This window comes from Schistocerca serialis, chromosome 9, assembly GCF_023864345.2.
Source record: "Schistocerca serialis cubense isolate TAMUIC-IGC-003099 chromosome 9, iqSchSeri2.2, whole genome shotgun sequence".
Taxonomy (NCBI): Eukaryota; Metazoa; Arthropoda; class Insecta; order Orthoptera; family Acrididae; genus Schistocerca; species Schistocerca serialis.
This window is the reverse complement of record NC_064646.1, coordinates 248,749,927-248,822,015: the sequence shown is the minus strand read 5'-3', so window position 1 is coordinate 248,822,015 and position 72,089 is coordinate 248,749,927.

The following is a 72,089-nucleotide window of genomic DNA, read 5'->3' as shown; positions in this document are numbered from 1 at the left end:
GTCGGTGAATGTTTCCGTGTAAACCTGCGGAACAATACGTCGCGTAACTTGCCTCGCGGGCCGTATAGCGCTAAAACGATCGTCACACGGGACTAGATAGCTAACGTCGGCGTGGCGCTCTAGGAGCTTTATGTCGTCATTTGCTGCTATTTCACTTTGAGGAGCCATTTCGTCACGAGAAACGCAAAATGAACTCAGCAATATTTCGGCAACGTGACACATAAAGTAGAACCAATAACAAACAAGACCGCACACTACGTCACAAACAGAACTGGCTAGACGCCATATTCTATTTATCGTGTTCAGTTGAAGCCCATATTTGGTGGATCTTATGTCATAACTTACACTCTATGAATATATGCTGTTTCTAAGTACCAGAAGATTGAGTTTTTCTCGACAACGCGTCATTATTGGTACAATTTGTTGTAACAGAATGACGGAAAACGTCACGTTGTTGGTTAAAGAACTATCGTATTATAGTTCTCGTGTTATGAAAGTACGCCTTTTTAAGATTGATCAAGAACGTGTCGTTCTTGGTATGATTTGTTAATTGGAGTTATTAACATATTTTCCGGGCGGGAAGGAGCGCCTGGTCCCCGGTACGAATCCTCACGGCGGATTAGTGTCTAGGTCCGGCGAATCGGCCAGTCTGTGGATGGTTTTTAGGCGGTTTTCCATCTGCCTCGGCGAATGCGGGCTGGTTCCCCTTATTCTGCCTGTTACACTATGTCGGCGATTGCTGCGCAAACAAGTTCTCCACGTACGCGCACACCGCCATTACTCTACCATGCAAACATAGGAGCTACACTCGTCTGGTGTGAGACGTTCCCTGGGGGTCCACCGGGGGCCGAACCGCGCAATAACCCTGGGTTCGGTGGGGGGCGGCGGAGGGGTGAAGTGGACTGCGGTAGACATCGTGGGGTTGTGGACCACTGCGGCTGCGGCGGGGACGGAGCCTCTCCGTCGTTCCTAGTTCTCGGTTAACATACAATATTTACATATTTGCAATTGGAGCCTTCAAAAGGGCGTAACATGATATACAAGGTCGCTCATCGCGGAATTTCAACGCAGAGTAATTTGTAGGGGTGCTACGTTATGAAGCATTGAGTAACCGGTTCGCTCTCTCCTATATTCTACAAAAAAATTTTCACCCTAATGTTTTTTAATAGGTTTCTTATTAATGGAAGTAATTTCCGTAATATTGGATGTTATGTAAATATAAATGCGCTCTCTGTCAGGAGTGAGTTTGTTCGATTTTGCGAAATTCTGCAATAGTCATATGAAGTTATACGTAGCAGAGATATATTTAGTCTCAAGTCTATCTACGATAATGAATTCAGGCCGGAGAAATGAATTAAAATTTGTACCAAGGCCACCAATACAAACCCATTCACACCTCATTCCTTCTTGATGCTCCCTTTCTTGACATAGGCCTATATCAGTACTGCAGAGCCTCTCGAACATTGGAATAGCACCTTAGGATTCAACGATATGGGGATAATACTGCCTGTGATGGTGTTGGTTTGTGGGGCGCTCAACATCGTGGTCATCAGCGCCCGTAGAAGTTCCGAATCTTTCCATTTCCAGTTTCGTCACGTCTCGAATGATGATGAGATGATTAGAACAACACAACCCCCAGTCCCCAGGTGGAGGAAATGCCGACCCGACCACGAATCGAACCCGACCACTGGACCACGAGCTGTGGACATAATCCTGCCTGTACCTCAGGCACAGGTGATACATCAATCATATTAAGTTATATGTTCCAGAAACATGATACATGGGACAAATCTTAATTCATTGCCCGTATTCATTATCACAGTACTATTATAAGCTGATGTCCTTACTGAGTAGGCGCGTATCTTCCCTTTTTGTCTTAATAACTGTTCATGGATATTGAAGTTTTTATTAATGTATACTACAGCGAGAACAACAAGACTAGCGTATACACGTTAGAGGAAATGTGGGTTTTGACAGAGCTAATCAGAAATATTACGTGAGTCCATTTTCGTAAACAGACTCTGTGATTTGCGAGCCAGATAAAGCCGCAACTGCCGCTGGACAGTGCTGAGAGCGGAAAATCGCGTTAACCAGCTCGCACCGTATTGCCCACGACGCTACATCTCGCGACGCCGGATGTCCCGACCGCGTCCACGTCAGTGTTAGCCGCCTCGTCTCGTGTGACGACGTCTGCAGAGTGGGTGGATTCTGGCCCGCGGCTACGAGTGGGAGTCCGTGCAATGCCACAGGCTCCCGCAGTTTTGGCGAAAGGCTTCCAGCGTGTGCAGTGGCCCGGCGGTGTGGGTGAGACGGCGCCCGCCGCCACGTACCCTCGGGCAGCTCACGCGGCCTCTGGCGTCCTTTGTCGCTGCGGCAGGCTGTGCACTCCGCACTCTGCACCTCCGCCTTACGTAAGCGCCGGCCGGCGTTTCTCTCCGGGCGATGGCGCTCCTGCCCGAGGGCACTTTTCACGGCCGTCCGCGGCGCGCCGTCGCCCTGCAATTACCCCCCATCTCCACTCCCACCGCCGCGCGAACGCAAAGAGCGAACCCAGCGAGACAATACGTCGATTACAGTCAATCTGCCTTCCAGAGTAAGAATTCCGGACAGGCTGGCTCTTACGAACTTTTACAAAAGCAGTAAGCGTTTCTTTTCACGAAGGCAGTTCGCTTCCTTTCAGCTTCCGTCCAGTTTCAGTTTGCACAGTATTCTCGAAAATTTTAGGAAAGGTAATATATAAACGACATCTTAACGATTTGACTACAAGTAATGTCTTTTCAAAGTCAAAGACTGGATTCCTCATGAGTTCCGAATTGGAACACTGTTTTCACGTAAAGAAAAAATGTGATTGATATAAAAGTTTTCTGGATATGGTACCGCGTCATTGTGTATAAAACTATTGCTGGAGAAAACCAACGTTTCTGCCACGGTTGCAACGGCCTTCTTCTGGGTAACCATACCCAGAAAACTGACTCTGGCCGCGGAAGCTCAAAAAAATGGTTCAAATAGCTCTGAGCACTATGGGACACTTAACTTCTGAGGTCATCAGTCACCTAGAACTTAGAACTACTTAAACCTAACTAACCTAAGGACATCACACACATCCATACCCGAGGCAGGATTCGAACCTGCGACCGTAGCGGTCGCGCGGTTCCAGAATGTAGCGCCTAGAACCGCTCGGCCAACCCGGCCGGCGGCCGCGGAAGCCTACGCAATTAAAGAATATGATTGATTCATTAGACAATACGAAGTCAAAACATTGTGACCACCTACTAAACAGTCTGTTTGCGCTCCTTTGCAAAACTAACCAATAGCAGTTTTACGTGACATGGCTTCGACATGTCCTTGGTGGGTCTACCCAAGAGGCTCCCAATTCTACATCTAAATTTATACTCGAAGCACTCTGAAGTGCATGGCAGAGTGTATGTCTGACTCTACCATTTACTCAGACATTTTCCCCATTCTATTCACATATGGAGCGTGGGAAAAATGACTGTTTAATTGCCTCCGTGCCTGCTATAATTAATCTAATCTTGTCCTCACGATCGCTCGCAAGTAACACACCGCGTCTTGTACGCGTTAGGGTCATAGCACCAAGTTGCGACAACTGAAGATGGGTGTATAAGAGCCCGAAACCGGTCGTGTTCGAAGTAAAAGAACCTTACAAATTTTGGAGTATTGTCAACCTCTGGAATGCGTAGAGGGTTGAAGTATATACCTAGAATCATTTGAAGCTTTGTTAGTAGACTCTCTCTTCAAGAGTCTGCCAGTTCAGTTCTTTCAACATCTCCGTGAATGTCTCCCGCAGGTCGAACAAACATGTGCCTATTCGTGCTGCCCTTCTCTGTATGCGTTCAATATCCCCTGCTAGCGCTGCTTGGTATAGGTTCTTTAAACTTCGGTAACATTCTAGGATGGGTCGCATGAGTGATTTGTAAGCAATCTCCTTTGTAGATTGATTGCATTTCCCAGTATTCTACCAATAAACTGAAATCTGCTATCTGGTTTACTGACGACTGAACCTGTGTGATTGTTCCATTTCACGTCCCTACTAAACAATTACACCCAAGTATTTGTATGAGTTTACAGATTCCTACTGTGACTCACTGACAGTATACGTATTCATAGGATACTATGCTTTTTCGTTTTGTGAAAAGCACAGTTTTATATTTCCGAACATTTAAAGATAGTCGCCAATCAAAGTTGCCAATCCTTGCATCACTTTGAAATCTTATTAAGGTCTGTCTGAATATTTGTACACCTTTGTTCAGACTGTACTTATTTGTAGATAACTACAAATCTGATGTAGTCCGCAAGGTCATTAATCATGAACGCAAACGACAGAACACACTTCCCTGCGGGAGGCCCCAAGTTACTGCCACATCTGTCGATGACCCTCCATTGAAGATGACATGCTGCGTCTTCCCTACCGAGAAATCCTCAATTCACTCGCAAATTTCGTATGATACTCCATACGTTCATACTTTTGATAATAAGCGTAGGTGTGGTGCTGAGTCAAAGTCTTTACGGAAATCGAGAAATACTGTGTCTACCTGACTAACATGATCAACGACTTTTAGGATGTCATACGAGAAAATTACGAGTTCGGTTCCATATTATCCGTGGTTTCGAGATCCATGTTGGTTGGAATGAGGGAGGTCAGTCTGTTCGAGATGCCCCACTATGTTTGAGCTCTGAATACGTCCGAAGATTCTACAACAAATGGATATTGGACGATAGTTTTGTGCATCACTTCTGCTACCCTCAGATGTGGTCTGTGCTTTCTTCCCAACAATTACCGGCCGGTGGTCTAGCGTCCGGTAGCATCTCACATGTGTCCCATGGGATTCAGATCACACATCTTTGACGGCCAAAACGTCTTGAGTTCACTGTCATTCTCCTCAAGCTGCTGCAGCTCGAGTCGCACGGATAGTTGTTCAGCTGGAAATTGTCATCGCTGTGGAGAAGGCATCAGGCGTGAATCGATGCGAGTGGTCCTTCGATTACTACCACAGGTCCCTGTAAATCCATGCAGAATTAAGTAGTGGACATGCGCTCGTAGAATATTGTTGTGTAACAAATCGCAATGGAGCAGCGAACTGAAATTCTCCAGATCCTGGAATTCTTCAGATCCTGCACCAACGCAACATTTTGTTCCGTACGAACTGTGCTGTTTCACCGAGGCGATTTTATGATTGCAATGGACCCAGTTTCCTCGAATTTCTTTATCATCCGCAGAAATTTTGCTGTAAGAGTATTATTACGCCCGAAGCTCTCGCGAAGTTTACGAACAGTCTCTGCACAGCACTCACCGGTTCTACAGTACTGTAAAAATGAAAATCAAATTTTATCACTCAATTTGAAAATTTCTTAGTATGTGGAAGACCCTGTAGCGTAATAGCAGCGTTATTTATGTTATGTTTTATGACGGTTAGCCAAAAAAAGTCAGTTTTTATCACATTGACATGCATCTGGTTAGTGAGTGAATTCGAAGTCGCTTAACCAGAATTTCACTGACATGTATGATGGGCCAGAATTCCCAGTACGGCTCGGAAAACTGTGCAGGAGCGCCTCAGAAATTGGTTGTGATACTGGATGTCCACAGAGAGTGGTTTGCCTTGACCGCAGCGGTTTCCCGCTCCGCTAATACGTAGTAGGAACGCATCAGTCATTTGGACACGCGGTGTTCCAGTGCCCGCCTGACACAGCTGCAGTCTCCGCTGGAAAGGACCAACGGTCTTCATTATGCCTGCCGCTGAGTCAGGCCAATGCAGTACTAAATGCTTTTGCCAGGTACATCTGCGGCCGCGAGCTCGGCTCCAGTTCACCACCGGCAATGGAGGGTGAAGCTTTGACAATGCCAGCCACTCGTGCTGGTGAAACGTCAGAAAAATCATTAGATGAACATCGGCCGAAGAACTCGAGACAGAAGCCAATAGGCAGTTTGTCATGTTTAATATAGTTGATTTATCCCAGGATACAAAATCACAAAAACGTACTGTGTGAAAGATGGTAAAAAGTCGTATAAAGCATCAATAATTCGAAACTTATTGTTAGCAAAGCGTTTCTAGGTTGTACAGAAAAATTGTAGCTTTAACACTAAAAGTAAAATTACTGACAGAACAGTGCCCTTGTTCAGGGACAGTTGCCACTTCTGTTAGACCATGAAGCTGTTCCGTGGAGTGGTGCACTTTAATCCAGCTTTAATTACAAATTTCCAATGTGACAGCCTTCTAGATTACTAAACAGGTAACGTTCTGTATTACCAAACAGCTAAAAAAAAGCCTTTCCAGTGGCAAGTTTCCAATCTAACGACTTTCAGGGAAGACAAAAATTTCATTTTCAGTATTTAATATATTTACTGAGTTAAGTACTAAAGCCAGAATCTATTTGTATTGGTGAGACAGCAAAGCCCACGGCGTGTAAATTAGCCACATTCATGCACTACCTGAGAATGAGTGCACGTACACAATTTCAAACCTTTTAGTTACTTTTTCTCGCTGACGCAGTTCACAAAATAATCAAAGGAAAAAGTTTGTCACTACATTTTCGATTCTCATGAAGTTCAATATTTTTATTTATTACTTCTTTACTACTAACTCTATTCGTAAAAGATTTTTCACGCAGTATCCAAATACACTACTGACTGTACCTCCAAAATTATATCATTGTACAACATATACTTCATGGGACATGTCTCCGTAATCATTGCGATTCGTGAATAGCTATCTTTTCTTAAACCGGAGTACAAATTACTATAACTTTGCTTAACGTCAAAAATTTAACATATTAACTCATGTGTAAAGTAATAAGACTTTTGAATGTGTTTTACACATGGGCGATTGATTCTTTAAAGAATCGTGGTTAGGGTTTTGTGCGAAGGCTACCGGGAAATAAAACACAAACGGTCGTAACTGCGAGGAGCGTTCAATAAATAAAGCAACACATTTTTTCTCGGCCAGTTTCTGTTGAAAAAATACGGAACTTCTTGTGGGATATTGTGGACTATTTTCTCTTCAACCTATATAGTTTCAAAAAGCTCCGATAGGTCGCGACACTATACGTAGCCTTCAAAATTGCATCAGTGGCGGAGGAGCGTTCCAAGCGGAGACCTGTAATTGAGATTGATTTGGTGGAAAACCAGAGCATCGTGGATATTCATAGGCGCTTGCAGGATTCTATGGAGATCTGGCAATGAACAAAAGCACGGTGAGTCTTTTGGCGAGACGCTTGCCACCAACACTAGGTCGCAAAACCTGTCCGATCTCCTGCGTGCCAGCCGACCGACACAGCTGTGACTCCTACAGTGTTGGAACGTTTGGTCACACTCATTCGAGGTCACCGACGGATTGCAGTCAACCACTTCGCTGCAGAACTGGACATCGCTGTTGGTAGTGCTGACACTAGTCCACCAATTCGGGTAATCAAAGGTATGTGCCCGCTGAGTTCCTCGCCGCCTACCAGAAGACCATAAACAGCAAAGAAGGGCCACTCGTGCGGAATTGCTTGGGCGTTACGAGGCTGATCGTGCCAGATTTTTGTCGAACGTTGTCACAGGCGATGAAACATGCATTCATCACTTCGAACGGGAAACAAAACAGCAATCAATGGAGTGGCGCCACACCACCTCTCCTCCGAAGAAAATGATCAAAGGAGAGCCCTCAGCCGGTACAATCATGGCGACGGTCTTCTGGGACCGAGACTCACAAGTAAGACAGGCCGTAGCGCTTACGTCACTGCACGTGACACTACAGGTATTATGAGTGCAACCTGCTGTCTCGGGCGGGGAGCAAGTAACCATTTCAGACGAGTTGAAAAGTTCTTGACTTCGTGTTTAAATGCATACAAGTCCTCGATATCATACGGCCAAATTAAGATCTTTAGTGGGTTCTTTTTCGATTACATACTGATTTGATGTGAGTGTCTGCACGGAGCCGAGCGTTCGCTAAGTGTGACGGACAAGCCGATTAGTGTGACGTCACAAGTTCGTAGCAGGGCCTGTATATCTCGTTGGCCCCGTCTAGGACTCAGAAGGGGTTATTTCGTATGATGTCCTTCTTCGTGGTGCATCGATCAACTCTGAAGTGTATTGTTCCACCCACAGGAAATTGAAGAACAGCGTGTTCGTCGCCACAAAAACGCAAATGAACTTCTCCTTCTCCTTGACAACGCAAGGCCTCACACAAGTTTTTGTCCCCAACAGGAGCTCACAAAACTTCATTGGACTCTTCTTCTTCATCCATCCTACAACACGGATCTCCCACTGAGAAAAGGTGGCGCAGTGGTTAGCACACTGGATTCGCATTCGGGAGGACGATGGTTCAATCCTGCGTTCGACCATCCTGATTTAGGTTTTCCGTGATTTCCCTGAATCGCTTCAGGCAAATGCCAGGATGATTCCTTTGACAGGGCACGGCCGACGTCCTTCCCCATCCTTCCCTAATCCGATGAGACCGATGACCTCGCTGTTTGACCTCTTCCCCCGAATCAACCCAACCCCCACCTCACCGGATCTCGCACCTTCCTACTTGTACCTGTTTGGCCCAATGAGGGATGAACTCTGTGGGAAGCACTACATGAATGACGGGGAGGTTACTGATGGAGCAAGACGTTGGCTCCGACGCTGACCAGTAAAGCGTCACACGCGGGCAGTCAGTTCCTCCCAGTAAGGCGGTGCAAGACCGTCGCATTATAACGGACATTATGTTTAAAACTTAGGGTTTTGTAGTCAAAAGAGTGGGGAATAATACATTGTATTGGGATCCTTAATTAAACCAACTTGCTTAATGAAAAAAATGCGTTGCGTTGCTTACTGAATGCCTCTCGTACTTTATTAACTAACTTAGGTCGCTTTAGGCACATTTATTTTCGAGTGATTGTTCCTCTTTACAAAGTTACTACTCAACATACCCTCCATTTTCCGCTGTCGTCGAACCCAACTCAACAAGCCTTGCTGGAAAACGTTAAGTGTGCACTACCGTATTCACGTCTTCAGAGTCACTTTCTCCTAGTCAGGGTTTCCGTACTTCCTGGAACCAAACAATGTGACAGAGGGCTACATCCGAGCATACCGTATGAGGGGGATGTCAGACCAGTGCGGTTTCCTCGTCATGGGGCTATTCCGCTCATGGGGCTCGTCCGTTTGAAATACGAAATGTTACTACAATGCGTTGCTTTCTCACAGAATCAAGTTCGTTCTGCCTTCAATGTACGTCAGCTTCTCTGCGGCACCGCATCTGGTTGTAGTAAGGCTATTTTCTGTCAATTATTGACAGAAGAACAAACTCTAGAGGTAAGTGAATTGTGATGGATTATTGCCTTAATTAAAGAATAGAGCCGAACAAATTAAAGTGTACCATGCATAGTAACGTGGAATTTTAAACTCTTTTGTTGCTTATGTAAGAAAACAGATTATGCAGTGTATGTTGTATGGAGGCTTAATTAAAAATATTAATGAATAAATGCAATAATTTTAGTAGCTGTGTGACCGGTTACGAAGTCTCGTAACCGGTTGGCCCTGACTATTAGTAGCACGCAATCTGACTGCATAAAATAAAAATAAAGAATGACAAGGAATTTCCATTAACACAATTGATTAATTAAGTCCCCTACGACTATAAAAGCCACGAAACAACAAAGCACAGGTGTAACTGTTCTGTGTGTGGTAGTGTGACTCAACGTACATGTATCTGGCTCGGTTCCTTCTCAATACGACAGAATATTTTAAACACAATTTACAATGAACTAATTGAAAAACCAGAAATACTATAATTGCACATAGAAACCAGAATTACAAGTCAAATAAATGAACACAAGCCAGATACCATGTCGACTGTACCTGTGAGCAAGAGGCATTGTCATTAAGGAAAACTGTAATACCTTTTTACCTCATTATATATTGACGAAAATTTTCCACTACACCAGCATCATAAATCAAAAGCCCATCTCCTCAAATACACTCTGACAATTGCAACGTCTTCCATCTATACATTACACCAACCGAACAGCATCTACTCTCTCGCCCAGCAGAACAGCAACTGCTCTCGACATCCTCTGAACTACTACTGCACCAGTGGAGGAGGCGGAATAATAATCTTTGGCGCAATCTCTGGCGCTCTGACTCAGTGTAGCCACCTTTCATATGGCCCTCCTCCACGGGCTAGAATTTGGTGGTATTTTTACCACCATTGGCGGTGAAAATACCACCAAATTCGTCCAAAAAACACAGACAGAATAAAAGATACTAATAAGTAAATATCACATAACTAAATAAATTATGGCCTTGCACTGACCCTTCAATAACCTAATATATAAAAATACAGTAGGGAATACAAATGCTTGCATACATGTGATTTTACATAATAGTTTACGCAAGTATCATTTCTCAGAGTAGTTAAACAGTTCAATCAATGGCACCAGTATTGACGAATAGGTGCAGATAAAATTCTCATAACATTTAATAAACAGCAAATACACAATAAATCAGTTTACACAAATATTCACATAAAATGTTTTCAATAGTTCAATAAACAAGTAGCACTCCTCAGAGTAGTTGACAGTTCCAACAGTGGCACCCAGCAATGGTCAACAGGTGCAAATAGCAGCCCCATAACATTTCATCAGCAGTATTTGAACAACTCCAACAGTGGCACCCAGCAATGGCGAGCAGGTGCAGACAGCAACAAGTGACTTCATTTCAGTAGCAGCAGTTCCAACAGTGGCACCCAGTAATGGCGAGCAGGTGCAGGCAGGAACGAGTGTCATCACATCAATGGTAGCAGTTCCAACAGTGGCACCCAGCAATGGCGAGCAGGTGCAGGCAAGAATGAGTGACATCACATCAATGGTTGAGCACTTCCAACAGCGGCACCCAGTAATGTTGAACAAGTGCAGGTAACAGTCCATAATATTCACCAGCAATAATTAAACAGTTCATCAGAGTTCATCAGCAGAAATTAAAACATTTCCAAGTGGCACCCATCAATGATAATAGGTGTAAGCACGAACAACAGTTTGAATGCACACACAATTGCTTTTACAAAATTATTATCAATGCTCTTACACTTAACATACAAATTATAATAAACATACAAATGATAGCAGATAATTGTCATATTAACTATTACAAATACACAAATATCAGTAAACGTATAATATTTATGGGTGTCAGTGCAAGCCACAACAAATAAGTAAAATAATATTTAGGAGGTAGGTCGGTACTAATTATTTGGGATTAGGAAAGGAAAACACACAAAACACACTCACTCATCTTTCATCCACGTATTAAGTACTATCGTGTAATTGAACAGTGTTAACTGTGTAAATGAAATTCTGTCAAAATTTGATGTTCAACATGTATATCAAATAGTAGTGGCAGCAGTGTATAATAGTCAATAATAGTTAGTCAACATCATAGTCAATGTTTGCCAAGCCAACTCAAAATGTGCAGTTGCTGAACAACTGTTAGTTTGCCAAGATACGCAAATACTTCCTCCCCCCCCCCCAAAAAAAACAGTATATACTGCTTATTGACTTAACAATGTGTGTGTGTAGACAATCTTCCTTCCACTGGAGAGTTCTAGTCTGCCATCTTCTTTAAACCAACAAAAAAAATATGCTCCTCACTTACCTTACCTCTTATCCACCATAGCTCCAATAATCATCAGCATCACATAATCTCAACACTTCAATAATACCTCTTCAATATGTCAATACATATAAACTGTATCACCAATATCATTTCACTTCCATAACAACTCTTTCCTCCAGTCAGTCTCCTCGAACAAATACAGATAAAATCCTAGTGCAAACTTCATCATCCCATAAATCTGGAGACACAGTGTCCACACACAACCTCCGTCTAATCCACCTGAGCCATATCTTCTACTCATTATGAATGATAAAATACATTTTGTTTACCTTGTCCATTATAAAATAAAAGAAATGCATACATGACCTCTAACAGCCTTCAGTTTGAATAACTTCCAGTAAGTAGGTGCGAGTACACAGTATTAATGATCACATAAGAATTTGAATGAGTATGTCGTAATATTTCACAGTGTGTACACCACTTCAAGAATCATGGCAAAACAGAAGCAAACATGTGGAGTATTTCTTTGTGTCAAGTGTCACTTGCTATTTCAATTGCTCACGAAGAATGCAGTGTAATAACTGTCAATGGTCTAAAGCTAGTGTTGGTATTTCATGTCGTCAGCTTCCTTTCTATTATAATGAATTTATACAGCTTCCTCCAGTTCACATGACTTCAATGAAGTTTCTTGTACCCATGTAGTTCATAGAATTATAGCAGTTCATTTTCTTATCTTAAAAAGTAAAGCACTGAGCGTAAGCAAAACATGCAATAGCGAGTAAGTATAGCAATAGAGAACAGAATGTCGACAAGTGGATGCAGCACAATCCCTACAACGAGGCTCTGCCAAGCGAATAATCTATAATTAATACCATAGTGTAACCTAAACTCTATGTTCACACACAGTATATAAGTATTTCTCTATACTAAATTAAAGAGTAGTTATGACAACAAAACAGAAATGTGTAAATATGCAATTCTTACGCAAAGCAGCAAGTAAATATCTTACATAATAAATAGGTCATTAGCATCATATCAGCATAATCAAATAAATGTTCATATGTAATCTCAATAAGTAAACAAAAGGCGCAAGCAGATAAGCCACAAAGTATAACTTACATACATAGCCATATCAGCACAACTAATCAGGTGACAAGTATAATTTAACTAAATAGGCACAGCAGGCACATAATAAAAAATGTGACATCAGTGAAAAAGCATAGCAGCCAAGCGATGCATAATATACACAAGTAACAACCCTGTTCATTAATAAAACATTGTCAAAATCAGCAAATGTAGGTAAGCATGTCGCTTCACAAGTAAATCCATAGAGCATAAAATTTAACACAAAGTATAAATCACATAATTGCAGCAAATTACGTATAATGTACATACCTAAGTAGAAACATGTTACCTGAAAAATAAACTCAGTTAATAGTTACCTTTTTAGTTTATTACTTTCTTCCTCGAAATTACATTCTTCCTGAAATTTTCTCGATAGCAAGTCTTCTTAATGTCGGATACGCAGAGAATTTACCTGACGTTCTTAAATACTTTGTACAACTGTATCCTGGAAAAACTGAACGTTAATAACGTACGTTTTCAAGTCACTATAGCATTATACTGAATTTAATCGGAGAAATTAGACTGTGTATTTGCCTACGGCTGTCAGTGCATTCGCACTGAGCGCTGAATCAGCTGTAGGTAAGTGTGACGTAGGAAGTAATTGTTTGCGGTCAACAGCTACCTTGTGCGGCGAGCGGACTGACTGTCGCTTTGTGTATGTGCTGCCGCCAACACACGGCGCGGTATCCCTGTATTCTCTGCGTGTTTACGTGTAACTGTTAATTTCTCAAAAGTATGTCATTCCACAAAAATTTTAAAGTTTGTTATATGATGTATTCCCTTAGAGCGCCGTGATTTAAGATTTTCTACTTCAACAGTGTTATCATGAATAATTTTGCGAACTCTATACGGACCGTTATAAAGCAGAAAAAAATTACGACATAAGCCTTTTACTTTGTGAGACAAACGATGAGACTTAATTAACACCTTTTGACCAACTGACAAAGTTTTTAAACGACCAGGACGTTTAGCTGATTTCTCTCTTCTGGCAGCCGCAGATGCAATATTTTGCAGAGCCAGGTTGACAACTTCAGAATTCCGCAGTTTCCGTGTAGGAGGAAAAGAAACGATTTCAGAAATACGATTTGTCGGTGCTTTATTTTTTAATATCAATACAGGCTGTAAAGAAGTTGAATCATTAGGGAGTTCATTCAGAATGTTTTGAAAAATATGAAGATACTGATCCCACGTTCTGTGATTATGATGACAATAAAGACACAATTTATTGATTTCCTTCATCCATCTCTCTGACGCGTTAGATTGAGGGTGAAAAAGTGAAATGAAAATTGGTTTAATCTTACGACGCCGTAAAGTACGAAGCCAAATTTTAGAGTGAAACTGTGATCCATCATCTGATATAACATTATCAACATGACCCACTTCTTTAAGAAAATGTTTGATGAAAGCATTAGATACTGAACGAGCTGTTGCTTTGCGTAAAGGTGTCAAACACACATATTTTGATGTCAATTCCACTACTACCAAAATGTACGCAAAACCATTAGTAGAACGAATCACTGGACCGAACAAATCGACTGCAACCATCTCCTTTAATCTCGCTGGAATGATAGGAAACAACGGTGCTCTGTGAGAAATAGTTGGCGGCTTAGCCTTTTGAAATAATTTGCATTTAGCAAGAACAAATCGAATACGTTTTTCCATATTACTGAAGTAGCAATCTTCTCGTTATTTATGAAAGCATTTTCTGGGACCAAAGTGTGCGTAACTGAAATGTGTATACCAAATCAATTTATTAACCCACTCATCAGGAATGCAAACCGACCAAACAGAGTTGTCAACCAATTTTCGTTTAAAAAGAATATCATTGCGAACTAAATAATACTGTCTAATCGCTACGCTTTCCTTTCTCCTCCGCTTCTCCTTAATGTCCTTCCAGATTGGATCCTTGTTTTGCTCCTTAGCGATGTCCTGGAGCGAAGACGAAATGAAATTTTCCAACGCAACACCTTGAATATACATCAAACAAGAAATTGTTTTCTTTCCAGTCCTCCTTAGTATTTTGTTTCAAACCCATAGGTGCACGTGATAAAGCATCAGCAATAATATTAGAGGAACCCTGGATGTAAACAATACTAAAAACAAATTCCCGTAGATACAGTGCCCATCGTGATAATCTTCCATGTGTTAATTTTGTTGACATAAGAATTCCAGAGCTCGATGATCGGTGTAAACCTTAGTATGTCTGCCATACAAAAAGATGCGAAATTTTGTGAAAGCCCAAACAACAGCCAAAGCTTCAAGTTCCGTAATCGAATAATTCTTTTCGGATTTAGAGAGAACATGACTTCCAATTGCAGTACTTTTCTGTACTACAACGCCGTTTTCTTCTATCTCTTGAAATAAGTGTGCACCTAGGCCTTTGTATGATGAGTCCGTCGCCAAACAAAAATCTTTAGATAAATCCGGATGTGAAAGATGTGGAGCAGCAACCAAAGCATCACGAAATTGTTCAAATTCTAATTGAGCTTCCTCATCCCAACACCAATTAGAATTCTTTCCAGAAAGTTCACATAAACGAGGTGTGGCCAAATTGTCCAATCTAACAAAGCGTCTAAGAAAATTACAGACACCAAGGAAACTACGAACATCACGTTTAGTAGTAAGAACAACATAATTACGAATAGCGTCTAGTTTCTCTGGATCAGGAAGAATACCTTCTGTAGAAATAATATGACCAAGAAATCTCACCTGAGAACGACCAAATTCAGATTTTTTCCAAGTTCACTGTAATGCCAACTCTTGCAAAAATACGTAATAATGAATCCAAAATTCTGTTATGCTCACTCCAAGAACGTTTAGCAATAAGAAAATCGTCAACATATGAAGTAAAATTGTTACGAAGATAAACAGGTAAAATTTCATTTAAACCACGAATGAATGCTGCTGAAGATACAGTAAGTCGAAACGGTAATTTCCGAAATTGATAGCAGTTACCAAAGGCTAAAAAGGCAGTGTATTTCCTACAATCAGGGTGGAGTTCAATTTGCCATAAACTTGCGCGCATATCAGTTGTGGATAAAACTTTAATTCCATATGAAATGTTGAAGAAGTTCATCTAAATTTTGTGGACGGTCAGTTTCAGGAATGATGATATTATATCCGTCTGGAATCCAGAACCAAACGAATTGACCCACCCTTTTTAAGAACGACATGTAGTGGGCTGGTATAAGGACTGACTGCTGGCTCAATAAACATGTATTGAAGTTCACTCTTAACCTTGTCTCTATAAGCCAAAGGAATAGCGTACGTTTTTTCCCGAAATGATGTGTGTTCTTTTATTTTAAATAAATATTGTATGCCTTGTATAGTTCCTGTGTGATGACTAAATACTGTAGCATGTGAAGTCAAAATTTGGTGCAATTCTTCTCTTTCAACGTCATCTGTCACTTCAGCACTTCATTAATTAATTCTTCACTATTAATCATATCACCCATAGCGTCTCTGTATCTATTGTCGTAGTCATGAATGAATTGTCGTCATAATACTCAGCGAAAACATCAGAAGTAAGAAACCTTAAACAATTTGTGTCTGATTCAGATTTCGTTACACACCCGAAAAATTTCAAACCTCTCGGCATTCCGGCAACAGTCAAGTTCACACTTCCTTCCTTAAAGTTTAAAATTGCCTTATACGTGTTAAGGAACTCCATACCTAATATAATTTGTGTACTGAGTAATGAAACAATAATGAAATTAGCAAAAATTCATATCTTTGACAAATGAAATTTAAGTTGGTCTGTTGTTGGACTTCCACATTTTTTCCAGAAATAGCTCCTCGAATTGTAGTTTTAGAAACAGGTAACACAGGGCAAGCAATAGTTCTTACACATAATATACGAAAATCTGATTCACTAATAACATTCAATGGGCTCCCAGAATCTAAAACCGCAGTGAACTTATTCTTACTCACGCATACTTCAATAACAGGATGTAAAAATGCGTCTGCATTATTTCCCTTTTCGTCTAGCAAAATATCTCTCATGTCTTCCAAGCGTACGTAGTGTAAAGTCGTAGTGTCATTACTTTCTGAACCGTGTATAATGCTCCCAGAAGCCGAAGCTACAAGTCATTGTCGATTGTTTGCGTCACGTCTTCGATTATTCGCGTCATTTTGCGGATCAATTTCTACGATTTGCCCTTTCTGAATTGCTGTCACGCGGAGAATGCCGATTAGGTCCCTCCTGTCTGTTAGATGCAAATTCGTGGTTGTGTCTGTTATTAAAAATTTTTATTTTCCTGGCTATCTGCATGATTACTTCTTGTGTAATTTCGACTGTCACTTCTGAAATTATTGTTAGGTCTACTACCCTGGTTATTTCTGTAGTAAGAATTTCTATTATTGTATGAATAATTACTGTCTTGATGATACCGATTACTGTTTCCGTATGATTGATCATTCCGGTAAGAATTTCTGTTATTATACTTGTCTGTGTAATTTCTGTTAGAACGTCTGTTATTGTCATAAGGCTGGTATCTATTGTCCTTTCTGTTTCGTCTGTCATTTTCAAAATTACCGCTATAACGTCCGTTCCGAACATTATCCCTTTTCTCTGAAAATCTATTGTCATTACCGTTACTGAAAAAATTACAAGAAGTTCCGTCGTCGTTGTCATACTCAAGTTATTGTAGCAAAGTCTTAAAAGTTTCAAGTCGTCTTTACATCTTCCGGCTAAAGAAATGTGTGTTATCGATTGTGGCAGCGTAGTTAAACACTTACGAATTAATTCAGTCGGGCTATAAGGGTTGGAAAGGAATTTATTCTTTCGAATCATGTCTTCAAAGTATTCTGCCGGTGTGCGCAACTCAGACTGTTTAAAATTACGCTGCATAATAAGACTATGTTTGACTCTGTCTTGCGTGTTTTCGGACCAATATGCCGATAGAAAATCATTTAAATTATTACAATCTCTAATAAGTGCGCGCATGCGCGTCGCCGATTCGTTTTCTAAATATCCACACATAAATTCCAGTTTGTGACTTAGTGGCCAATTTGGCGGAAGTGGGTACATAAATTGATCGAACCATGAACATGGATGTATGTCATTATTAGAACTGCGAAAGATCTTAAATTTCCGAACAGTTAAAAAGTGTTTATAGTCAAAGTCTTCGCCTCGTGGCAACAAAGACCTACCGCGTCTGTCCCAGTCCGAATGTCGATTATTGTCAAGTTCGCGCGCCTGGCGCTCTCTTGCTGCATCTCGTAAATGAAATAAATTATTTTCTTCAAAATCCCCCGGTATCGGTGATTCTAAATTTCTTCTACTGTCTTTTCTTAAGATTTCGCTTTCAATTTATTTAACTTGCTTTCGTAAAGCCTCGAATTCCCTTTTAACACGTTCATTTAATTTTCCCTGATTTTCAACATGTTTATTTATATTCTGGTACTCTTCTGTTTCTGCAAATGGCAATGGAGCTGTATCATCTGAATTTCTGTCCCCATTTAAACTAAGACTTGTCAATTTATTTGAAATCTCCTCAACTCTTACCGATAAGCCACCTATTTGTTCTTTCTGTTTATATACGTCCTGCGTGAGTGTCGCGACTCGGGTTTCAGTATTGACACATTTAGTAGTTAACTGTTCATATTGTTGTGTTAGGTTATTTATTCTATCATTTGGTACGGATTCCTCGATTCTTTCAAATATTTCTTCCTTATCGTGTGCACGTTGTAAATTTAACTCTGAAAAATGTTGTACTATCACGCGATCTCTTTCTTCCTGTTCTCTATCCTGTTCCTTTTGTCTAATTTCTATTGAAGTTAATCTATTATTGTGAGCATTCAAAATCGGTTGTACTTCTTCTCTAATTTCTTTTAATTCAGATCCTAACTGTGTTTCCATTGTTCCCATATCAGTTTTAATTGTTCCTATTTGTGATCCCAAATTTAATATTGCACTCATCAATTGCTCCAGATTAACTGGTTCGAAATTCTTTTCGCCCCTAACATTTCCCGTAAAACTAACTTCCTTCGTCATAGCCGTAAAGCTATCTGTGTTCGATACTATTCCAGAATCTTCTATCGTTAATCTGGTTCCGGACTATTTTCCCGGCTTATTAAATTGTTTTCTACTCCATTATTCACCATACTTTTCTCCTGTATTGGCGAGTTCACCATGTTAACAATTTCGTTATTCTGACTATCGGTCATTCTTGCCTTTTTAATCGATCGCGTAATCATTTACAAAACATACAAAACTCGTCACTATACGAAAATTACACACAATATAACGCTTTATCACCAACAATACCATTCACACGAAATGCTGCCCAATGAACACTATTAACGAACAATTAAAACCTTCACAATTGTACAAAATTGTCAAACCCGTTTACGACACATCAAAAATTAAATTCTGCAAAAATACCATTAGAAGAATGACAAGACAACTACAAATGTTCAATTACAAAATCTACATATGCAATATAGAATACAATCACTAAACTATAAATTACTACAACAATACTACTGTCTACTATTTTTACTATCAAAGGAATTCCAAGGGACTATCCGAAGCAGCGGTCGCCACGTGCATGGTGGCTTAATTAAACAGAAAAGATGCAATAATTTTAGTAGCTGTGTGACCGGTTACGTAGTCTCGTAACCGGTTGGCCCTGACTATTAGTAGCACCCAATCTGACTGCATAAAATAAAAATAAAGAATGACAAGGAAATCCCATTGACACAATTGATTTATTTTCTTCCCCTGCAACTATAAAAGCTACGAAACAACAAAGCACAAGTGTAACTGTTCTGTGTGTTGTAGTGTGACTCAACGTACATGTATCTGGCTCGGTTCCTTCTCAATACGACAAAATATTTTAAACACCGTTTACAATGAACTAATTGAAAAACCAGAAATACTATAATTGCACACAGAAACCATAATTACAAGTCTAATAAATGAACACAAACCAGATGCCTTGTTGACTGTACCTGTGACCAAGAGGTATTGTCATTAAAGAAACTGTAATACCTTTTTACCTCATTATATATTGACGAAAATTTTCCATTACACCAGCATCATAAATCAAAAGCCCATCTCCTCAAATACACTTTGACAATTGCAACTTCTTCCATCTATACATTACACCAACCGAACAGCATCTACTCTCTCGCCCAACAGAACAACAACTGCCCTCGACATCCTCTGAACTACTATTGCACCAGTGGAGGAGGCGGAATAATAATCTTTGGCGCAATCTCTGGCGCTGTGACTCAGTGTAGCCACCTTTCAATGTATCAACAAATATTGCTGGCTTCTTCCACAAAGGTCTGACGTGCCTCGTCTTTCGAAATGTCTGATCACTGGGCTATTTCTCCCTGTACCCGTGGTGCTATTTCCGCTCAGTCAGATTATTAGTTTAGATTACGTTTTCCTGCAAAGTTCAAGAGAATCCGTTTTCTTCGTTTCTTTTCAGATGGTCCGTACATACAAGGAAAAAGCCAAGTACTTCACGGTCCGACGAAGATATGAAACTAGCAGTAACAAGTGCTATAGGCAACTGCTCTGGATAAGTACCATCAATGTGCTACATGGTTTCACGAAGTATGTGTGAGCGCAAAAGGAAGAAAAATGTTTACTTGCGGCAAATGCTTGTGATTTTGAAGCTGAAATACACTGAAGGGTATAGCCTCTTGACTGGGTAGAATAGCACCACTATTTTTATGTATTATGATTTCTGACGCCTTCAGATGTTTGTTCTATAGTTTGTTCGCGTAAAGGACTTCCGACATTTTATACACTGGAATGTATTCACAAGAAAAATACCGTAATTGTATCACGTTGACAGCTTGTAAAAAAATTTCATGTTGCGTTATATAGGGCACACTCACATCTGAAATGAGCGAAATAAGTGTTGCTGTACCCTATGCTTTGCAGCCAAACGAGCGGGCGGTCGCGCACTGTCAAGATGAATTTCGATCACAATGAAATTCTTGGAATGCCAGAAGCTTGTATTTGGATATAAAAGCTGAGGCGCCTTTTACACCTCAAATAATGTTTGACTCATTAAAGGTGTAATCTTCGTCATGTTGAGCACCACACCTGACTATGTTAATGATTAATAAAAACGACTTAAGCTGTATTATTAAACATTTTTGTGATGGTTTTCATTAATCATTAACATTGTCAGCTGTGGTGCCCAACATGATCAAGAGTATTTACTGTCTGCCTGACCAGGCAAAAAGGGCAGCCCTTGCATTTCAACTGACAAGAGTAAAACTGGCAACCTGATGTAGTTCAACGAACCAAACCGGCCATAACACAATTAATGTGTAATAACACAGCGGGGTGGTTTTTATTAATCATTAAAGATACCTTTAACCTCTTTTCAGCAAGGCGAATATTAGAAATAAAAAACTGACGTGTTTTCATTATCTCATCAATGGCCAGCATGCAGCATGCTCTAGTCAGATGGTAGAGAAAATACAAAACAGCGCGCAGCTCCCTATCCATTCTTTTTCTGAAGATGTACACATCAACAGACTTCGGTCAAGAGGTCATCCCACTGTTACTGTCGCACACCTGGAACGAGATGACTTCGGCGTGATAGGAGTTGGCGTAGAGAGTGGGTAACGGCTTTATTGACACGTGTCAGAAATATCCAGCGTATATCCGAAAAAACAGCCATGATTTGGTCTTCCCAGGAGAGTGTGGACCGAACTAAAGAGGATAAGAACGAAGTATGTAAGATGTGCAGACATCATGTGTAAATGGAACGACGTTACATCTCCTGAGTGTGACTGCGACGCTGAATCAAAACGATTCGACACATCGTTGAGGAATGCTCTAGTAGAAAGTACCATGGCCATACTACCGATTTCCTGTAGAGACCACCGATTACGTTAGTAACCTGGATATACGTCCGTAATGTCATTAGTAACTTGGATATACGTCCGTGATGTGCATCTTATTTTTTTTATAAACTGACTAAAACTGTCTGTAACTTTTATTTGTATTTTTGTTGAACATTTGCGAATTTTTGTACTTTACTGATGTTTATAAATTGTGATTTGTGTCATACACCAAGTAAAAAATCGGACTACAGGCATCAGCTTTAAGTTTTTAAACGGAATTTAGGTATGATTCGCACCACAATAGCAGAAATCCCTTAGCTAATTCCTATCAAATATAGTTACAGAGATAGAGTTTTAGAGGTGGATACGACTTGTACGCAAGTGAATGTGGTCGGGTCTGTCTTCTGGTGTGCAATGTTCATTTAAGTGAGGTGTTCAAACGAGGGCACATTTTCCTGAATGCGCTGATCAATAGTTCTTGTAAACGACCTGTGGAAGATATGTGAAGTTGCTGGCATCACGGAGTGACAGGCTTCCTCGATACACTGTTTGATCGTCTGGGGTCGTGAGTGCAGTTACTTAAACACGATTCTTTGGATATCCTCACGAAAAGAAATGTGCTGGAGTTAAATCGTGCTACTGTGGGGATCATTTCTGGGGGCCACGCCATCCTAACCACCTTCCAGGAAATCTGTTGTTCTGCTCTTGCATAACATCACTCGCAGAATGAGCAAGGTGACCAGCGAGCTGCATCTACATACGACATCTAATGTCTAAATGATGACAGGGTCAAGGGAATGCAGATGAATACCGTTCCATTGCATTCAGCGATGAATCGTAATAGAGGAAGACCAAAGAAGTGTGGATTTGGAATTGTCCATCTCATACAAGTACTCTGTCGTATGTGTCGAGCTTTTACTATCGGCAGCGTCAGTCTAGACATTGAATGCCGTATGTGGATAGGCACCTAGCCAGTTCTGCGACTGATGTCGCACTGCCCTGCGTGGTAATCGTCTGTGAGTCTGACGGTGACCTGCGGGGCGGGGGGGAGGGAGAGAGAGGTCCCATTCTTTCAGTATTCTGTAGAGGCACCCCACTCGTGACATCATGGTGTGGGGGGACATCATGGTGTGGGGAATCGTCGGGTGTGATTTTATATCATAGCTGCAAGGGAGTGAGGGAACTGATGGTACAACGGAACATTAAGGACGTGCTGCATGCTCACGTGTTATCCCTCATGCGACAAAATCACGGTGTCATTTTCCAATATGACAATGCTCGTCCACACATTCTGTCAACTCACTGCATGATGTTGAGGTACCTCCTTGCCGGCAAGATCCCCAGATCTCTTCCCGTAGAACATGTGCGGGACCAGCTCGGGCGTTAACTCCGTCCCAGTCCTGGTATCCTGGATATCAACGAAGTTTTACAGCAGTTCTTGGGCTAACTTGCATTAGGAGAGGATACCCATTCTAACCGAGTCAATGCATGCATCGATCCAGAGCGGATGCAACGTCATCCTAAAAGTAAGCTCATACTGTCAAGTTCTTTGTAAAACTGAGTCGCTTTTGTAATCACTGAAATAACATCACAAACCTTCTCAACGCATTAAGTTTCATTTTGTTTCCTCATCCCTTTCTGGGTACTTCACTTTTCTTTCAGGCAGTGTAAAAATAAACTGCGAGTCCAAATCCAGCAATAAATACATAAAATGTGCGATCTCATTCTCCCGTGAACTTCCCTGAGCTCTTGAAATGCCTGTATGTACATCTCGCTGATGATGGTACGGCTGTCTTCCTAAGAATCGAGGAGGATGGAACTATAACATGAAACCACTCCGTGACGCTCAACGCCTCTGTTGTAGCATCTGACACTGGAAAAAGACGCAAAGAAGCTAATTCTACATCTACGTATGGACGCTGGAGGCCATCTTAAAGAGTACGCTGTGCATTAGTGTCTCGAATGGTGTACAGGAAAACCGACTCTCGGCAAGCTTCTTTGTGAGCTCTAATCTCTCTAATTTCACATTCATGGTTTTTTCACGAGGAACATGTAGGCAAGTCAATTTGATCGTTGACCCTTCTAGTAATGAACGCTCTCGCAGTTTCAATGGAAAACTACATCTTGATGCACAACGCCACTCTTCTAGCGACTGCGATTGGTGAATGAGCATGTCCATTGCGCTATGACAGACAGCAGTAATAGTTTCAAAAACAAATTGAAATCATACCTCCTTGACAACTCCTTCTATACCATAGATGAATTCTTGAATATGAGTAAATAAATCTGGAGATATAATATATGCATTTTGTGCCTTTTATGGGAATGGGATAGATAATAGGAATATTTAGGTATAACACTATAACGCAAAAAAACTTGTTTCCTGTGCTCATTTCTTGTGCATTTGACACGTTTCACATCATAACGGTTTTTCCGTGCTATTGATCAATGGAACACGTAACTAACTAACTATAGCGATTACTGAAGGAACCCGTAATTAAAGGCACTATTTGCTTTGGATCTTTCCTGTTTCCTCCATCAATCCTAGCAGATAAAAGCCAATATTTGGCATCTGCCTTCTGTATGATTACTTTAATGTGATCGTTCCACTTCACCACTTCATACTTCTCTTTACGGATACTCCTAGATTTTAAATGGACGTGACTGTTTCCAATGACTGTTCATCAGTCGTGTAGTCAGACATTAACGGGGCGTTTGTGCCTACTTACTTGCAACATTCAATTTGTCTACGTTGATGGAAATCACCGCGAGAAGTGTCGATTCTCAGCAGGTTTTCCTGACTTTCGCTACTACTTCGTAGCGTGGCCACTTCTCTATATAGAACGACATCATCCTTGAACAGCTTTATGAAGCTTCCAACGGTATTCCCTAGGCCATTCACATTTATTGTCTGCCTCCGTAGCTCCGCGATGCCGGTAACGTAACGCCGTGTTCGACGAAGGGACTGACCACCTGTTATATTTTAAAAAATCTTAGCGAATTTTTCAATGGGTTTATGAGATGTGTCATGCGACATCTACACAGAAACATATAGATAGAACGAGGGGAAAAAGTATTCAGCGGTCTGGGTGCTATGCGGAAGATCCGAGTTCAATTCCTGGTACTGCAGGGATTTTTTTTTTTTTCATGGTGGGAGGACTGGAACGTGTTGCACTCAGCCTCGGGATGTCAACTGAGGAGCTACTTGACCGAGCAGTAGCTGCTTCAGTGTCAAGAACACTGACAACGGCCGGAAAAGCAGTGTGCTGACCACCTTCCCCTTCATATCGCATCCAGTGACGCCAATGACAGCAGACGACACAGCGGTCGGTCGGTCCTGCTTGGCCCATGGAGCCACAACGCAGAGCTCCTCTTTGCTTTTTGCTTTCGTGTTTATTGTAAACAGTAAAGATCCTATACCACACCATTGGTGTCGTTGAGGTGGAGGAGTAATGGGGAAGGAAACTGAGTGTGCCTTTTCAAAGGAAACACCCGCGGCAATCACTTGAAGTGATTTGGAAAAATCACGGAAAATCTAAATAGTCGGGCGGAGATTAGAACCACCGTCCTCCCAATGCGAGTCCGGTGTCTTTCATGTTAAAGCTGCCCCATCTCGCACGGTGTCTGCCACTGGAGTTTAATGAGCATCTGCAGAACACTCTTGGACATAGGGGAAGGTCGCTATTGATGGGTCACCTAAACGAAATGTGTAATAAAATCCTTGGATGTTGTGGTAAATATTTCATTTTCTTTGTAACTTGAACATTATTTCTGCATTTCACTGTAGTACACACATAAATATTCACCGTTAGATCGGCTCATTCAGCGGGACTGGTTCCCTCCACTAGGACGAGCGTTTTCAGTGAATGGGCTATTGTGTAATACCCGTTAAATGTAATAACCGTTAAATACTACTCACTTCTAAGTAAGTGTGAACATAGTTCGTATTTTCTATTTTTGTGAGTGTTTTGCTGTCATCTAAAACCGAATAACATAGATTCGAAACCAAGGAGGCTAAAAGAAGAAATATCGGTTGCGAAAGCAAAAAACAAAAACAAAAAATTCACTGATTATCACATCATCTAAAGATTATTAGAAAACATATAATGAAAACCGTTACTTAAATTTTTGTTCATACTAGCTTATTTAGGCCTAAAATTACACAAATTCAAGGTGACTCATTCAAGACAACTCGCACTGTATCGTTAAACATCACACAGTCTCCGTCCACTGCACGTAGCTTTATATTGTGAATATGTCAAAATACGTAGTATGAACTACTCGTACTTTCCAATGATGGCTGAAGAGATTTAATAATTATCACCACATTACTACCTTGTTTCAGTCGTTATTACTAGGCAATTACAAGACACATAGTGCAAATACATTCTTTCACAGTTTCCTTGTATCTTCGTGGAACAAATCACCACTATATGGCGAATCTGTGCCCACATTGGGTACACTTAATGACGGCTAGCGTGTAGCCATTGTGAATATCCACAGAGAACTCGATTTGGCCCATCAATGGAGCCAATCTATTGACAGCAACCTTCCCCTACTAAAGGCCATAAGAACAAAACCAACTTCCTCAGTTTCTGAATGACCATAACAGAAAAATTACATTTTATGGAGAAAATAGAGATGAAAGGCTTGATGCCTTTCGGCAAAATATACGAATACTAACACTTGGAGATCTGCAATGTCCATAAAGATGGGTCTGGGAAGAATGTAAACTCGGTGTCTGGAACAGTGTGTCAGAAGCAGGTGATTGAGAGTGCGTAGAGAGAGCGTTCACAAACCTACAGGAACTCCATCTTTTGAGTGAACGATAAGGTCATTAAAGAGCGATAGTCTTAGTGCCACTACACCTCGTCGAACTGAAGAGAATGCGCTGCCTCCCGGAAATTAGTCTATCAATTAGTCTATGGTGTGTGAACTAAAACAAGACATTCCTACACAGCGAGGAGCAACCACTGAATCGTTCAATGTGACCGCGGCAGAACACGACCGTCCTCTTGCCCGGGTCACTTTGAAAATTTTCTTCGACGGTGTCGTCTTCCCACTGAACCTTAGCAACGCGTTTGGGCTTCTGTGCAGAGTGTAAAGATTCATATGCTGCGGGCTGAAAGAGTGGCATACAAGCTGAAGTAATTAGCTTAGGAGATGAGGTGCTGAAAGTAGTAGACAAGTTTTCGTATGGGGCACCAAAATATTTGACAGCGGCAGAAGTAAAACGGATATAAAATGCAGACTGACAATAGCAAGAATAGCTTTTCTGAAAAGATACTAACGTCGAATATAAATTTGAGTTTTAGGATGTTTTTCCTGAAGGTGTTCGTCAGCCTTCCTGCTGTTATTTAATGTTTTAGGTTGTTGTCAGTACATACAAACATTAGCCCTATTTAGACTTTTCCTACGATCTGAGTCACAGAAATGGTAATAAAACTCAATGGGCATACTTTGGTTCTCTGTCGCCTTTAGATACCTGGCGACATCACATATCTGAAATTTGGAGAGCACAATGTCTCGCGCTAGGCTGGATGTCCGGATTCGATAATGCAGGATTCCAGCTACGAAAACACATTCTCCTTGGCACTACTATAGTCAAGACATCTCAACATCATAAGCATTGTTTGACAACTGTTGTCACAACAGTGATTCGTGGATGAGGAACTGATTTAGGCTGCCAAATTTACATGACATTTTCTTCTCATCTTGAGGAAATATTCTGAATGATTTCCATGTAAGACACCGCACTGATTTAATAAAGTAAACTTTTTTGAGCCCAAAACGGCCTTTTCCTGCATAAGCTATCAATATTACACCATCTTTCACGTTGCAGTAGCAGTGCCTTGTCCACATGATTGTAAAGTCCTCACTTTCTAAAACGGTGGCTTCTTTTGAAATCAGTTCCAGTACTGCTGCAAATGCTCTATCTTGTCAATTCCTTTCGCTACTATTTCAACTGAGCTGCTAACTGCCACAAGTAAGTCACGAATCTTAACCCTCCATGTCGTCTGTCTCCTAGCAACCTCGCTGGAGTTGCACTGTCTTCTGCTTCGCGAACACCAACTTATATCAACAACAAGACAAGAGAATGTCTGTTAACAGATTCGAAGCAACTATTAGTGGCTCGAATTTGTATTTTGTTTATCATCTCAGTATCAATAAACGACGAGAAGAATTACGGAAGCAATGAAAAAGTTCGTTAGTATGCATCATCTATGGTAGATCTGGAGGTGTAAACGTATGAAAGCCCACAAATGCACAATTGTCTACTTATTCTGTTTTGTTTCTGCTTCAATAGTCACATATTCAAATTTTTCTTGTGAATCCGGCATCTCCAAATTTTGGTAGTATTCCTGATGTTATAGTTGGGTATGACACAAGACCGGCTACAATACAGTCAGTTTGAGATCTACACTGCGTAGCATATTACCATTTCTTGCTTTGAACAAGGCTGTTTTGTATTCAATTTTAGTTTCATTAAAATAAGCTTCGACGACAAGCCAATCAAGATAAATGGGCAATTCATTTGTATTTTCCTATGATGCGATCTGATGTCGGTTTCAAGTCTTCTCTTAGATCGACATCTGACAGCACAGCTAGGGTAGGCAGTGGATAGCAGTGAGGACGTCATCAGCTGTCCTGAAGTTCTTGATATTGCTAGTGCAGTTGAGACTTGGCAGTATTTCTGACCGTGTTAGACATCTCTGTGATCGTTCACTCACATTCGGGATTGGTGCTAAGCGATCTTGCTAAATTCTCGTAATATTGTGTTTTCATACTGCGCAAGTAATCTGGACAGTCACCGAGTTTATATAACATGGAGAGCGTACATTGTTTAAATTTCAACGGGTATTGTATTTCGCGTTGTGAAATGTCTGCGTTAACAGCCACCAGAGTAACGAAGAGAGCTGAATGCGGCAGTGCCATGTTAGCTCTTTGGCGCCATTCTCGCCTTATGAACAGAGGCCATAGAGTTTTTGTTCATATCTCCTTGAATCACTCATGTTTATCACGTGATCGCCGTAAGCTTATTGATACCAGTGCTTACTAATTTAAGTTATAATTGCAGCACTGAAGATGGTCACTAAGTGACCGAAAATCGATTTTGCGATAATAAACAAAAATATACGACCAATGCTGTCTCTCCTTCCAAGTATACTCATTGGTACTCATCACCAGTGCCCATTACGCTACATGATGATCAGTATTTCACTTCGACACGCTGATTCCCTGCTGCTTTGGCGCTCGTAATTCTAGCCGTGACTATTCATTATTCATTTAACACGAGTTAGGCGTTCACGTCCCTTCTTCAGTCTCTTAAAACACGTCCTTCAACAGATAAATTATCGTGCAGCGATGCTCCTTAATGCACGTAGTTCTCGTACCACTTTTAACATGCCTGTGGGTGCCTTTCACTTTTTATTTCTTAATTACGCATCCAACTCCACGCAGCGGCGATGAAACTGGTGCTGTTCACTGAAATGTCAACTGGATTACTGTAAAGTACTCTGTTGCTGCAATAGTATTTCTCGGAAATTATGTAGCCTGTTACGTACTGCATTTCACTTATTGGGTCTAAGGATACTGATACCACAAGCAGAGCTAAAATGCCACCTTTTACCTAAGGACGGAGAAACAAGTTAAGGAGTTTAAAAAAATTATGCGGCATCACAGCCAAAATGACCTGTGGAAACGACAGAAAATTTAAGTTAGATAGTCCGTACTTTTTACGGAACCCCTCCTTCACCAGACCCGCACATTCACACACACACACACACACACACACACACACAAACACAAAATTTGGAAGAATCTAAACACAAGTATACACCAGAAACCGCTCCTCCCCCTCCCCACCCCCACCCCCTCCCGCCGTCCCGATTTCCCGATTCTTTAAAGCATCGAACTCCATTGTATTACACAGCTCTGTTTTAAGAAAAGCTAATTTTTCACGTATATCAATTTTTAACGCATCTAAATGTTTATAACATTATATTTCCTCAATTACGTGCCATACAATGACATTCAGTGGGCTACGTGGATACTGTCTGCAAAATGTGTTGGCAATAGAGTTAGTAATAATGAAGTAATAAATTACAACGTCATGCCTGATGCTGAAATTTTACTATATGGACAGTGAAAATGTAGTAAGCGATAAGTTTTTTTCCTTTGATTATTTTGTGGGGCGGCAGGAAGGTGGGCGGCAATGTCAGCTAACAAAAGTTTCAAAACGTTTCAAATTACTTTAAAGTTTGTTGGAAGTCGCAGAGTGCTCTCATTCTCAAATTCTGGATGAACAGAATCTGGGTAATTTGCTCGCCATGAGTCTCACTGTCTGAAGACGTACACGCAATTAGTAACGTTAATGCTTCTCTTACTGTGTTAAATCTTTAAAGTAGCATTATCCGTCTTAATGAGTAGATTACGATAGCATTTTAAATTTTTAATTTCAGTCAACAATTATGTGAAACACTGTAAATCACATTTTTATTTCTTCTGCATGCCGTTAGATAAGTTATACAGCCCCCCTATTAGTGTGATATTGAAAGAGGGGGAAGAGGAGGGGATAGGCGGACGCATCTGTCAGTATGTTTTGAAATCTTATTCGAGAACACATGTTATTCCTTGTGAAAAAGTATGTAAGTAGTATGAGTACACAGTATGTCAACCTCACGCACATAAACGTACAATTTTATTTAACAGAATACTCGTATTGATATTCTGCAGCTCCGTATACGCCTCAAAGTCAAAGTGAATGAACCTAAGTAACACAAGAATTATTATGAAATGTAGTTCATTATTTTCGATTTACAAATTAATCGTGCCATTCACGTCGGAGAACAGCGCATCTCCTGCAGATGTACTTCACTTCAACAGTATCGGCTTAAAATTCAACAGTGAAATTAACAATTAAATATTGCTGCGCTACTTCCTTAATGTCCCACTAATTCGTTTCATTCATTTACACTGCATCTGAGATCCACAAAAAAAAGAAAAAATCGGAGCTAAGAAATCCGCTGCAGGTTAGAAACCTCACACTTTGGCACATTGAACAAAGCACGTTACCAATGTCAAAACAGTATTTCACGAACCTCTTGCTACATCCACTGTGCAGTACTTCACGCTCGGGCGTCAAGTGGTGCAGGGGGTTGGAGCGTGTGACATCCTGTGGACAAGCATGTTTCAGACTTATACTTCTGGGCCCGATACCTTACAATTGTGGTTCTTTCTCCTTAAAATATGAGGTCAAGTTGGTGATGTTTCCTTGTCTTGCATCTTCAGTCTTGTCAATCTTGCCCTTTACAAAAAGAAAAAAGTCATAAATCTTTCCATTAGTTAAATACAGTCCTGTAATCTGTTTCCTAATTACTAAACCCAATATCCTAATCTATTTTGCACATTCCAGTCTTCATTGAACCTACTATTTTCTCTCTTTGCTTCTCTATCCAGCGCAAAGTTAATTTCTCGAGGATGCCACAGTAAATACCCCACTAACCTGTCTGGCTTTCTCACACGGATTTTCCATAGATTCCCTTCTCTGCTATTTTTAGTACATTTTCATTTCAAATTTAATCTATCCACTCAATCCAAAAGCATCCTGTTCCTTCTTCACCAAATTTCACATGGTTCACGTTTGACCATCGTATAATGCTGTGGTTCGGATGTACACTTTCAAGAACTTCTTCCTCCGTCTCAGATGTACCTACAGGTTATTTGAAATGGTATTAATACGAGCCCACACTAATAATATAGAATCACAAATCCATAACTGCCATGAATATAATTATCTTGTGGTGGTGGGTTGTCCAGGGTTGCAGGTCAAAAGTTCATTTTGTCATTGACGTGATCTTGGCGTTATAAGTAGTAAACAAATCTTCGACTGATGTTTGTTTATTGTTCAGTACAAAAATAATAAGACAATTATAATGCACTGATACGTTTTGCTCCTTTAGTGTTAGCACTTTCACCGTAGGAAAAACATTACAGAGTCATCTTGAAAACGACGACACCTATAGCGGTCAAAGTGACTGCTTGGTGCACCCGTCGATATCGTGTCAACACTCTACCCACAACTGCACCCTACAGTTGAGACTGCCTCTCCTGGTGGCTTGTGACGTCATAACCATGGCGTCAAACTTGGTGGTGGTCAAACTAGCCCTTCGTCAGAACTACGAAGCGTCTTATGAATCGAATTAAGTTTCATGTAATTTTAAGGTACGTGTGCTGGTCAAGTATACATATGACTCAGTGATTCAAATGACATTGAAATAACAAACAAATACTTCGAGTAATGTTTCCCCACGTTGCAGCGGGACAGGGCCCCGAGAAAGAAAGAAAGAGAGAAAGACTTCGAGTAATGTCTGTTTATTGTTGTTCAGTTCACGTGCAGATCATGTTTACAATACAAGGTGTAACGGGTATAAGTGCACATACATTTATGTGTGGTACCTTAATAATGCACGTACACATCAGTGTCTTAGTTGTTTTTTACTCTGCGTCCAATTTTTCCCACAAACAGGTCACAAAGCTTATGATCAGATGTTTTCTGCTTGGCCGTACCTGGGCTGCAGAAGAAAGACGCCTGGCAGAGTAAACCGTTTTGTGTCCACGCGGCTGCAGTTCAATACCCGACTTGTTCCCTAGAGGAAATAACCATTAGTGGATTGTGACTGCTACATGTACTTTGAGGTTCTACCAACCTAAAAGTATATGACTTAGTCTATAAATGTAACTACTGATTTAATGCTGCTCGGTACACTGTCTTCAGCCACCAATGCACGTATCTGCAGTTATACCCGTTACACCCCGCATATTGTTTGACCCTGGTTGAAATGAGGTAAAAGATCTAAAAACATACAAAAAAATCACTACAAAAATGCTAAAACAAAATATATACATACATTAATCCTTGTTCCATAGATCATGAATACGACATTTCGTAATGATGTGGAACGTGTCACTTTAACGTAAGTTTTCTTTACATAAAATAATTATTTATTTATTTATTTTTGCAGTTACTACTTCATATCTAAGAATTCATCTATTGAGTAGAAGTAGTTGTCATTCGGAAATTCTTTTAATTTTCTTTTAAATGTTGGTTGGCTATCTATCAGACTTTTAATACTATTTGGCAAATGACCAAAGATTTTTGTAGCAGTATAATTCACCCCTTTCTGTGCCAAAGTGAAATTTAATCCAGAATATTGAAGACCATCCTTTCTTCTAGTGTTGTACCTATGCACTTCGCCGTTATTTTTGAACTGGAATGGGTTAATATGACAAATTTCATGAGTGAATGTATGTATTATGAAGGTACTGTGAATATCCCAAGTTGCTCAAATAAATGTCTGCAATGTGATCTTGGGTTGGCTCCAGCTATTATTCTTCATTATCTTGATGTATGAGGCACGGAAGTTAGTATAGGCAGCGGGTAGTATGGGCAACTTAGCGTTTCTCCTGCTTTCCGCAAAATTTATTTTGTTTCTACAATTTTTCGCATTTCACATTTTCCACAATTTTACGTATTTTCTGCTGGGCACTTGACTGGGTGGGGTTCATTCCAAAGCTGTTCAGCGTAGGATGAAAATCAGGCTGTGTCTGTCAATAACATATTATTGCAGTTACGTTAAGTCACAACTCCTGAAATCTATTTGTTAATAAAAAGTATTACGCGATTTTCGTCGTTCAAGGCACCAGCAGGGACCACACCCGGGCAGACATATAAGTACACGCTTGCACAATTCTACGTGTATTTCACCCACTTTTTTGGATTTTTCCGTGTTTCCCGCAATTTAGGTATTTTTCCACTTTTTTCGTATTCATCCAAAATTTTCTCCACTTACACAAGTACAGTTCCACTGCTGCTGATGTCACGTCAATAACGCGTCGCGTCGAGTGTATGTCATGATGCTCTCATCCAACCACAATGCAGCATGTGCTCGAATTACTTATCATTGCTAAGCTACCATTTCATTAGTTGTGTGTGTGTGTGTGTGTGTGTGTGTGTGTGTGTGTGTGTGTGTTTGTGTGTGTGTGTGTGTGATGTCACAGCAAAATTCCGATGTTTCCAACCAAACGTACTGCGTGGTGGCCGAGCGGTTCTAGGAGCTGCAGTCTGGAGCCGAGCTGCTGCTACGGTAGCACGTTCGAATCCTGCCTCGGGCATGGGTGTCTGTGATGTCCTTAGGTCAGTTAGGTTTAAGTAGTTCTAAGTTCTAGGGGACAGATGACCTCGGATGTTAAGTCCCATAGTGCTCAGAGCCATCCATTAAAATCATGTAATCTAGGTCGCGAGCTCTTTGATGTGCGTAATGTAGTACGTCACTGACGTGCACGTCCTGTAAATTGCCCGCGAAAGGCAAAGGTCTCGAGTTCGAGTCTCGGTCCGGCATACAGTTTTAACCTGCTAGGAAGTTTCATTTCAACACATACTCCGCTGCAGAGTAAAATTTCGGAAACATCCTCCAGGCTATGGCAAAGCCATGACTCCTCAATATCCTTTCTTCCAGGAGTGCTAGTTCCGCAAGTTTCGCAGAAGAGCTTATGTGAAGTTTGGAAGTAGGAGACGAGGTACTGGCGGAACTGAAGCTGTGAGGAGGGGTCGTGAGTCGTGCTTGGGTAGCTCAGTTGGTAGAGCACTTGCCCGCAAAAGGCACCTCATTGCTTCTTCGATGTACCGATTGAATAGTCGGGGCGGAAGACTACTTCCCTATCTTACACCATTTTCATTCCAAGCACTTCGTTCATGGTCGTCCGCTCTTATTATTTCTCCTTCGTTCTCATACGTATTGCATATCACCCGCCTCTCCCTGTAGCGTACACATATTTTTCTCAGAATTTCGAACATTTTGCACCATTTTACATTATTTTTTCCGGTCGAGAAATCTCATAAATGTGTCTTGATTTTTCTTAAGTCTTGCTTCCATTATCAACCGCGAGTCAAAATTGCCTCTGTAATTCATTTCCCTGTCCGAAAGCCAGACTGATCGTCATCTAACACATTCTCAATTTTCTTTTCCATTCTTCTTTATATTACACTGCTGGCCATTAAAATTGCTACACCAAGAAGAAATGAAGATGATAAACGGGTATTCATTGGACAAATATATTATACTAGAACTGACATGTGATTATATTTTCACGCAATTTGGGTGCATAGATTCTGAGAAATCAGTACCCAGAACAACCACCTATGGCCGTAATAGCGGCCTTGATACGCCTGGGCATTGAGTCAAACAGAGCTTGGATGGCGTGTACAGGTACAGCTGCTCATGCAGCTTCAACACGATACCACAGTTCATCAAGAGTAGTGACTGCCGTATTGTGACGAGCCAGTTGCATGGCCACCATTGACCAGACGTTTTCAATTGCTGAGAGATCAGGACAATTTGCTGGCCAGGGCAGCAGTCGAACGTTTTCTGTATCCAGAAAGGCCCGTACAGGACCTGTAACATGCGGTCGTGCATTATCCTGCTGAAATGTAGGGGTTTCGCAGGGATCGAATGAAGGGTAGAGCCACGGGTCGTAACACATCTGAATGTAACGTCCATTGTTCAAAGTGCCGTCAATGCGAACAAGAGGTGACCGAGACGTGTAACCAATGGCAACCCGTACTATCACGCCGGGTGATACGCCAGTATGGCGATGACGAATACACGCTTCCAATGTGCGTTCACCGCGATGTCGGCAAACACGGATGCGAACATCATGATGCTGTAAACAGAACCTGGATTCATCCGAAAAAATGACGTTTTGCCATTCGTGCACCCAGGTTCGTCGTTGAGTACACCATCACAGGTGCTCCTGTCTGTGATCCAGCGTCAAGGATAACCGCATCCATGGTCTCCGAGCTGATAGTCCATGCTGCTGCAAACGTCGTCGACCTGTTCGTGCATATCGTTGTTGTCTTGCAAAGGTCCCCATCTGTTGACTCAGGGATCGAGACGCGGCTGCGCGATCCGTTACAGCCATGCGGGTAAGATGCCTGTCATCTCGACTGCTAGTGATACGAGGCCGTTGGGATCCAGCACGGCGTTCCGTATTACCCTCCTGAACCCAACGATTCCATATTCTGCTAACGTCATTGGATCTCAACCAACGCGAGCACCAATGTCGCGATACGATAAACCGCAATCACGATAGGCTACACTCTGACCTTTATCAAAGTCGGAAACGTAATGGTACGCATTTCTCCTCCTTAGACGAGGCATCATAACAACGTTTCACCAGGCAACGCCGGTCAACTGCTGTTTGTGTATGAGAAATCGGTTGGAAATTTTCCTCATGTCAGCACGTTGTAGGTGTCGCCACCGGCGCCAGCCTTGTGTGAATGCTCTGAAAAGCTAATCTTTTGCGTATCACAGTATCTTCTTCCTATCGGTCAAATTTCGTGTCTGTAGCACATCATCTTCGTGGTGCAGCAATTTTAATGGCCAGTAGTGTATTATTGTCAGCAGCTTGGATGCATGGGCTGTTACGCTGATTGTGCTACACTTGTCAGGTCTTGCAATCTTCGGAACTGTGTGGATGACATTTTCCCGAAAGTCGACGATATACTTCCAGACTCATACATTCTACTTCCCCTAATGTTTTATAAGTTCCGGTGTAATGTTATCGATGCCTTCTGCGTTATTTTGATCTTAAGTCCTCCAAAGCTCTCTTAAATTTTGATTCTGATACTGGATCCCCTATCTCTTCTAAATTGACTCTTGTTTCTTCTCCACATCAGACAAATCTTCTCCCTCATAGAGGCCTTCAATGTACTCTTTCCACCTATCCGCTCTCTCCTCTGCATTTAAAAAAGAAATTCCCGTTTCATTCTTAATATTACCACCCTTACTTTTAATTTCACCTAAGGTTGTTTTGACTTAACTATATACTGAGTCACCGTTTCCGACTATCATTTCTTCACAGGTTCCATGCAGTCATTTCGCCTTAGTTTCCCTGCACTTCCTATTTATTTCATTCCTCAGTGACTTATATTTCTGCATTCCTGGATTTCCCTGACCATTTTTTTTTTACGTCCTTCTTTCATCGATCAGCTAAGTATTTTTTCTGTTACCAATGGTTTCTTTGCAGTTACGTTCTTTGCACCTGAGTTTTTGTTTTCAACTTCTGTGATCACCGTTTTTAGAGATGTACATTTCCCTTCAACTGTACTCCCTACTGGACTATTCTTTATTGCTGTATTTACAGCCTTATAGAACTTCAAGTGTATCTCATCATTCCTTAGTACTTCCGTATCCCACTTCTTTGCGTTTTGATTCTTTGTGACTAATCTGACAAATCTGATTTCGGAATCTCTGTCTCACCATGACGTAATCTAACTGAAATCTTCCCGTAGCACCCGGCCTTTTCCAAATATACCTCCTACTCTTGCTGTCGATTGTGATAAGAATAACCCCACCACTGAACCGTTCACAGTAACACACTCTCTGCCCTACCTTCCTACTCATAACGAATCCTTCTCCCTATATCATTTTCTGCTGCTGTTGATATTACCCCTACATTCATGTGACCAGAAATCCTTGTCTTCTTTCCACTTCACTGACCCCTTCTATATCTAGACTGAGCCTTTGCAATTCCTTTTCCAGATTTTCTAGTTTCCTTACCACGTTCAAGCTTCTGACATTCAACGCCCCATCTCGTAGAACGTTACCCTTCTGTTGAATATTTAATCTTTTTCTCATAGTCATCTCCCCCTTGGCAGTCCCCTCCCGGAGATCCGAATGGCGAACCATTCCGAAACCTTTCGCCAATGGAGAGATCATCATGACACTTTTTCGATTACAGGCCACATGTCCTGTGGATACTCGTTGTGTGTCTTTAATGAGTGGTTTCCATTGCCTTTTGCATTCTCATGCCGTTGATCACTGCTGATTCCTCCGCCTTTAGGGGCAGTTTCCCACCCCAAGGGCAAGAGAGTGCCCTGAATACGTCTGCTCCTCCGCCCTCTCTGATAAGGCAGTTGGCAGAATGAGGGTGACTTCTTATGCCGGAAGTCTTCGGGCGCCAATGTTGATTATTAATCAGAATTTAAGCTGTGGCAGGTTTCGAACCCGGGACCAAGAGCGTTTTGATTGTATCAAAGACGCTACCCCTAGGCCACTGATACTGCTTCCTTTAACAGTTAATATTGTGGTTGCATGGCAGACAATATGTCGTAAACATCATTGGTCTTTTGTGACCTCAGACTCAGGGGGTTCCTCGTAAGTGTGGATGTAATTACACCCTTTTATGTGTGTGTGCTGCGATGTGGATACCCCTTTGCCAGAGTAGGGTAGATGTGATTATATTCTGCATGCATCGAGTTACCCAAAATGCATACTAATGCAGGAAATTCGCTTTAAAGATGTCTAGGCCACTTTATTTAAATAATTAACAATGTATGACTGTGAAATGTTTTGTCCCACGCTACTTATCAATTTCGACTGCTTAATCAATCTCAAGTGAACATGTACTGATGATGGTACGTATAACATAAAAAGCTCGTACATTATGTCAACAGAAACAGAACATGAGACAATCCTCCTAGAACATCGGAATTTTGTAAACCACAGTTAAAAGCAAAATCCGAGTTTCAGTGCACATACGTAAATCCAGATTCACAATAATGCTGGCCTAGCTGGTATTATACTTTTCAGGATTCTCGTTTTCTCACGTTTGTTTCTTCATCATGGTCCCATGGAGTATATAAACCGTTGATTCCATATCTAAGAATAAATGACAAATTGTACTTGAAATCGAGGGAACGGTTTAACTAGCCAATAGTGTGGAAAGAAACATTCTGTTTCAAATAAATTTACAGTCTCAGCAGAAGAGAACGGTTCATTTTAATTGGTTAATATTTGCCGTGGGGGGGGGGGGGGGGGGGGGGGGGGGGGGAAGGAGCCGCCGGACCGTCAGAAGACGCGTGGTTCGGCGCTAGGCCGGGGCACCAGCAGACGCGTGCTGCTAGTAGGACTACAGCACGCGTACGGGATTGCTCTATTTCGCTGGTGCCCGCAGAGTCTAAGTCCGTTATCAGCACCTTACGTAACCAAGGTCACCCGTTCTCTATATGAGCGGGCAATGCACGGCAGCGGAATCATTCCGCTGTGAGCTCTATCTGCAACAGCACTGAAACACTATGCCTCGTCGACGTGTGTATCGTCACCGCCACCATCGCATGCCAGTCTACAAACATATAATTAGCCTCGAAAATAAACTGGGCACAAATGGCACTGCACAATCTGTTATTCTCAATGGACCGATATTCTTTCGCGGTTGTCGTGTTAATTTTTCACTTGATGTCTCAACTGGAGCAGCTGGCAGTGGGTGGTTTACACTCGCTATTGTTCGCTGTGAGAACGCTTCGCTACCTGGACTGGAATCTTTTGCCGACAGAGATGTCATCGCCTACAAGACATGGCATTGTGGAATCGACCCGAAGACACAAAGTAGACCCAGTTTTGTGTATAGTAATATGCCTTTTACTCTTTATACCCACACCTGTAGATAAGTTAGTAATGATGAGAAAATACATGTATGAATTAAAGGACTCGGTGTACTTGCTGAAAATATAACTGTAACTGGAGATATTACTTTGTATTATAACTGTGGCTTGAGTGTATATCTGCTCTTGGGTATGCCTTAAAATCCAGTTTCTGATTTCGGAATCTCTGCCTGACCATGATGTAATCTAACTGAAATCTTCCCGCGGCCGTTTCCAATTATATCTCTGCCCCTTGTGATTCTGGAACAGATTACTCGCCATTACTAACTGATATTTATTGCAGAACTGGATTAGTCTTTCTCCTCTCCCGTTTCTACTACCAAGCCCATATTCTCCTGTAACCCTTTCTTCTATCTCTTCCCCTACAACTGCCTAGCAGTTCCCCATGACTATTAGATTTTAATTCCCTTTATACCATGTTAATATTCTGTACTGTGCCTCTTGAAACACCAAACACTTCGTCTCCCTCGGTTACGGAAGCACCCACCAACGAGCACCAACTATTTACCGACGTTCGAGTTCACTTAGCTCCGACATTTCGCACCCACAACTACGCACAAGACTGCTCTGACCACAACTGACACTTCCAACATATTGCGGTCATCGCACAACTGCCACTGGTGGCTAAATACAACAACGTAACCTGCAGTCTTGGTTCCATCTGCATCTATGTTCAAGCAATCACTTTTTGCCGTGTGTTCATATTTTTGTTCAATCCATGTACTATAAATAATAATATTTTACAAATTCTAAACAAACGACGTTCTCCAGCAACATTAGTGTGACGACATGTCAACAACCTAAATAACCACACTTTGCAGACGGATCGCTGCTAGAGGTACAGGAAGGAAGTTAATGAGGTTATAGGAGGTACCGATAGCGATGTGGAACCGTGAAGGCTCCAGTGCCATAGCCAGCTGTGCTAGGTCCCTCGGATGAGGACTCATGGCGCGAACAGCCCTATGGGGGTGGTCCTACAGATTCTCGATTGGGTTTAAATCCGGAGAGTTTGGTAGCCAGGGGAGTACGGTAAATTCATCCTGGTGCTCTTCAAACGGCACACGTACACTGCGAGGCGTGTGACATGTTGCATTGTCCTGCTGGTAGATGCCATCGTGCGAGGAAGAACAAACTGCATGTAGGGGTAGACAGGTCCCCAAAGATAGATCCTTACTTGTGTTGACCCATTGTACCTTCCAGAATGACGAGATCACACAGGGAATGCCACGAAAACATTCTCCAGAAAATAACGTTCACACCTCCAGCCTTGGCCCCTTCCGCAGATTGTTGTAGGGCCGTACAAGCCAATGGTCTTGCGTCCGAAGAAGCATAAAACTGATTCATCTGTAAAGGCCACTGACGCCACTCAGTGGAAGTCCAGTTGCGCTATCGGCGTGCAAAGTCTGTCCTTCGTCGCCGACGTATAGCAGTCAGCATGGGTACACGAACTAATCTCCTGCTGCGGAACGGTCATCGAGGAAACACTGTCGGTAGCCCCTTCGTTCATCTGAACGGTCAGTGCTGAGCGGTTGTACGTCTTTCGCCCGTACACATCTTCGCAGGTATCGTTCATTCCTGTCAAATGGGGCCCGCGATGCACCACAGTTGCCTCGGTGTCTGTTTTGGATAGCCCCATTTTGCCATGCACGACTATTTTAACAGCGGCGACACACGAACAGTTCGTAAATTTAGCCGTTTCGGAAATGCTTCCACCCTCGTCCCGAAAGCCTTTCAAAAATATTCAAATTTGTGTGAAATCTTATGGGACTTAACTGCTAAGGTCATCAGTCCCTAAGCTTACACACTACTTAACCTAAATTATCCTAAGGACAAACACACACACCCATGCCAGGGGGAGGACTCGAACCTCCGCCGGGACCAGCCGCACAGTCCATGACTGCTGCGCCTCAGACCGCTCGGCTAATCCCGCGCGGCCGAAAGCCTTTGTCCGTGCCCTTTTCGACATCAGATAAATTGCTCCGTTACCACACTACGACAACGACTGCACTGTTTTCAGCGTCCACCCGACACCATTTATATCTCTTTCATGCACAGGGGTATGAGACAAATTTCGTCCCTTATCGCACAAGACTTTTATTTGTTGAACAAATTTATAAAAATTTGGTTAAAAGTTATATAATTACATTGGAATAAAAACATTAATAGACATTATGATGTATTTCAAAAGAGTCTTTCGAAAACAATGGTGATACATTATGTGTACCACCACCCTTCAAGTTACGTCTCATTATTGGATGCAGGATCCGTTCTTGCAGAAATAGAGGAACCTGCCACTCGTAACACTTCAAAAAGCATGGTAGTTGTTTTTTCCTAAGCTGAAAGGTGCCTGGCAAACGCAACACATCCATTCGATTCTTATCTGCTTTTCCTTGGCGCTGCAGTCTGCACATCTTCGTCGTGTAGTTCTTTGTGACTTTTGTGCTGAACTTTCTTTTCTCACACTTTTGGCCACATGAGGTTTCTTTTTGCATTACTCAGGCGCCTGCCTCTCTACCTTGAAGCAACCAGGGCGTTGCTCACAGGACTTCTGGATACTTTCCTCCGAAAGCTCTTCATCGTCATTCCTTCAAGATTCAGTTCCCTGTGAAGCACAAAGGCATTCACGACATTTGCATCAATAAAGTATCAGAAGATACGACGCCACCATTTCATACCTTTCCTATCAATTTCATATGTTGATTTCCTTTGATCAAATTTACCCAAACAGTTCATATTTTCATTGTAATCAACTACCAGTACAGGGCAAAGCAGCTTTGTCACAGTTCCATCCTTTTCGTTCCGCTGTACTTCTGTTGTGGTTCTTGGGTCATGAAATCTTGACAACACTTGCATTGTTCTTTTGTTCTTCCATTTAACAAAACACAACCCAGTGTCACATGTAGCCCAGTCATATTCACCACGCTTCAACTCTTTGTCTTGTTTCAGCTTAGGCAGATTCGTTTTTGATATATTGACAGTACCACATGCAAGTATTTGTTTCCTTCTCAGGTCCTCCATCAGTTGTACACTGATGAAATAACTGTCAAAGAAAACTCTATGGTTTTTTCCTTCAACACCAGTCAGCAGCTCTTTTACTACCCTCTCTCCAAGACTATTTTCCGTTGTGTTGCCTATTTTACCAATATAAATGTCGAATTTCACTGCATGACCAGACTTACCTGCTAACATCTACACTTTGTAGCCTCTTTTGATTGGTTTTATTAGGTAAGTACTGTTTCGAGTATAAGCTGTCTTTGAATTTGATCATCGGGTCATCTACACCTACATATTCACTTGGATGAAAGGCTCTTCTGAAATTGTCACCCATCGTGTACAAAAACGGTTGTAACTTGTGCAGCTTATCATAACCTTCCTCACCCTGCTTTGGCATGCAGCTGTTGTCATTTAGATGCAAATGAGACAAAAGCTACCGAAACGATTAACAGTCATCACTGAACTACTGTAGGTATCATGTAGATCAGGCGCAGAGCTCCAGTAATCCCTGTAACTTACCTGTGGTTTTATGCCCATGAGAATGTCCAAGCCAAGAAATGTTTCCATCTCAAGACATATTGTGTGTTTGTAAGGTTTCCAATTTTTCTGGTACTCCTTTTCAGCATAAAGACTAGTCTGTATAACAATCCACTGAATTACATCATCAGATATGAAGAATTTGAACAAATTGTATGGAGTGGAATCCTCTAAGGCGCTCACACCCGCAGTAAGACCAGTTACTGAGGAAAAAGGCGGAGGTTGTTGGGTTTTTTTTCTGTTTTCCCCCATTGGGGAGGCCGTTTACGTGATGTTACATCTGTGGGAGATGCATTTTCGTCACCTGGATTATGTGCGGGTACTTTCTCTGGATCAGCAGTTGAACTGGATACAGTTCCGCCAGAACAGTAACATGACAAGTACATTGTTTGGCTGCGTATTTTCTCAGGTGAATCACTTTCGTCCGAAGAGCTTGTTTCAGAAATTACCATTCTTGAATGTGGTACACAGTAATCTGGGACGTCACCACTACAATCTGCATCTTCGTCCGACGAACTCTGACCTAAAGGTATTTCAGCATGGAGTTTTGGTATTATCTCATCATCTTTCAATACTACCCTAAAGCAATTCATTATAAACTGGAATTGAAAATAACGCCTCAAATTACGTGTATGAACTTCATTTACACTGCCATGCAACTTTTCTGCAGAAAATGCGAAACACTACTCTATATTCAAGGCAGTGTCTCACATAGTAGAGGAACGTTGATGCATGGTGACACATATTTTGGATTCTGAAGTATTCACGAAATACTCGTCTTCTACAGAATATATCTAAGAACAGTGAATTCTAGAATGATTCTGAATGTGTAACATTCATTATCCTACTTGTAATAAACAGCTGAATCAACAACGTATCACGTAAAGGTGGAAACTATTACGCACTCGATCGCACTGGGCAAAAACCAGCAACACTGCGTACACTGCAGGAAACAACAATCGCCACAGACGGAGTGCATGGAGCAACGCTACTTCTGACCTCTTCTGTCATAGTGGGAACTACCAAATTACGTACAGTGGGTGGTTCAGAAAACATATCTTCACGCTGGACAAGTCAGGATCTCACAGTTAGGTGGTACATTTTTTGTACCACCATGCATTGAAGCAAGGACAAATGGTTGTACACACGTTGTACCACCTACCCTGAAAGAGATATACCCTCGTCGCTTTATACCCTTAAGGCACCACCTGCCGTCTGTGAGTGGTTATTGCACGTTGGCGTCGAACATAGGTGGTGGTGGTTTTGTATCATTTTCTCTTTTCCCCACTAGTTGCGTAATTTATGAAGAACACAATACATCTATAGGATGTTTCTACCGCACCTGTAAAGGTCGAGTACAGCACTCTAATGTACTCCGTAGGCGTTTGTTCGAAGAGAATGGCGTGCCCGGAGGATATTTTGCGTATAACTGAAGACAAAGGGCTGCGTCGTGTTGGCCCTCTCACGCCTTCGTTACACAATAAGACTCCACTCACCAGCTCGTTTCCGTCTCTGCATTGTAAGGCATAGGCGTCGCAGTGTGTCAGGAAGCTCAGTGAATTCGACATCACGCAGTAGGCATTGCACACTGTAGCGTATAAAAACTCATCCTGTCTTCAGTCACAATTTCGTCGCCCGAATCAGGAACTCAGTATCATCTGAATATAAAGGAAGAAGTCTAACTGCCACGGGTAAGCAATCAGCTGATTTCTCGTTTTTCAAGCTTAGTATTGTAAAAGGTGCTTCCTACCGAAACAAAATCCAATAGTTTTAGATTTTTTTGCGTGGGCTTTCAAATAAACTTTTTTTTAGAATTTCAGCTGCAGTGTGTCTTTATTCAAGCTTTTGTGTTTGGTCTGTAGATTGTCTACATTTCTTCTTCAACCGGATTAGCATTATATGGCGGGCTGCACAGTTTCTCCGTCACTTAGGGTTCACCCGTCCCCGTATGTTTAATTCACTCAGTACTATACTGTTAACTGCCATAGACGCTCGTAGTGATAAAGAAGGAAAGGTGCAAGATTTAACGATTAGTTACATGGGATCGTTAGCATAATCCTTACATTTGAAGAAATTCATGTTACCGCAATAAGCTGTTTTCAGTATATAATACATTACTGACTACTAGTTTCGGTAGTAAGTACAATTTTCAAGTCATCCTACATAACAGAAAGAATACTACAAGAAAATATGGAAGTGTACATTTATTTTTGTATGTTGACAATAATTACAGTAATTTGCAGAAAACTGCATATAGGTATTCACGTAAAAATACATTATAATAATTAAACCTTGGTAAGATAAGTTAACACGTAAAATGTAACATCCTAGTTAACACTTGTCTTGGAAAGAAAATTTACATCAACACTTCGTTCGGAGGGCATGTCTAAGGGCTATCGCCGTTCAGTCCATCAACGTAATAAAATGAAAGCGGAAACCTCATCTAAGAGCACCTGATCTGTACACAGTAGTCACGATACGTTTATGTGGAATGCAAATGATGTCCCATGCTTCTTGACAAAGCGTAGGGGAAAGATGCGAGAGACCCGCAGCGCCGTACTAGGCAAGGGCCTAATGGAGGTGCATGATAAAGACGACACAACACCCAGTCATCTCGGGACAGGTGAAAATCCCTAGTCCTGCCGGGAATCGAACCCGGGACTTCGCGCTCGGGAAGCGAGAACGCTACCGCGAGACCACGAGCGGCGGACATACATTCATATAAAATCATAAAATACAACCCGTACAGCTTTCATATTTTCTCCATATCATATGTCAACAAAGGTCTGTCACAGTTCTATGACTTGCATCAGTAGCTGTAACATTTGCAAATGAGGCTTCTGCTAGCAAGTGTGACAACAGAGATATCAGCACGTGCATTTCATGGCAGATATTGCCTACTGACTGTAATACCGTATGATCTCCGTCTCAGAACCCAACATATCATTTTTTGCAGTGACTTGCATGTCGTAAGAGAATGAAACGTGCGAAACGTCCAATGTGATAAAAACCACACAGCGTAAAACATTGTGTGTGTGTGGTTTGAGGTTTTCGGGCGCTAGCGTAAAACAAGCTGAACTAATCCGGTCATGTCAATATTATGTAATTACATTGAGCACGATTGAATATCACAAATACTGTATCTTAACAGTTTCTCGTTATCATAAAACAATTTTGTTGTAGCATGTATACAGAAAAATTAGCTATGTTCACACGTATCACAAAAGTAAAGTGTCAAGAGTGTAAAGTAAAGGAACAGCCACAAAATAGATTCCAACCCATTCTATAAAAAGCTATAATGGACTCTGAAAAGAACTTTCTGTATTGACAGCCTGAAATAAGCACCCAGGGTATAACATTAACAAGAACAAAATATTTGATAGGGTGAACAACCGCATCTCGGGAACATGTTTGTAGAATAAAAAATCCGCTTCTTAATTTATTGCACTACCGGTTTTTAAGCATAAAGCTTCAAGTGCCACCAGCTGCGGTTGGTAACACCTGAAGATAAAGCTTTATGCTTTGCAACTGGTCTATGCAAGGTATTGTCTCATTAACTTCTTTGTGTTACAGGATCACTTCACAAAAATGCATTACTTACAGCTTGCTAGAATATTTCACTTTATGTATCTTGACTTTATTTCACTTTCATTGCAAGGCAGGTGACTGACGAATATCTGCTCATTTCGAATTTGGCGCAAGCTTATACGACACAGTACTGTTTTTTTATATTTTAACGGAGTTAACATCATCTACCTTCAAATCGTGCAAGTTCTGTTCTGTTGTGTGTTGTGCTCACGAAGCACTAACAATAAAACGTAATACCTCGGAAATCGCCTACATCAGTGTGACAATCCCCACTCCCTCCCACCCCCCCGCTCCGACCACACTCTCTCTCTCTCTCTCTCTCTCTCTCTCTCTCTCTCTCTCTGTTAACACCTACACATGTTGGTTCGCCGCTGCCGCCTATCGGGTGAGAGGATTTGAGTACATTGCGGCTCGTCTCCCTACTTATGCAAGCACTCTAAGCGTTATCCTACAAGAGCATGTTACTACCTATTACAATACAAAACACAAAAATTCTGTTGAACGCATACAGTAATTTTGTTATGACTTCTTGCATCCAGTCGACCAATTTTTACTAGAATAATGTTCTACAAAAGAACGAGTGCTATCACTGTGGTATTTATTTATTTGATTATCGTTTTATGATAACCTGTCCTCTTGTGCGTCTAAATCAGATCTTATAACATATCCAATACACTGATATCTTCTACAAAATGATCTTCAGTTTTTAAACTGTTTTGTTCTATAATGAGTTTCGTATGCATCGAATGGAAAAACCATCAACGTTTACAGCTACATGTACATTTTCTACAAATATTATCTGTAAATAACAATACGTTTATCCTTCTACGAGGGGCGATCAAAAATTTCCTTTCGAAGGCAGTACTTTCCAGAATCGATACGCCAATCAGGTGCACTAGCAGTGAGCACTGACGCAATCATCCCACAGATGCACCAGGTTGAAGTTACCTGTTTTGTAAAACACCGTCTCCTGCCGCGTGAAGAAGTTCGAAACTACCTGCTACACATCCCCGTCTGACAGGAGTCGTCGACCCTTCGAGGTGCTTTTTTAAGGAACCGAAGGTGTAATAATCGCATGGTGCAACATCAGGACTAAAGGGCTTGTGCTCCAGTGTCTTGGGCTGGCCTGACTTCTGCGTTACGACATTTGCGGCATGGGGAGGTGCGTTATCATGAAGCAGAAGCACCCCTCGTCACACTATTTTTGGAGAGACAGGCTGCCCATACACATTCTTCACTCTCCGATGGATGTCTGCCGGTGTTCGTCCTTCGGTAGCCAAGGAACGAATATCTGCACGTTGGTCTTGTTTGGAAGCATTAGGTACTAATGTCGCCGTAATTCACATTTCCGCATATACGGCACACACGTCGGAAAGCTACTAATCCATTGTTTACACATCGGTGCATTTATACCCTCATCCGAGTAGCCCTACTTTGCATATATACTGCAGCAACGCCCCCAAACGGAAACATTTTTATCGGTCCTCATAGTATGAATAGTTTCCCCACAAGTATGTCGTTGGGGAAGTCTCCAGTCGCTACAACTCCGTATTGCCTTCATATGCAACCTATCTGCATATTAATTGCCTAAGAGATATTTTAGAATATCTTCATAATTAATTGTCCCGTTACTATTTGACAAGAAACTCGAGCCTCACAATTCTGTGGAAATAAAAGCATTATCTTTCCAGGGCAGTCATAAAATTTTAATTATCCTCTGGAAGAAATTAATCTGTGACCATGAAACTTGATGCTAACATTAGTTCTTCTCTACAGACTCATCCTATAAGGGGCGATTAAAAAGTTTCCGTTTGTGGCCGTTGCTATGGCGTATATGCAACGTAGCGCGCCTGCGATACAGGTATATAAACACCGACGCGGAGGCAAATGATTAGTGTGGTATACATCCCTTTCCGACGTGCGTGCGGTAAATGCTTGAAGTGAACTACGGCGACGTTATTACCAAATGCGTTCAAACAGAATCAACGTGCTATTACTTTTTTTCTTGGCTGCCGAAGGACAAACACCTGCAGACATCCAATGGAGAATGATGAATGTGTATAGGGCAGCATGTCTGTCGAGAACCGCCGTTGTGAAATTTTGTGCCAAGTTCCGTGATGGTCGCGATTCGACACGTCTCCACATCACAAATGTACCGCCGCGCGGGGTAGCCAGCCGTGCGATCTAGGGTGTCTTGTCACGGCTCGCGCCGTCAGAGGTTCGAGTCCTCCCTCGGGCATAGGTGAGTGTGTTGTTCTTAGCGTAAGTTAGTTTAAGTTAGATTAAGTTGTGCGTAAGCCTAGGGACCGATGACCTCAGCAGTTTGGTCCCATACTTCTTACCACAAATTTCCAATTACAAATGCATCAAGGCAGAACTTACGCCCACTCAGGTGGAAGGCACTCGAGTATCCGCTCTATAGTCCTGATCTCTCTCCACGCGATTCTCACAGCTACGGCCTCGTAAAAACAGTCTTGAAATGCCGACGATTCCTGTCGGGCGAAGATGTGCAGTAGACAGTTACACAGTTACAGACTTGTTCACGCAGCAGGACAAGATGTTTTACAAAAGAGATAACTTTAGCATGGGGCGTCGATGGAATGTTTGTCTCAATGCTCACGGCGATTTTTCCTGATCTGCATACCAATTCTGCGCTCTACGACCTTCTAACAGATCCTTTTTGATCGCCCCTCATGCAATCCGACACATTATTTTTCCAAATGATAAATGAGCTAGTGCAGACCTTGACTCCAGAAGTCCGCATTTTGCTGTTCAAGAAACTTAGCGCCTCGAAAATAACTCGTTGTCATAATGGAAATTCCGGCCAAGCAAAGGTTTCTTCATTCGAGTACAGATGAAGGAGTCATTGTGTGCCATGTCAGGAGAATACGGGTAATGATACAAAACTGAATAGCCCAAAGAAGCAAGATATCTCACTGTGTTCGACATCAACATGCAATAACCACTCACGGACTGCAGGTGTCAGCAATAGCAGTGGAGAGTATAACAAGGGGGGACGGGCAAACAATGCAGTCGTTGTCAACAGTCGCGCTATCCAAAACTGGCAACAAGGCAACTGTGATGCACCACGGGCCATTGATGACAGGGGTGAACAACGTCTGCGGAGTTTCATACGCACGTATAGACGTGCAGCTGTTGAGCAACTGACCGCCCAGATGAACCAGGGTGGGTACCAACAGTGTCTCCTCAATGACCGTTCAGTGAATGTTGCTGAATACGGGCCTCCACGGCAGGTGCCTGGTTCATGCACCCTTACGTTATGTTATGTTAACCGGGGACCTAAAAACGACGGAGAGGCTCCGTCCCCGCCGCAGCGCCAGTAGTCCGCAACCCCACGACGACTACCGCAGTCCACCTCACCCCTCTGCCGCCCCACACCGAACCCAGGGCTATTGTGCGGTTCGGCCCCCGGTGGACCCCCCAGGGAACGTCTCACACCAGACGAGGGTAACCCCTATGTTTGCGTGGTAGAGTAATGGTGGTGTACGCATACGTGGAGAACTTGTTTGCGCAGCAATCGCCGACATAGTGTAGCTGAGGCGGAATAAGGGGAACCAGCCCGCATTTGCCGAGGCAGATGGAAAACCGCCTAAAAACCATCCACACACTGGCCGGCTCACCGGACCTCGACACAAATCCGCCAGACGGATTCGTGCCGGGGACCAGGCGCTCCTTCCCGCCCGGAGAGCCGTGCGTCAGGCCGCACGGCCAGCCGGGCGGGCGTTCATGCACCCTTACTGACATGAGTACTATACGTCGGCGATGAAGGACGGAATTTGCGAGCCAATAGAGCAACTGGACGGCCACTGAGTGGCGACAGGTGGCCTTTTCAGATGAATCACTTTTTATGCTCCATCGGACAGAAGGCTGTTGGAGTATACGGCCCAGCAACAATCGGCGGAAGGATCCAGTTTGGAGGAGTGAGCGTTATGGTCTGGAGAATATTTTCGTGGCATTCCCTGTGTGGCCCCGTCACTCTGGTGGAAGGTAGAATATGTCAAAACATAGTAAATATCTGTCTTTTTGGACCGTGTCCACCCCTACAGGCAGCTTGTTTTCCCTCGCACGATGACATCTACCAGCAGAACAATGCAACGTGTTACACAGCCACACAGCTCAGAGTGTACATGTATGGTTCGAAGAGCACTAGGATGAGTTTACCATACTTCCCTGGCCACCAAACACCGCGAATTTAAGCCCAATCGAGAATCCGTGGGACACCTTCGATCAGCCTGTTCACACTATGGATCCTTAACGGAGAAACATAGCTCAGCAGCTGACAGCACTTGAGTTGGTTGGCATGGTTCTACATCTCTGTTGGTACCGCACCTTTGAAAACCTCTTTGAGTCTCTTCTTGCACAGCCCTTGCTTTTGACGTGCAATCACGTTAATGTGATTGGACAGATGCTAAGAGAATTAAAGTAGGAAATGAGACACTAAAACTACCTGATGAGTCTTGCTATTTGGGCAGCGAAATATCTGATGAGTGTCGAAGTAGAGACAATATAAAACGTAGTCCAGCAGTAGCAAGGAAAGAATTTCTGAAAAAGAGAAGTATTTGAACACTGGGTATAAATTTTAAGTTCTAGGAAGTCTTTTCTGAAGGTTGTTGTCCGGATATAGCCCTGTATGGAAATGAAACTTCGACTGTTCGCAGTGCAGACAAGAAGAGAATATAACCTCTTTCAAATGCAGTGCTACAGAAGGACGCTGAAAATGGGTAGATCGAATAACTAATGGGGAGATACTGGACTGAATTGCGAAACAAAGTTTACAACTTGGCTGAAAGAAGAGATCGGTTGGTACATCCTGAGGCATAAAGGAATAGTCTGTTTAGTAATGGAGTGAAGGTTTGGAGGTAAATATTGTGGAGGGAGTCCAAGACATGAAACAGTAAGCAGGTTCGAATAGATGTAGCTTGCAGTAGTTGCTCTGATGTGAAGAGGCTTGATCAATATAGACTAACTTGGAGAGCAGTACCAAGCCAGTCTTCGGATTGAATACCACCACAAAAACTACAACAACACTTAACAAAATGGAACGTTTGCCGTCTGACGGCTATAACAAGCACAAAAACAAAAAAGATCTAAAATAATGGTGTGCGTGGGAGGAGCCATGTTAGATGGCAAAATGTTAATGTTGGATAAGAGATTTCGAAGAAATGGACCAATTTTATTAGTTCGTAAGCAGAATAGATAGAGAAATAAGGCGCAAAGAAACTGCAGAAGCAATGGTTGTACAATGTAGAAAGAGGTTTCCATAAAAAGCAACCGCTGCTTGCGTAGTAGAAAATACAGTTTGACTGTTATAGTTACTAAAGGACCAGTCGAGTAGAAGACAGTGATACAAGCAAATAATCCTAATATACATAGGTCTGGGAACCAATAATATATCATCAGTACAAAGTATTATGACTGAGTATGCAAACTCCTTATAACAGAGTCCTTGAGGACAAACACTCTACAAGAAGTGTTCCACATGACGACAGTTCATCTGAATGGCAGGCTTCAGCACGTCTCTTCGTCCTACAAGTTCAGAAATCCCAAGTGTGTTTCGAATGTCTTGACAATTATCCATAATGTGTTCGGAGTTCATCGACACTATCAACAGATCTGAAACACATCAGGGCTTTTAAACATTCCCACACAAGCCTCAAGTTCAAGACAGGGGGCACTGGATGCATGATACTGTATTCCCAAACTATCACATGACAGTATGCCAGTGCACTGTCATGTATGTAGGTAGATCAATGATGATGTGAGACCTGAGTTTCTTCTGGCATATACAACTTTCAAATAACTTCCAGGAATTCAGCCAGGTAACACTTTCAGCGACCGCCAATAATGATGATGTAGGGTGCAATCTGTGTTACTAAATGGCTCAAACGTGCACAGGGTATGGAGCATGGCGCAGATGTAGATTGCCTTTTCAATGGCTTCCAGATGCTATAAAAATTTGATATAGTTCAATATTCCATATGATCGATCTACAGTGTATATATTGCAGCATGTATGTAAATATGTCGAGGATCTCCTCCTAATCCCCTGGATCGATTTCAGACAGATTATGCACACCAACATTTAACTTCGTATCAGCAGTAGCTGCTAAGGAAGTGGAGTCACAAGCAAAATACATGTAGCCCCTGCCATATAGGCTCCCCTGTAAGATAGGCTTGCTATGAGGGATTAGTGTCAGCCTGCCTTATCGACCTGATCTGCAGCCTAGAAGTCAGGGGCAACAAAATGTTATCAGGCATCTGACATGTAGGCTGCTCAGCATGATAATCACCTTATCACCTTGTGTTGGAGTAGTGCCTGCCTGTCTTAGCGACCTGATTTGCAAGGCAACCCAGACATCAGGGACAAGAAAATTAGTCTCTAGCATATAGACTGCTCTGCACAATAGGCATATTGTGGCAGTAGTGTCAGCCAGCTTTATCGATCCGTTTTGCAGGGGCTTACATACAAGTAGGAATAGCTGAGCAGAGAGGAGGGTGAGGTAAGAAGATTAACAGTGAGAGACAGGGAGAATGAGATGAACAGAGAAAGGAGCAAGAGGAGATAAATGATGGAGATGATGGATGGAGAGAGGAAGAGAAGTGGATGAACAAAATGAAAGGGAGTATGAGATATACAGAGACAGTGGGGAGGAGAAGATGGAAAGAGAGGGAGGAGAGGAGGGTATGGACAGAATAAGTGTGGAGGGCAAAGAGATGGACAAATAAAGGGAAAAGAGGAGATGGGAAGAGAGGGGGGGCAAAGATGGGACAGACAGGGAGATGGGAGAGGAAGAGGAGGACATAAATAGGGGGGAAGAGGAAATATGTGCAATATATGCGTTGAACGTGTAAGTTGGCGGAGTTGCAGGGTAAAGGCTTGTTATCGCATAAATTTAAAATGCTCTCATAACTCACTCATTAAGAAGCACAATCTCATGTTAAACACTTAACACAACAGTTCGAGTGTTAAAAGCAATGTATATTTCTTGAGGCAGTATAACTTTTGCTACAGAAATTATACAGACTATACTCATCTAGTGTTTGCGACTTCCAATAAACTACATATAATTACAAACCTTTTCGAAACTTTTTCTACTGAATGCCCACCAAAAAATAATGAAGGGATAAAAAGTTTGTCGCGTGTTACATTTTCGTTTTCATGCAGTAAAACTTAACCATCAGGCATTAAGTTTTAATTTTACTTCTATTAGCAACACCTTTGTAGACGGTGTCCACAAATACCACTGAATGTATATGCAAAATTACAACAGTGTACAACGCGTAGTTCAGGAGATATGACATCATAAACGTTGAGTTGAGTGAAGAACTAGCTTTTCAGTATTTGGCACCAAGCACTATTTGCCAAAAAGGTCTTACATGAACATGTAAATGGGCTATCAATGTTTTGGTTTATCGGTTTTGGTTTTGACTTCTTCATTCGCCTATTCGAGTAATCCAAACCAATAAAACTAACATAATTAGTGTTTTGCGTCTACAATCATATAAGTTCTAAAAACTTAACTTCAAGTATTTAACATTAACTCATTTGTAAAATAATCAGATGTTAGAGGGCACAGGGAAGGAGAGCTGCACGAAACTAAGCTTTTAGGTTGACGAATGAAATAACAACTAAGAAGCGATATAAAATGGCACAAATGACAAATACATAAATACAGCGTTGTAGAAAGCGAATGGAAAACGTACATTTGTTGGAAGAGTATTAGGACTGGATTAACTATCAAGTAAGCTTTAAAGCTGGCATCCAACTAATTGAAAGACGCGCTGCTAGGTTGATAACAGATCCATACAGCCCACGTGAAACTTTAACAGAGTTGCTTAGTCAATCTAAATCTAAATGGAAATCTTTGAAATAACGGCATTCTTGTTATCGCAAACTCTTGTTCGGTAATTTTTAAAAACGGGTTCGAGGAAGAATGTGCAATCATTCTGGTTGAATTTTCTCATTATGAGAATACGGAAGGGCGATCTGTTTTAATTGTTAAAAACCATTCAAAAGCCAAGATCGCACAAAATATTTTTTATTCAAGACAACCGGCTTCGACAGTCTTAGCTGTCATCTTCAGGTCTTAAACTTTTTTTGTAGTAAAATATGTACGTCTTACTACAAAAATATGTTTAAGACCTGAAGATGACCACTAAGACGGTTGAAACCAGTTGTCTTGAACAAAAAATATTTTGTGCGATCTTACCTTTTGATTGCTTTTTAACGATCATTCTAGTGCCTTCGCTGCATATCTCGCATAAGGAAAATGAGATTAAGAGAAGAGAGATTAGACTTACTTGATCAGTACGCGAATGTAATACGGTAAAAATCTTCAGTACTGGTATGCTTTCTGCCATTGTCTGTACAATGGCTAGTAGAGTATGTACACTCATGCTCATAAATTAAGGATAATGCTGATACATGGTGGAACAACGCTCTGGTGGGCGGTTTGCGGGTTTAAATCACCTCGAGGTATGACCATGCGCTGCATAGGACCTGCGGCCGTCGCATGGTGGTGCTGGCAGCAGTCATACGAGAGGTGTGTTGGTGCATGTCAGAGTACGGTGCAGTGAGTAAGTGTGCAACGTTTTCAGGCGTGCTAATACTGGCTGTGTGTTTAAAATGGCTCAAAGAACACATATTGATGACTATGAGGGGTAGAATACTAGGGCAACTGGAGGCTGGTCAAACACAGCAGGTCGTAGCACGGGCCCTCTGTGTGCCACAAAGTGTGATCTCAAGATTATGGCAACGATTCCAGCAGACAGGAAACGTGTCCAGGCGCTACAGTACGGGACGTCCACAGTGTACGACACCACAAGAAGACTGATATCTCACCATCAGTGCGCGCAGATGGCCACGGAAAACTGCAGGTAACCTAGCTCGGGACCTTATCACAGCCACTTGAACAGTTGTCTCCAGACACACAGTCTACAGACGACTGAAAAGACGTGGTTTATTCGCCTGGAGTCCTGCAAGGTGCATTCCACTGCCCCTGGTCACAGGACAGCCCGTTAAGCCTGGTGCCAAGAACACAGTACATGGTCATTGGAATAATTGTCCCATGTTATGTTCACGAACGAGTCCAGGTATAGCCTAAATAGTGATTCTCGCCCAGTTTTCATCTCTCGTGAACCAGGAACTAGATAGCAATCCCTTAATGTCGTTGAAAGGGACCTGTATGGAGGTCGTGGTTTGATAGTGTGGGGTGGAATTATGATTGGTGTACATACACCGCTGCATGTCTTTGGCAGAGGAACTGTAACAGGTCAGGTGTATCGGGACGTCATTTTGCACCAGTATGTCCACCTTTTCAGGGGTGCAGTGGGTCCCACCTTCCTCCTGATGGATGATAACGCACGGCCCCACCGAACTGCCGTCGTGGAGGAGTACCTTGAAACAGAATATATCAGTCGAATGGAGTGGCCTGCCTGTTCTCGAGACCTAAACCCCATAGAGCACGTCTGAGACGGTTGATGTATCGCTGCACGTCTTCAAACCCCTACAACACTTCAGGAGCTCCGACAGGTACTCGTGCAAGAATGGGAGGCTATACTCCAGCAGCTGTTCGGCCACCTGATCAGAGTATGCCAACCAAATGTGCGGCCTGTGTACCTGTGCATGGTGGTCATATCCCATACTGATGTCGGGGTACATGCGCAGGCAATAGTGGCGTTTTGTAGCACATGTGTTTCGGGACGGTTTTCTCATCTTATCACCAATATCGCGGACTTACGGATCTGTGTCGTGTGTGTTCCCTATGTGCCTATGCTATTAACGCCAGTTTTGTGTAGTGCCACGTTTTGTGGCACCACATTCTGTAATTATCCTTGATTTATGAGCATGAGTGTAGATAGGTGCAGATACTGAAGGGATGTAAAGAGGTAATATCAAATAAACAAGTATATTGCATGACAAGAAAATAAAGCATCCATAAGATATGATCGGATGTCAACGTAGCTTTGTGCGCATGTATACCATCGGCGAGTATGTATATGATTAGAGTTGCAGTTCCATGTTTCCACGAAGAGTGGCACCAAAGTGCGTTAGTGACAGAGTTTGGTAGGGGTCTCATTGCGGATGTCCATTTGGCCACCTGGTCGAATTGTGCAATACCCAGATTTGCAGGGCATTCGCATGTGACGATGACCCAATTTAGGACTACATAGGAACATGAGGGTAGAAGTACTCGTCATCAAGGATCCGGTCGACCATGTCTGACCACTCCAAAGGAGGACTGCCGCATTGTGCACCAAGCACATCGTAAGCCTTCACATCTGCACCTGCCATTCGTGAACAAGTAACGGCTCCTTGCAACATTCTGTGTCATTCCACACCACTGGTCGCATACTATCAGCATCTGTACTTGGGGAATATCGTCAGCCGGCCGTTGTTGCCGAGCGGTTCTAGGCGCTTCAGTCCGGAACCGCTCTGCTGCTACGTTCGCAGGTTCGAATCCTGCCTCGGGCATGGATGTGTGTGACGTCCTTAGGTTAGTTAGGTTTAAGTAGTTCTAAGTCTAGGGGACTGATGACCTCAGATGTTAAGTCCCATAGTGTTAAGGGCCGTTTGAATCATTTGGAAATATCGTCCCATACGTAGACCTCCTTTCACAGTAGAAACAGCTGCGTTTTGACTAGTGCCGTGGCTGGGAAGCATTGACTGCTGATGAATGGCTTTGCATTGTGTTCCTTGATGAATTGCGGTTCTGCAATATGTCGCATGATTGTCGTCATCGACTATTGTGGCACCATTCTTCCAGTGTTTTGGAGAGGCACAGCGGTGTTACTCCTGACGTTATGGTACGTTGAGCCATTGGGTATGACTTCATGTCACCATTGGCGGTGGCTGAGGGGAATCTGACGGCACAACCTTACACCATGAATATCCTGCGTCCTCATGTGTTACCTCTCAGTGTAGAGCATCATGGTACATTTTTCAACAGGACAATGCTCATTTACACATGCCATACGTCTCTATGAACTGTCTGCATGATGTTGAGGTACTCTTGTGGCCAGTAAGATCCCCAGATTTTTCTCTGACTGAATATGTGTGGTACCAGCTCGACGTTGTCTACGTCCTAGAGCCAGTATCTGGGATATCAAGGACCAGTTGCAACAGTTGTGGACCAGTTGGCCTCAGGAGAGAATATAACAGCTTCGTGACATCATTCCCAATTTATACTGGCCAGACGGATGCAACATCATACTGGTAAGTGGGCTGATACTGCCACTTTCGTTGTAAATTTGACACGATGTTGTAATCAGTAAAATAACGTCACATACTTTCTCAAGCTGTGAAGTTTCATTTCGTTTCCTGACCCCTCCCCCTCCCCTCTCTCTCGCCCTTCTTCAGAGTGCGACATTTCTTTTTAATCTGGCAGTTAATAAACAGAAAATTTTGTGCGTTATCTATTAAGTGAACCTTGTATTTTCGTGTAGGATGCAAGCAGTCACATTTACATGCTGGTCGTCTACTTCGTCGTTTAGTCCCGCAGCTCGTGGTCTATTGGCTAGCGTTGCTGCTTCTGGATCACGGGGTCACTGTTTCGATTCCCGGCCGGGCCGGGAACTGCGTAGTTGAGCTCCCCACAAACTAAATGTCATCATGATTTTCATCGTGATCTAGTGGCTACCAACGCTGTCTTTAGATCACAGGGCCCCGAGTCGACACCCTGCCGCACTGGAGATTTTCTTCATTCAGGTAGTGGGTGTTTGTTACCCCAATCATCTACATCCCAAACGCTGATGCATAAGCTGTTGAATCTCGGGATAACCATTTTTAGTTAATTTTATTCGTTAACGAGATACTAGCTGAACCCGTTGTCTAGGGGTAGCGTCTTTGATTCATTATCAAAACGTCTTCAGTCCCGGGTTTGATCCCCGCCACTGCCTAAATTTTGATAAATAATAAGCATTGGCGGCCGAAGACTTCCGGCATAAGAAGGCAGCCTCATTCTGCCAACGGCCTTGTCAAAGAGGGCGGAGGAGCGGATAGAGGTTCAGGGCACTCTTTTGTCCTAGGGGTGGGATATTGCCCCTAAAGGCGGAAGAATCAGCAATGATCAACGACATGAGGATGCAGAAGGCAATGGAAACCACTACATTAAAGACACGTAACGTGTATCCACAGGACATGTGGCCTGTATTTGAAGAAGTGTCATGATGATCTCTCCATTGGCAAAAGATTCCGGAATAGACCCCCATTCGGATCTCCAGGAGGGGACTGCCAAGGGGGAGGTTACCACGAGAAGAAGATTGAATAATCTACGAAAGGATAACGTTCTACATGTCGGGGCGTAGAATGTCAGAAGCTTGAACGTGGTAGGGAAACTAGAAAATCTTAAAAGGGAAATGCAAAGGCTCAATCTAGATTTAGTAGGGGTCAGTGAAGTGAAGTGGAAGGAAGACAAGGATTTCTGGCCAGATGAGTATCGGGTAACATCAACAGCAGCAGAGAATGGTATAACAGGTGTAGGATTCGTTATGAATAGGAAGGTAGGGCAGAGGGTGTGTTACTGTGAACAGTTCAGTGACCGGGTTGTTCTAATCAGAATTGACAGCAGACCAACACCGACAACGATAGTTCAGGTATACATGCCGACGTCGCAAGCTGAAAATGAAGCGATAGAGAAAGTGCACGAGGATATTGAAAGGGTAATGCAATATGTAAAGGGGGACGAAAATCTAATAGTCATGGGTGACTGGAATGCAGTTGTAGGGGAAGAAATAGAAGAAAAGGTTACAGGACAATATGGGCTTGGGACAAGGAATGAAAGAGGAGAAAGACTAATTGAGTTCTGTAACAAGTTTCAGCTAGTAATAGCGAATACCCTGTTCAAGAATCACAAGAGGAGGAGGTATACTTGGAAAAGGCCGGGAGATACGGGAAGATTTCAATTAGATTACATCATAGTCAGACAGAGATTCCGAAATCAGATACTGGATTGTAAGGCGTACCCAGGAGCAGATATAGACTCAGATCACAATATAGTAGTGATGAAGAGTAGGATGAAGTTCAAGACATTAGTCAGGAAGAATCAATACGCAAAGAAGTGGGATACGGAAGTACTAAGTAATGACGAGATACGTTTGAAGTTCTCTAACGCTATAGATACAGCAATAAGGAATAGCGCAGTAGGCAGTACAGTTGAAGAGGAATGGACATCTCTAAAAAGGGCCATCACAGAAGTTGGGAAGGAAAACATAGGTACAAAGTAGGTAGCTGCGAAGAAACCATGGGTAACAGAAGAAATACTTCAGTTGATTGATGAAAGGAGGAAGTACAAACATGTTCCCGAAAATCAGGAATACAGAAATACAAGTCGCTGAGGAATGAAATAAATAGGAAGTGCAGGGAAGCTAAGACGAAATGGCTGCAGGAAAAATGTGAAGACATCGAAAAAGATATGATTGTCGGAAAGACAGACTCAGCATACAGGAAAGTCAAAACAACCTTTGGTGACATTAAAAGCAACGGCGGTAACATTAAGAGTGCAACGGGAATTCCACTGTTAAATGCAGAGGAGAGAGCAGATAGGTGGAAAGAATACATTGAAAGCCTCTATGAGGGTGAAGATTTGTCTGATGTGATAGAAGAAGAAACAGGAGTCGATTTAGAAGAGATAGGGGATCCAGTATTAGAATCGGAATTTAAAAGAGCTTTGGAGGACTTACGGTCAAATAAGGCAGAAGGGATAGATAACATTCCATCAGAATTTCTAAAATCATTGGGGGAAGTTGCAACAAAACGACTATTCACGTTGGTGTGTAGAATATATGAGTCTGGCGATATACCATCTGACTTTCGGAAAAGCATCATCCACACATTTCCAAAGACGGCAAGAGCTGACAAGTGCGAGAATTATCGCACAATCTGCTTAACAGCTCATGCATCGAAGCTACTTACAAGAATAATATACAGAAGAATGGAAAAGAAAATTGAGAATGCGCTAGGTGACGATCAGTTTGGCTTTAGGAAAAGTAAAGGGACGAGAGAGGCAATTCTGACGTTACGGCTAATAATGGAAGCAAGGCTAAAGAAAAATCAAGACACCTTCATAGGATTTGTCGACCTGGAAAAAGCGTTTGACAATATAAAATGGTGCAAGCTGTCGAGATTCTGAAAAAAGTAGGGGTAAGCTATAGGGAGAGACGGGTCATATACAACATGTACTACAACCAAGAGGGAATAATAAGAGTGGACGATCAAGAACGAAGTGCTCGTATTAAGTAGGGTGTAAGACAAGGCGTTAGCCTTTCACCTCTACTCTTCAATCTGTACATCGAGGAAGCAATGATGGAAATAAAAGAAAGGTTCAGGAGTGGAATTAAAATACAAGGTGAAAGGATATCAATGATACGATTCGCTGATGACATTGCTATCCTGAGTGAAAGTGAAGAAGAAGTAAATGATCTACTGAACGGAATCGACAGTCTAATGAGTACACAGTATGGTTTGAGAGTAAATCGGAGAAAGACGAAGGTAATGAGAAGTAGTAGAAATGAGAACAGCGAGAAACTTAACATCAGGATTGATGGTCACGAAGTCAATGAAGTTAAGGAATTCTGCTACCTAGGCAGTAAAATAACCAATGACGGACGGAGCAAGGAGGACATCAAAAGCAGACTCGCTATGGCAAAAAAGGCATTTCTGGCCAAGAGAAGTCTAATAATATCAAATACCGGCCTTAATTTGAGGAAGAAATTTCTGAGGATATACGTCTGGAGTACACCATTGTATGGTAGTGAAACATGGACTGTGGGAATACCGGAACAGAAGAGAATCGAAGCATTTGAGATGTGGTGCTATAGACGAATGTTGAAAATTAGGTGGACTGATAAGGTAAGGAATGAGGAGGTTCTACGCAGAATCGGAGAGGAGAGGAATATGTGGAAAACACTGATAAAGAGAAGGGACAGGATGATAGGACATCTGCTAAGACATGAGGGAATGACTTCCATGGTTATTCATAGCGATGTTAATCAACTGCGATTTTTTTAAACCCCCTTATTTTTATTACATATTCGTGTAGTACGTAAAGAAATATGAATGTTTTGGTCGGACCACTTTTTTCGCTTCGTAATAGTCACAAACGTATAAGTACGTGGTATCACGTAACATTCCGCCAGTGCGGACGGTATTTGCTTCGTGATACATTACCCGTGTTAAAATAGACCTTTTACCAATTGCGGAAAAGGTCGATATCGGGTTGATGCATGGCTACTGTGATCAAAATGCCCAACGGGCGTGTGCTATGCATGCTGCTCGGTATCCTGGACGACATCATCCAAGTGTCAGGACCATTCGCCAGATAGTTACGTTATTTAAGGAAACAGGAAGTGTTCAGCCACATGTGAAACGTCAACCACGACCTGCAACAAATTATGATGCCCAAGTAGATGTTTTAGCTGCTGTCACGTCTAATCCGCACATCAGTACCAGATAAATTGCACGAGAATTGGGAATCTCAAAAACGTCTGTGTTGAGAATGCTACATCAACATCGATTGCACCCGTACCATATTTCTATGCACCTGGAATTGCATGGCGACGACTTTGAACGTCATGTACAGTTCCGCCACTGGGCACAAGAGAAATTATGGGACGGTGACAGATTTTTTGCACTCGTTCTATGTAGCGACGAAGCGTCATTCACCAACAGCGTTAACGTAAACCGGCATTATATGCACTATTGGGCAACAGAAAATCCACAATGGCTGCGACCTTGGCGTGTTAATGTATGGTGTGGCATTATGGGAGGAAGGATAATTGGCCCCCAATGGTGCAATGTATGCTGATTTCCTACATGATGTTTTACCGATCTTACTAAAAGATGTTTCACTGCATGACAGAATGGCGATGTACTTCCAACATGATGGATGTCCGGCACATAGCTCGCGTGCGGTTGAAGCGGTATTGAACTGCATATTTCATGACAGGTGGATTGGTCGTCGAAGCACCATACTATGGCCCGCAAGTTCACTGGATCTGACGTCTCCGGATTTCTTTCTGTGGAGAAAGTTGAAGAATGTTTGCTATCGTAATCCACCGACAATGCCTGACAACGTGCCTCAGCGCATTGTTAATGCATGTGCGAACATTACGGAAGGCGAACTACTTGCTGTTGAGAGGAATGTCGTTACATGTATTGCCAAATGCATTGAGGCTGACGGACATCATTTTGAGCATTTTTTTTCCGTTATTGATTTTCAATTCCCCCCGAAGGGGGCGGGCTGGCAGCACCTTAATACGCTGCTCTACAGCCTACAGACTTTTATTTTAAAAAACGGAAGAAGAAAAGAAACAGAAAAACAGGCGATAAACCGGTGACATCAAGTGTAAAATGGCGGAAAAATGCGGAAAGTTAAAACAGAAAGCAAAAGGGGTTGGCAACGTTAATAAAAGACACAGGAATCAGACAAGTAACATAGTACGCACACAATTAAAAAAACACGGCGACAGTCTGGTTTCTGTTCGCAAGAGACAAAAGGCACACCTAGCGACAGTATGATGGCCGTTCGCAACACTTCCCAAAAAACACAACATGGAACACTTACTGTAAAACACTCACACTCACTGTAGAACACTCACTGTAGAACACTCAATGTAGAACACTGCACGAAAATGGCGGCACAAAGATGACACTCCCGAGCCAAAGGCAGATGGGGAGGGGGGAGCCTGGAGGAGGGGGAAGAACAAGGAGAGAGGAAGGAAGAAAACGAAAAAGGGGGGGACCAAGGAGGGAGAGGACTAATAAAGCGGGAGAAGGGCAGACGCGAGAGGGAATGAGAGGAGGCAGAGGAGGGAAATGTAAAAGGACTCGGGGGAGGGAAGGGGGCAAAGAGAGGGGAGGTGGGGGAGCATTTTTTTTTCTTTATTGTTATTTTAAACCTGTACAACAGGCAGGCTGTCAGCAGTATTCTACGCTGTTCTTCAGCCAGAGGATACACAATAAGAAAAAAAAAAAAAAACACTGAGAAGACACATAAGTTACAGAACAGTGGGCAATAAAACAGGAGACACATAAAGACAAACACGGAGCCGTTCACACTCGACGATTATCCACACTGTAAACTGTTGATACGACGCACAAACACTGAAGAAGACGATGGCACTGGTGAACGAGGGAGCACTTATTGCATTAAAGTGGTATTTACAGGTAATCACGCTGTAAAAGCATGCGTTCTCAGAAATGATAAGTTCACAAAGGTACATGTATCACATTGGAACAACCGAAATAAAATGTTCAAACGTACCTACGTTCTGTATTTTAATTTAAAAAACCTACCTACCTTCCTATTTTTAAAAAGTTTTAAAGAAACGCAGTTGATATCCGTTTGACCTATGGCAGCGCCATCTAACGGGCCAACCATAGCGCCAATTGGTTTCCCCCTTCAAGCTAGAGAAGTTTCGTTCTTTGTAAGTTTTTTCATTTGTCGCTTATTTCCTGAGATATTTGACCCGATCACTATCAATGGACCACCCTGTATAGCTCAATAGCAAAATTATATACAATTAAATAATAGACTTAACTGCTGGACGTAAGCTTTTAATTCGAAAGTTGCTCAAAAATGCTATTTTTGCCGGTTATTTATAAAATTTTCCATTGTAAGGTCAGTAGCCGGCGGACATGCCGCCGCCGTCACCCCCCGTCCACCTTCTCCAGTTTGCCGATGACACCGCCTTCCTTGCCCTTGCCCCCACCCTGCAACGCTCCCAACGCCTTCTCCAATCCCATCTTGACCGGTTCACCGCTTGGTGCAACCAGTGGCTGCTCAAGGTCAATCCATCCAAAACCCAGGCGATCATTGTAGGCAAAACCACCCCTTCCTTCCGCCTCCTTGATTTCTATCTCACCGTCTATGGCCGTCCCATCGCCCTCACTCCCACCCTTAAGTACCTTGGCGTCACCCTCGACCGTCGCCTCTCCTGGACTCCCCATCTCCAGACAATCCAAGCCAAGGCAAGTTCCCGACTCCGTCTCCTCAAGCTCCATTCCGGCCGTACGTGGGGTCTGGACCTCTCCACCATCCTCCACACCTATAAATCCCTCATCCGCCCTATCCTTTGTTACGCCCATCCAGCATGGATCTCCGCTCCCCCTACCTTTTATAAATCCCTCCAAATCCTTGAACGCCATGCTCTCCGCCTCGCCTATCGCATCCGTCTCCCCTCCCCCATGCGGATCCTGTATGATCTCATCCCCTTCCCCAACCTCCTCCTTTTCCTTGAAAGGATATGGATCCTGTACACCTCCCGTAAACTTGATCCTCCTCACCCGCTCGTATCCCCGATCCTCTCCCGTCCCCGCCCGCTGCCGCGCCTGTATTCCCACATCCCACCCGGTCTCCATCTCTCCACCCTCCTTACCCTCTCCCAAGGTGACTTCCGCCAGCTCCCTCTCCCTGATGATGTCCTCATCCCCTCCATCTACCCCTCCTATCAACTTTGACCCTGCCCCGCCCCCCACTTCCGGTGTCCTTTCCTTTCGGCACCCTCCCTCCCTTCTCTTCTCTTCCCTTCTTTTTCCTTTTCCCCATCCCCTCCCTCCCCCCTCTTCACCCGGGCTTCCTCTCCCCCTTCCTCCCTCCCCCCTCTCTCCCCTGCCCGTGGCATCTCTGCTCTCCCCTCTCGCTCTCCCACTCCCCTTCCTCCTCCTCCTCTCTTGGCAGGTCCCTGGACTCGCACACGCCTAGTGAACATTCGCGCGCCGGAGATCATCGCCTTCTGTGTCTCGTGTGTGTGACGTCGTTTAGTGTTTTTTGGTGTCCGCCGTCCCACTACTACGTTCACTTGTGCCGTCGGATTCATCAGTGTTCTGTGCGCCGTGCCAACGTTTTTTCAGTGTTGTTATCGCCACGTGTGAACTACTCCGTGTTTTTTGTGTCTCTGTAACCTCTCTCTTTTGCCCGCACTTTGTTCACTATCATTCTCCATTCTTATACTATTGTAAACGCTATGGCTGAAGAGCGGCGTAGTGTGCCGCTGCCAGCCTACCTGATTTGTACAGGTTTTAAAATAACAATAAAGTAAAAAAAAAAAAAAAGGTCAGTAGCACAGGTTCAACCAACCTGTCTATAGACCCTAAACACGGTTGTGTCCACGCTGTAAAGTTTTTGGTGGTACACCAAAATGTATTAATATTACTTTTAACAAAGTTACTATAGAAGTTGGGGTGAACACGAAACATAAGTCACGAGGAATAAAATTTTGCAATACATAAAATAATGTATTTTCTTATGTAATACACATCTATCAGTTTTGCTATAGACGATTAGTCATCGTTTAAAAAATCCAGCAAATTTCTCTTACACTAAAATTTATTAACAGATGAAGTGGAAGATTGCTGATAGGATACTGAAAACTTGAGTTTTGAATAACTGATATATTTTTAGGCAAAAGAAATCACCGTATAGGGCTGGCCGGAGTGGCCGTTCGGTTCTAGGCGCTACAGTCTGGAACCGAGCGACGCTGCGGTCGCAGGTTCAAATCCTGCCTCGGGCATGGATGTGTGTGATGTCCTTAGGTTAGTTAGGTTTAATTAGTTCTAGGCGACTAATTATTAATTAGTCTAATTATTAATTAGTCTATTAATTAGTCTATTAATTAGTCTAATTAATTAGTTCTAGGCGACTGATGACCTCATAAGTTAAGTCGCATAGTGCTCAGAGCCATTTGTACCTCTTTTCACCGTATAGTGCTTCATTTGGATCGCTTTCATTTCTTTAAGTGATTCTGTAAACTGGATAATTTTGAAAAATTTATTACAGTTTCAAGTTAAGCTCGGAAATTCGTATTAGTATCCGAAATCCCATATTATTCTTGCGAAGGGGGCCTCAAGTGCATCAAAGCCACGCGGAGTGGCCATGCGATTAGAGGCGCCTTGTCACGGATTGCGCGGCCTTCCCGCCGGAGGTTCGAGTCCTCTCTCGGGCATGGATGTGTGTGTGTTGTTCTTAGCATCAGTTAATTTAAATAGTGTGTAAGACTGGAGACCTTCCGGGCGGCCGCCGATCGACGGCACGAATCCGCCCGACCGATTTGTATCGAGATCCGGTGAGTCGGTCAGTCTGTGGATGGTTTTTAGGCGGTTTTCCATCTGCCTCGGCGAATGCGGGCTGGTTCCCCTTATTCCGCCTCAGCTACACTGTATCGGCGATTGCTGCTCAAACAAGTTCTCCACGTACGCGTACACCACCGTTACTCTACCGCGCAAACATGGGGGTCACAGTGTCTGGTGTGAGACATTCCCTTGGGCGTCCACCGGTGGCCGAACCGCACAATAACCCTGGGTTCGGTGTGGGGCGGCAGAGGGGTGAGGTGGACTGCGACAGTTGTCGTGGGGTTACGGACCACTGCAGCTGCGGTGGGGATGGAGCCTCTCCGTCGTTTCTAGGTCCCCGGTTAACATAACATAACGTAAGGGTGCATGAACCAGGCACCTGCCGTGGAGGCCCGTATTCAGCAACATTCATTGAACGGTCATTGAGGAGACACTGTTGGTACCCGCCCCGGTTCATCTGGGTGGTCAGTTGCTCAACAGCTGCACGTCTATACGTGCGTATGAAACTCCGCAGACGTTGTTCACCCCTGTCATCAATGGCCCGTGGTGCATCACAGTTGCCTTGTTGCCAGTTTTGGATAGCGCGACTATTGACAACGACTGCATTGTTTCCCCGTCCCCCCTTGTTATACTCTCCACTGCTATTGCTGACACCTGCAGTCCGTGAGTGGTTATTGCATGTTGATGTCGAACACAGTCAGATATCTTGCTTCTTTGGGCTATTCAGTTTTGTATCATTACCCGTATTCTCCTGACATGGCACACAATGACTCCTTCATCTGTACTCGAATGAAGAAGGGATGGAGCCTCTCCGTCGTTTCTAGGTCCCCGGTTAACATAACATAAGACTGGGGACCGATGACCTCAGCAGTTTGGTCCCTTATAAATTCACACATTTGAACATTTTTAAGCGCATTAAGAGTCACTTTTCCTTGGATGCAGTCCACTGTCTTCACGCCGGCCGCCATGGCCAAGCGGTTCTAGTCGCTTCAGTCCGGAACCGCGCGACTGCTCCGGTCGCAGGTTCGAATCCTGCCTCGCGCAGGGATGTGTGTGATGTACTTAGGTTAGTTAGGTTTAGGTAGTTCTAAGTTATAGGGGACTGATGACCTCAGATGTTAAGTCCCATAGTGCTCAGAGTCATTTGAACCATTTGAACTGTCTTCACACTTCCGTCGAGTCCTCGCGGACAGTGTACATTTCCGCGTTCCAGGTGACCGCTGATCGTGTTCGGGTGAACAGCACGGCACCCCTGAGGACGATGTTGCGGATGCTGCGCTCCAGGCTGCAGCTGCCGGCGCAGCTGCTGGTGATGCTCGTCGTGTTGACGTTGTTTCTGCTCCTCACACTGTGTCTGTTGCTGCTGCTGCTGCTGCTGACAGTGTCTATAACCATGATAACGGTCTCCATAGGGCGCAGGTACGTCGTATCTCTGGGCCTCGGGAAAATGTTCAAACAAAATTTCAAGCAACCAGTGCACAGTGAGAAAACAACGGACAAAAATTAAGCCATCAAGAAATATTACCAATGCATTAATCATTACGACATTTTATGTTCACTGTAAAATATGATTATGTAATTCCTGAAGAATAATAAATTAATACCAATTAATGGATCAATTGTTTCTCGCGAAATGCTTCTAGTGGACGCTATAATGTTTATTTGTTGTGTTTATATTACAAGGAGCTTGTCTGTTACCACAATAGTGCAAAAATAAACACGAACACACCTGACAAACGGTTTGTATTTATACACTACTGGCCATTAAAGTTGCTACACGATGAAGAAATGCAGATGATAAACGGGTATTCATTGGACAAATATATTATACTAGAACTGACATGTGATTACATTTTCACGCAGGTTGGGTGCATGGATCCTGAGAAATCAGTACCCAGAACAACCACCTCTCGCCGTAATAACGGCCTTCATACGACTGGGCATTGAGTCAAACAGAGCTTGGATGACGTGTACAGGTACAGCTGCCCATGTAGCTTCAACACGATACCACAGTTCATCAAGAGTAGTGACTGGCGTATTGTGACGAGACAGTTGCTCCGCCACCATTGACCAGACGTTTTCAGTTGGCGAGAGATCTGGAGAATGTGCTGTCCAGGGCAGCAGTCGAACATTTTCTTTATCCGGAAAGACCTGTACAGGACCTGCAACATGCGGTCGTGAATTATCCTGCTGAAATGTAGGGTTTCGCAGGGATCGAATGAAGGGTAGAGCCGCGGGTCGTAACACATCTGAAATGTAACTTCCACTATTCAAAGTGCCGTCAATGCGAACAAGAGGTGTAACCAGTGGCACCCTATACCATCACGCCGGGTGATACGCCAGTATGGCGACGACGAATACACGCTTCCAATGTGCGTTCACAGCGATGCGACCATAATGATGCTGTTAATAGAACCTGGATTCATCCGAAAAAATGACGTTTTGCCATTCGTGCAACCAGATTCGTCGTTGAGTACACCATCGCAGGAACTCCTGTCTGTGATGCAGCGTCAAGGTTATCCGGAGCCATGGTCTCCGAGATGATATTCCATGCTGCTGCAAACGTCGTCGAACTGTTCGTGCAGATGGTTGTTGTCTTGCAAATGTCCCCATCTGTTGACTCAGGGATCGAGACGAGGCTGTACGATCCGTTACAGCCATGCGGATAATATGCCTGTCATCTCGACTGCTAGTGATACGAGGCCGTTGGGATCCAGCACGGCGTTCCGTGTTACCCTCCCGAACCCACCGATTCCATATTCTGATAACAGTCATTGGATCTCGACCAACTCGAGCAGCGATGCCGCGATACGATAAACCGCAATCGCGATAGGCTACAATCCGACCTTTGTCAAAGTCGGAAACGTGATGGTACACATTTCTCCTCCTTAGACGAGGCATCACAACAACGTTTCACCAGGCAACACCAGTCAAATGCTGTTTGTGTATGAGAAATCGGTTGGAAACTTTCCTCCTGTCAGCACGTTGTAGGAGTCGCCACCGGCGCCAACCTTGTGTGAATGCTCTGAACACTGTAACCTCCCCACCGTAATTTTTAAAAGGAAAAAAGACAATACTTAATACAAATGGGAGCCGAGTGTAACCTCCCCACAAAAATTTACAAGACAGAAATATTATTTATGAATGCCAATGGACATTGCGCTAAGCGTAACCTGCCCACAATGAAATGTACTGACAATGGCAACAAAAATGTGAAATCGCAATCTGACTCAAATATAAATTCTTCACCAAAAAATTAAAGTCCATTCAGTGATAAGAAAATTCAATTAAACCGAAATATCGGTCTTTGGCCCTGTGCAAAACAATCAGAATTAAAGTCTTACCTCAGAATAAATGGATGTCACATTTCTGCTCTTATCTTTCCGCACGGCTTGGAGGAACTGCATTGCAAATCATAATATTCCTTTTTTTTTTTGATTTTACTGAAATTTTTCTTTAACGGAAGTGGAATGAAAGGGGAAGTGCAATTAAATCTTTAGTTCAATAAACAATAAAATTTTTAAAAAAAAATGCTTTTGAAATCAAAATTATTATTGGGGCATTTGTTGGAAATTAATTACAATAAACAAATTTTTTCATTATCTAATGATTATATTAATTAACAGTATACCTCATTCAGCATCTTGACCAGTGTTGCCGACCGCCTACATCACACAACCGCACTGGGCTGCTACTACTGACCGACTGCTCTGCATGACGACTACTAGCGTATAGCACGCGACGACTACTGACAGAGTACTGCCCTCCACTACTGACAGAGTACTGCTCTCAACTAGACAGAGCTACAGACTCGCAACGACTAACTGACCGACTCGCAACGACTGACTGACAGACTGAGAACCGCTCGCAACACTCGCGCGGTCAAGCGCATACTCTCTGGTCACAGATGCTACAATGCCTCGCCATCGCTGCTATGTTACATACGTGTTTCATAACCCTCCACTGGGGGGGCAAAAATTTGGCAGCGATGGTGAGTCATTTGGACTTGCCAAGCGCGGCAAAATTTTTCTTTAATTAACAAAATTCTACAACTTACAGAATATTTAAATGTTGTGCACACGCACTAAGTACAAAATATATCAAAGACAAAATGTGAGTACAAAACATAGTAGCAAATCAGAAAAATGTATATACAAATTATTTGACAGAAAACAAAGAGCACAGGCACTGAAAAAATTCTTTAGCATATTCAGAACAAATAAACAGACTGGCAAAAAATATTACATTGACAAGTGACATAAGTGCACATGCACTGCAGTTGAGAACATATCAGTAAATGATGAAATGTATATACAATTAGTGACAAATGACATAAGTGCATACACATTGAAGTATTGAATATACAGAATAGTACAAATCATATTGAAAAATGAGAAAATTGCACAGGCACTGAAGTTCAATAGAAAACATATTAACACCTAATATAAGTGCACATGCACTGTAGTTCAGAACATATCATTAGAATAAAAAAATGTATATACAATATAAAAGACAGGAGTGTACATATACTGTACTTCAGAACAAATCAAAAAAATGTCTTTAGCATTTTCGCAATAAATAAACATAATGGCAAAAAAATCATGTCGACCAGTGCCATAAATGTACTCGCACTGGAGTTCAACAAATCGAAAAAATGTATAACCTATGAACATAAATGATGTTACCAAAAAAAAATTTTTTTTCTGTATGTGACAAGAATCAGGATAGGAAAGGGAAGGATTGCATCATGGTTGTAGCACTTTAGATTGCACACAGCTGCTCTGAAAGTCCATATCTTTCCACAGAAGTACAACACCAAGTGACACAACTTGAAGTTCTTTTCCCATCAGAATTTATCAGCGTAGCCAAGACACTGAATTGTCGTAGTAATGTTCCATGTTTTCATTTTGGCAGTACATTAGGTACACCAAACAGTGCGACCATAATAACGTCTTCATCGCTCACGGTGGTGGACAGCATGTCGTGTCAACACCATGCTCTTACAAGGCGCACCAACGTAGAATTAGTGCAAAAACCAAATATAGTGCTAAATGATCACTAGGATAAACAGGACAAATGGACATTGCAGTAATTCAGGGTAGTCAGCTTATGAGGTGAAGGACATCAAGTCACATAATATTGACAATTACAGACTTAATTAGCAGTTTGTGGCATTCATAGCCCAGTTATTGAACATTTCTGTACCAAGTATGTAGTATTACAGAAAAATGTTCATTAATTGTTTTACATAGAATCAGTAGCCTTCTTTTCCTGGTTACAAAGCATTATGAAATAATCGCATTCTTTTCAGTTACAGAGTGTAATTAAGAATCATTAACCTTCTCCTAATTACAGTTAATTAATCATTTGTCATTCCAATAATAATCATTAGCCTTTTCCTAATTACAGTTAATTAATCATTTGTCGTTAATTAATCTTTTGTCTAATTACAGTTAATTAATCATTTGTCGTTAATTAATCATTTGTCATTCCAATAGTAAGAATCATTAGTCTTCTCCTAATTACAAAGCATTATTAAACAGTACCATAGTTAATTAATTATGTGTCATTCCAATCTATTAAGAATCACTAGCTGGCATCATGGGTAATCGTATTACAATAAACAGTGGCGGTCCTTGGCCAGTTACAAATTATATATAGTATGACAGAATAATGTTCATCAGAAGTCTTAGTTGAAAAGGAGAGTCAATTATTGGCCTAGCATTAACATAATACATTGAGTGATGCAAATTATTGGCACTCATTGGCCATTAACCAAAACATGAAAACTCAACATGGGAAAAAAGGGCTAATTAATGGCATAATTAATAACAATTCTTCAAGTGA